The 64,358-nt window shown below is 43.9% G+C and overlaps 1 protein-coding gene across 2 annotated transcripts; it reads right to left on the reverse strand.

Moving 5' to 3' along the window:
* Positions 1-10,670: 10,670 nt before the first annotated feature.
* Positions 10,671-40,960, reverse strand: LOC126544273 (uncharacterized). Of its 2 annotated transcripts, XM_050191531.2 has the most exons (5): positions 40,854-40,960; positions 37,978-38,046; positions 30,747-30,782; positions 11,187-11,252; positions 10,671-10,960 (listed from the first exon to the last, which is right to left on the reverse strand). In XM_050191531.2, the coding sequence occupies exons 1-5, from the start codon at positions 40,947-40,949 to the stop codon at positions 10,856-10,858; spliced, it is 372 nt and encodes a 123-aa protein (XP_050047488.2). In that variant the 5' UTR covers positions 40,950-40,960; the 3' UTR covers positions 10,671-10,855. The 2 variants fall into 2 exon arrangements, 1 of the variants encoding a protein (XP_050047488.2); XR_008608907.1 differs by lacking the exons at positions 37,978-38,046; positions 40,854-40,960 and adding an exon at positions 30,939-31,237.
* Positions 40,961-64,358: the final 23,398 nt, after the last annotated feature.

The raw sequence follows: 64,358 nt of genomic DNA on the forward strand, positions 1-64,358 counted from the left end.
CAGATATATAGACGCGCTCAAAGGCACAGGTGGTCCCAAGAAAAAGTTCAAAAAAACATTTAGTCCCTACGTGACTTGGTGCCTGTTGCATTCATAAATCCTTAGGTGAAAGTATGCGCTGTGTACGTGTTTGCATTGTTTTCGTCCATGTTATTTCGGGTTGCCTATATCAAGAGTGCCGCACTGGGAGCGCTTTTCTGTGGTGATGGCAGTGCTGCATCTTGCCCAATGGCTGTCAATTTCCACTGCCGGTGAGAGCTCACTTTATTTATGGTAATTCGAGTTTTTGCACGTGTACGTTGCTGCAACTCCCACAGAGCGCTGTCTCTCCCTCTTTTTTTGAGCGAGGCTCATTTAGACGGCGGCACTTTCAGCTATAGTATTGTGGGAGTGATATGACAATGGGGGGGGGGGGGGGGCAGGGTGTAATCTACGAGGGAATGCTGAAGGCGAAACTGAATATATTGATATATGAACATGGGACATAGCGTAGTTATTCAAGGGAGATTTGCGAACTAAAATTCGAGACATTCGTAACAAGCAAGGAGGCATGACAGAAAGTCTTGTTTTCTCCTATGATGCTATAGAAGACGTACAGTGCTTTGGAAAGAAGCAGAATTGCTGGACAGGCAAAGTTAAAGAGCCCTAATGAAGCATTGCATACCAAATTCGGAACACCTAAAGAGCCCGATAGTGAATTTCAGAAACCCGCCACAAATTTAGAAAAGTAATACAAAAACTGTAGTGTTCGCATTTATTACAATGACAAAGGCTAAAACAAAAATGTCACTTATATTGCGTCACAGATCAGAAGTGCGATCAATTTACCAATTATACATTCCCATATTGATGAGCGTGAGTTGGTATCCCGGGAAACTAACATTATCGTCTAGCTTAAACATCGGGCGATCGTGATGTAAAGCTCAGAAAAGCCCAAACGAGAGTGAGTAATTAGGATATCCCGATGAGCAGCTGGGCTGCATTGTTTATCCGTGAGCATCATCATCATCATCAGCCTTGTTACGTCCACTGCAGGGCAAAGGCCTCTCCCATACTTCTCCAACAACCCCGGTCATGTAGTAATTGTGGCCATGTCGTTCCTGCAAACTTCTTAATCTCATGCACCCACTTAACTTTCTGCCGCCCCCTGCTCCGCTTCCCTTCCCTTGGAATCCAGTCCGTAACCCTTAATGACCATCGGTTATCTTCCCTCCTCATTACATGTCCTGCCCATGCCCATTCCTTTTTCTTGATTTCAACTAAGGTGTCATTACCTCGCGTTTGTTACCTCACCCAATCTGCTCTTTTCTTATCCCTTAAAGTTACACCCATCATTCTTCTTTCCATAGCTCGTTGCGTCGACCTCAATTTAAGTAGAACCCTTTTCGTAAGCCTCCAGGTTTCTGCCCCGTAGGTGAGTCTTGGTAAAACACAGCTATTTTACACTTTTCTCTTGAGGGATAATGGCAGCCAGCAGTTCATTATCTCAGAATGCCTGTCAAACGCACCCCAGCCCATTCTTGTTCTTCTGATTATTTCCGTCTCATGATCCGGATCCGCCGTCACTACTAGGGTCACTACATCTACTAGGGCATACTAGCCCTAAGTAGATGTATTCCCTTACCACTTGCAGTGCCTCGCTACCTATAGTAAATTGCTGTTACCTTCCCAGACTGTTAAACATTACTTTAGTTTTCCGCAGATTAATTTTTAGACCCACTCTTCTGCTTTGCCTCTCGAGGTCAGTGAACATGCATTGCAATTGGTCCCCTGAGTTACTAAGCAAGGCAATATCAGCGAATCTCAAGTTACTAAGGTATCTTCCATTAACTTTTATCCCCAATTCTTCCCAATCCTGGTCTCTGAACACCTCCTGTAAACACGCTGCCAGCAGCATTGGAGAGATCGTATCTCCCTGCCTGACGCCTTTCTTTAGTGGGATTTTGTTGCTTTCTTTATGGAGGACTGCGGTGGCTATGGAGCCGCTATAGGTATCTTTCAGTATTTTTACATACGGCTCGTCTACACCCTGATTCCGTAATGCATCCATGACTGCTGAGGTTTCGACACAATCAAACGCTCTCTCGTAATCAATGAAAGCTATATATAAGGGTTGGTTATATTCCGCACATTTCTCGATCACCTGATTGATAGTGTGAATATGGTCTATTGTTGAGTAGCCGTTACGGAATCCTTCCTGGTCCTTTGCTTGACAGAAGTCTAAGGTGTTCCTGACTCTATTTGTGATTATCTTAGTAAATAAATTGTAGGCAACTGACAGTAAGCTGATCGGTCTATAATTTTTAGTCTTTGGCGTCCCCTTTCTTATGGATTGGGATTATGTTAGCCTTCTTCCGAGATTCCGGTACGCTCGAGGTCATGACGCATGGCGTATACAGGGTGGCCAGTTTCTCTAGAACAATCTGCCCACCATCCGTCAACAAATCTGCTGTTACCTGATCCTCCCCAGCTGCCTTCCCCCTTTGCATAGCTCCCAAGCTCTTCTTTACTTCTTCCGGCGTTACCTCTGTGATTTTGAATTCCTCTAGTCTATTCTCTCTTCCATTATCACCGTGGGTGCCGCTGGTCATCGTGGGTGCCGCTGGTCCGTGTGTCGGTGAGCATCTATTCTCTAATTTGAAGTGCCCTTCTATGGGATTGGTGTTATTTGACAACTTCACTGAGTTTGGGATATGTTTTTCAGTTCGTCCATTTGACCCCACATAACCATTTTTCGGTCAACTGTGCACGCTTGGTAATCTACGGTCAATGAGCAGAGGCATCAAACCAATCGTGTGGCCAACTTGGGACACTGCATAACTAACACTGGTGACGTTCCACTCTTCCATCAAACTATTTCCCGCCCACTTTGGTCCCTGCGCATGGACCGTTTCAACCATGGTCATCTTCGACGCCAAGTTCGAGCATGGGGTGCGCGGCGCTGGGTGTGTACTGCTCTTCAATGAACCCTTTTGAGGCAAACTTGGGTCGCTGATGCATGAGGGCGCAAGTAGCAGTGGGAGTTCGAAGATGATGGTTACTGTCAACTTAACTGCGATTAGCACTGGACATAATCGCACTCATCTCCTGCTCCCCCAAAGTGATCAAAATGATCTACACGATTCTGGCCAACTGTACGAAGGCTACAACGGCTAAATTGGCCACTGCCGTAGGAACCAGCGGGAACACAAAGTGCGAAATGGACTCCGTCCGGCTGCATACACGGCTCATACATTAAGCATTTCTGCGGTGTAAATGAGGGGTGTCACAAATCGCTTCAATGCTAATTGCATTGCCGTGTATATGTATTGCGAGGTAGGTTCCACCACAGTTTTTCCAAAGGGCAATCAAGCGCAGCCATGATCACAAGTGAAAATACATGTGAATGTTCATTTGCGAGAATTTCGTGAGGCAAAAGATACCACTGCCATGATTCAGATCGCTGACTAGCATGACTGCGACAACAGTTCTTACGTGTAATAGTGGCAGCTCTTACTTCAGAGAACACAGCGTTTGAAGATGTATTATCACAAATGAGCCACACCCGCAGTGGTGATTTAGCGGCCAAGGTTTCGGCACTGCTAAGCACGAGGCCGCATGATCAAATCGCGTCGCGACCGCATTTCGATGTGAGCGAAATTAAAAAAAGTTCGTGTACCTTAGTCTGGGGCGTGTTAAAGATCCCCAGTGGTTCAGACTTCCGGTGTCGGCGACCACGGTGTGCTTCATAATTTGATCGTGAATTTGGCACGTAAAACTGCAGAATTAAAAAAAAAAAATTCGTAATGTCACGTGCCCTTAGCTTCGTATTTGGCACCACAGTTATGTTATACACTTGAATGTATGTTGCCCTGCATGTTACGCATGTTAAATGCGTAAATGCATGTTAATGCATGTTAAATATTTTTTCGTCAATATAGTTTCCAATATGCCTAGTTGGCGTCGTTGCATTTTGTTCTCGAATAAGCGTCACAACCGAGGCAGTTCTGTGATGCTCGATGTCAAAGTAAATGTTTGCTGCAGTAGATAAAATATTTCATTTAGGACCGTAACTTGTGTGACACTTGCCACCGTGTCAGCTCTTGACTTGGTAATCACGAATGTTCACACCGCTATATTTCATCCGGGCGCCTCATTAGCAGGTTAAAACACCCATTTTTGTTTATTTGCTGCATTTGATAAAAATAGAAGTGATAATACGTGCTGGGTGGAGCCGCTGGTAGGGCAATGCCTGTCTGAAGCAGTTTCGAAGTTGTGCGAGCAGGAAATAAACAATTGTGATAGGTCACACTTTACTCGTAAAGGAGCCGTACTACAGAACTTTTAAACCTTTCTTCCGGTTTACAATGAGCATTTTCCACTCAAGGCACCCAAGCAGTCTAAAAAGATAAGGGAGCAATAGGTCACGCGTATCCACCTCCGAATTTTAAAGCTAAAACAAGGTGTGTCATGTATTCCGGCCCACGCAATGTTTGTCGCTGCTGAAAGAATTTAAGGAGCTGCGAAACAAACTGAACAGTGAATTCAGGTGTACGAGAATCGCTTATTATTTTTCACGTTTTGAGACATAACTCCTGCCCTGCACGGAAAGTATTGAACACGTCCATTCGCCGCAAGAAACGTTTTACTCCAAAAACTATTACGGTTAGTGGCCAGCACGTCACTGACACAAACGTGGCGGGACATAAAAATGAATACTGTCTGAGGACCGGCATTTGTGGCTGTTAAACAAAGCGTTATGACGTATCACATAGGCAATTCTTGGAAACACCATTAGTGACATTGCCTTTTTGCCATCAACAGATATACAGAAAGTGTTCAGAACTTCCTTGAGCGTCCACAATGGCAAGGCATTGGTTGCAAATCGCGTGCAAATAAAGCCGGTGAAATACATTGTCGCATCATTTGATTTTGTGCAAGAGCTCATAGTTAACCTTGCGCCAGATTGTGCCACCTTTCCTTCAACGAAGAACGGGAGGGTTTCTGCAATGCCTTAAGGATGAGATATGCTCCAAACCATAAACAGGTACGGACCAATGTGATTTCTGCCCGTTAAAAAACATTTTCAAAAAATAATTTCTTCTGGTGTAACTGTCTGCACTTCGTGCGCGGATATAATATAGCGAAGAGCGCGACAACAAAGAACTGACCCTCGAGAAAAGGTAAACTGGAACTGAAAATGGAGAGGCAGAACAAAAGCAAAAACAGAATGAAGAGGGAGAAGAAGGAGGGAATGCCCTGACATTGCGGCCGGGTCGGACGCGTGTCTAGCTGCTGCCCGGGTGACTGTAGCAGCTGGCTGGGAATACGTGGCCCGTAAAGGGGACATACGGGCAAAGCAATATGCCTCAGTCTCCCTAGACTGCTGCAACGGCGCGTCGCGATACCCGGACGGGTGCCTACTGCAGTTCCGGCTTAGCCCCTGCCACGGAGGCACGTCCATGCTTCAACAACTCATCACTCACCGAGCCCCGTCCTCTGCAACGGCGGCCACCTAAGCACCTAGCACGGTCCTGTGCTGCGGCGGCTATATTCTCGCCAGGCTCCGTCCAGTGCCACGTCACCTACCTGACCAGTTAACCCATCTTCTCCCAAGTTGGTGATTGTCCCGAGACCGCCACAAGTGGGCGACGACACCGCAAGTGTTAGGACTTAGTTTACGAGTTTACGCCTATGGAGGTTCGTTTATTTTAAGGTTGTGTTGCATATTTTTCCTCTAAATTTAAATGCGTCCCCATGCGTGGAACAACTCCCTGTCTCAAGCGTACTGTTCTATTAGGCAAACACACCTTGTCAGTTGCGCAACTCGACTTTCGAAAGGGAATTTCAAGAAAACAAAATACATGGCGCGGATAAGAAGTTTGACGTGCTGCGACGGTTATTGATTTTTTCAAAGGCTTTCGGCATCCTCAGCAATAGCATTCTTCTTCACATATCGTTCGTGTGCAGTGTTCGCGTCAAGTCTTTAGATCTGTCAAAATCATAACTAAACAACCTCCAGTATTATGTATATTTGAAAGGTTATCAGTTGGTATTCTTCCTGTATCAAGAGGTACAGACTTACGGAGCATTTGGGTCGTCTATTTGTTGTTTATATTAATTGCATCGTAAACATTACTACAACATAAAAATTTCTTATATAGTTATTATTAATTGTTTTGAAAACAGATATACATTTGATAGGAAAAGAAAAGCGAGCAACAGGCTCGCAACTGCCACCGGAAGCGGCGCCACAGTATTTTCCGGGCTCTATGTAAATAATTTGGCATTCAAATGTAACAAAGCACTGGAAAATCTTTCCAGTTGGTGCGGCTGTAAAAACTTAGGCATAATTATATAGAGCAAAAGCTATATTATATCGCTCAAAAAATTAAGAAGCTTGACCGCTTAGTCATTATTTAAGGGCTTGTCAGAACATAACTATGGTAAATGATTGTAACGTTCATGGCCTAATGTTTTCCGGTCTCCTTAGTTTTTACTCAAACGTGGAAGAGTACAGAAAAAGAACTGTCATATTCTTAGGCACCGTCATCAAAATGTCAACACTTACTCACCATTATCATCATCAGCCTGGTTACGCCCACTGCAGGGCAAAGGCCTCTCCCATACTTTTCCAACAACCCCGGTCATGTACTAATTGTGGCCATGTCGTCCCTGCAAACTTCTTAATGTCGTCCGCCCACCTAACTTTCTGTCGCCCCCTGCTACGCTTCCCTTCCCTTGGAATCCAGTCCGTAACCCTTAATTACCATCGGTTATCTTCCCTCCTCATTACATCTGCCCATGCCCATTTCTTTTTCTTGATTTCAACTAAGATGTCATAAACTCGCGTTTGTTCCCTCACGCAACCTGCTCTTTTCTTATCCCTTAACGTTACACCCATCATTCTTCTTTCCATAGCTCGTTGCGTCGTCCTCAATTTAGGTAGAACCCTTTTCGTAAGCCTCCAGGTTTCTGCCCCGTAGGTGAGTACTGGTAAGACACAGCTAATATAGACTTTTCTCTTGAGGGATAATGGCAACCTGCTGTTCATGATCTGAGAATGCCTGCCAAATGCACTCCAGCCCATTCTTATTCTTCTGATTATTTCCGTCTCATGATCCGGATCCGCCGTCACCACCTGCCCTAAGTAGATGTATTCCCTTACCACTTCCAGTGCCTCGCTACCTATTGTGAATTGCTGTTCTCTTCCGAGACTTTTAAACATTACTTTAGTTTTCTGCAGAACAATTTTTAGACCCACTCTTCTGCTTTGCCTCTTGAGGTCAGTGAGCATATATTGCAATTGGTCCCCTGAGTTACTAAGCAAGGCAATATCATCAGCGAATCGCAAGTTACTAAGGTATTGTCCATTACCTTTAATACCCAATTATTCCCAATCCTAGTCTCTAAATACCTCCTGTAAACACTCTGTGAACAGCATTGGAGAGATCGTATCTCCCTGCCTGACGCCTTTCTTTATTGGGATTTTGTTGCTTTCTTTATGCAGGAGTATGGTGGCTGTGGAGCCGCTATAGATATCTTTCAGTGTTTTTACATACGGCTCGTCTACACCCTGATTCCATAATGCCTCCGTGACTGCTGAGGTTTGGACAGAATCAAACGCTTTCTCGTAATCAATGAAAGCTATATATAAGGGTTGGTTATATTCCGCACATTTCTCTATCACCTGATTGATAGTGTGAATATGGTCTATTGTTGAGTAGCCTTTACGGAATCCTGCCTGGTCCTTTGCTTGACAGAAGTCTAAGGTGTTCCTGATTCTATTTGCGATTACCTTAGTAAATAGTTTGTAGGCAACTGACATTAGCCTGATCGATCTATAATATTTCAAGTCGTTGGCATCCCCTTTCTTATGGATTAGGATTATGTTAGCGTTCTTCCAAGATTCTGGTACGCTCGAGGTCATGAGGCATTGCGTATACAGGATGGCCAATTTATCGAGAACAATCTGCCCACCATCCTTCAACAAATCTGCTGTTACCTGATCCTCCCCAGCTGCCGTCCCCCTTTGCATAGCTCCCAAGGCTTTCTTTACTTCTTCCGGCGTTACCTGTGGAATTAAGAATTCCTCTAGAATATTCTCTCTTCCAGTGTGGTCGTGGGTGCCACTGGTAGTGTATAAATATCTATAGAACTCCTCAGCCACTTGAACCATCACATCCATATTAGTAATGATATTGCCGGCTTTGTCTCTTAACGCATGCATCTGATTCTTGCCAATTCCTTATTTCTTCTTCACTGCTTTTAGGCTTCCTCCGTTCCTGAGAGCGTGTTCAATTCTGTCCATATTATACTTCCTTATGTCAGCTGTCTTACGCTTGTTGATGAACTTCGAAATTTCTGCCAGTTATATTCTCGCTGTATGGTTAGAGGCTTTCATACATTGGTGTTTATTGATCAGATCTTTCGTCTCCTGCGATAGCTTACTGGTATCCTGTCTAACGGAGTTACCACCGACTTCTATTGCACACTCTTTAATAATGCCCACAAGATTGTCGTTCATTGCTTCAACACTACGGTCCTCTTCCTGAGTTAAAGCCGAATACCTGTTCTGTAGCTTGATCTGGAATTCCTCTATTTTTGCTCTTACCGCTAACTCATTGATTGGCTTGTTATGTACCAGTTTCTTCCGTTCCCTCCTCAGGTCTAGGCTAATTCGAGTTCTTACCATCCTATGGTGACTGTAGCTCCCCTGGCTGAGCACGTCCACATCTTGTATAATGACAGGGTTAGCGCAGAGTATGAAATCTATTTCATTTCTAGTCTCGTCGTTCGGCTCCTCCACGTCCACTTTCGGCTATCCCGCTTGCGGAAGAAGGTATTCATGATCCGCATATTATTCTGTTCCGCAAACTCTACTAATAACTCTCCCTTGCTATTCCTAGTGCGTATGCGATATTGCCCCACTGCCCTGTCTCCAGCCTGCTTCTTGCCTACCTTGGCATTGAAGTCGCCTATCAGTATAGTGCATTTTGTTTTCACTCTACCAGTCGCTGATTCCATGTCTTCATAGAGGCTTTCGACTTCCTGGTCATCATGACTGGATATAGGGGCGTAGACCTGTACAACCTTCATTTTGTACCTCTTATTAAGTTTCACAACAAGACCTGCCACCCTCTCCTTAATGCTATAGAATTCCTTATGTTACGAGCTATATTCTTATTAATCATGAATTCGACTTCTAGTTCTCCTCTCTCCTCTAAGCCCCGGCAGCACAGGACGTGCCCGCTTTTTAGCACTCTATATGCTTCTTTTGGCTTCCTAACTTCACTGAGCCCTATTATATCCCATTTACTGCCCCCTAATTCCTTCAATAGCACTGCTAGACTCGCCTCACTAGATAACGTTCTAGCATTAAACGTTGCCAGGTTCATATTTCAATAGCGGCCTGTCCGGAGCCAGGGATTCTTAGCACCCTCTGCTGCGTCGCAGGTCTGACCACCGCCGTGGTCATTTGCCTCGCAGCTGCTGGGGACTGAGGGCCGGGGTTTGATTGTTGTGTTCCATGGTAAAGCTTCAAGTGTCTTACATGCTATTTCCATCGTGTCTCAATTACTTCATCCTAGTCACGATTACTTAAAACAAAGCAAAACCTAACCAGAATGTTACTTTTTTGCAGAACATAGTTCAACCCGCAAACATTCCTCAGCTCACTTCGATGGAAAGTGCCTTTCAGGAGCACAATTTCAGAGCAGTCCTGACTATGTCCTAGAACCTGCCAGCTTACGAAACAACAAGAATAATGCGCATCTGCCCACTTGTTCGAAAGCCCCGAGTCCCTCAGTCCAATGGCGAACTAAATATATCAGTAAACACAATTGTGACGTGTTAGCTCTCGGAGGCATTTTCATCATTAAGCAATTCTGATTGAGCTAATGACACTTCTTTCATCTTGAAGTGAGAAGCTAGGTCGCTCTAAACAGTAAACTGATGAGATATTGAGGTCTTACAAAGAACCACCTCAGTTTCTCGATTTTCTTGTATTTTGAGCCCGCTCGATGAGGTTTGTGTTCGCAGATGTGCAGACCTATCACCTATCACCTGTTCCGGCTGCAGAAAGTTAGTAATGTTCTATGCTCTACAGTCTGACCTATCTCTAATTTGCTCTCTTCGTTTGACATTACATCATGAATCAATGTGCCCCAGAACCAGTAGGGTTATTGTAACATCTGTAAATATATTAGGACTCTTGTAGTCCATTGTTAGTGCACGATAAGGTCCGTGCTAGAACCACGAAAACGGTGGTGCTGCCCTGCCTATATGAAAATAGAGTGTTAAATGTGCAGGGATAAGACACAATAAAATAGATTGATTGATAGATTGATTGGAAATGCCTTGGTGCAATGATTGGGACCGCTGGGCCCATAACGAAAGTTCGTCATGTCGAAACAAACATGGTCGTTTTTTTTTTCTGAAATGGGTATCTTGAGGCTTAATAATATACACAAGTTCTCCGCATTCGTTTAGCAATATGAAGAAGGGCTTTCGGCAATAGCAATTCTGTAGGTAATGCTTGCATAGCAACGTTCTCTTGAAGAGAAGCAGAATGAGATTGCTTTAGAATGGTTCGGGCTGATTTCATTGTCTCGTTATAAACTTCTGCATCGCTTCTTCTACTATTAGCATGCTAACTGTTATCTTATAATTTCAAGCTAACATTCTGACGCTTTCATGACAAAAAATTTTATTTGTAATGCTGTAAATACGTTTATTTACTACAATATGTCGCACTATAGTGACTGTAAAACACACAGTAGCTGTCCGCATTAAACCTAACACAGTACTGAGGTGTCTTGAACATCAGCATTGTGATTGCTTGGCGCTGTATATTTTCCAGGTGACGTCAGTTAATTTAGGTCCATCCAAAAGTGAGAACAGCTCTTCGTGTAAAGGCAACAGCATCATCGATGGCAGGTCCGTCAACGCCGCGACTGAGAACACCCTTCCATAGGCATAACTGAAAGAAAATAAAAAACAATATATGCCTAGGCGTAAACGTGGATAATGCAAGACCAGCTGTGCTTTCAACAACAGGTGGGAAAAAAAGGTTTCGGTGTTCTTCCGCTTGCATGTGTCAGAGAGCAGAAGTCACCGCACTATCCATCACTTCTTCAGTTCAGTTATACGCTACGTAAAGAAAGAACAGTAATATTGAGCATCAAGCTGTAGCAGCTGAAACTTACCAATACTCCTTGCGCTGCATGTCTGTATTCATCCGACATGTTAAGCCACATAGCATAAGGCGACGTCTGAAAATAAAAGAAAAGATATTAAAAATAATACTCCATTCAACGAAGGAGGTTCGGGGACTGCCCACCTAAATCTTTTGCTTCAGGTAGGCGGAGATCTACTTAAGCTTTTCAAAACATGGACCACACTGAACGAACTGTAAGTAGCAAGCCCTTTACTGTGAATTGGCAGCGTTAATTAAAATGTAAGTGTTGAAAACCGTAATAGAAAATCTCAAAAACATTAACTAGACACGTGAAACAAGACAGAGGGCCGGCTCCTTCGTCATTCCAACTTCATTTTGTGTATTTTTTTTTGTAGTGCACGGCCACCCAGGTGATCTCGCCCCATAGGTTTGTTTTTCAACTTCTGATTTTGATGCTTCTGCTTTTGACCAGGAAAGCATTCTGCGACTCACCTAAGCACTCAGATACATTCAAATGTTTGACGTTTCTCAATGAAGAGTTCTGCCAAAACGCATCTCACAATGACTCTCGGCAATATTGCGATTAGCTGTGAAGTAATGAGGCAACCCGCCCTATTCCTACATTCACTTTCTTTAACATATGCAGTGGTTATCCTGATATGTTTATCGCTTCGGCTATATGCGACATACAGTCTCCGCGATGAGCCCTTTTCGCTGTGACACCCGCTCGCCAGGGTCCGTCATCACAATACCCGGTATGACGATGGCTCATTGGCTGTAGTAGAGTTAAGAAGAAATTACATTGATGCAATGAGCACTACGGCATGACGATAATAGTATCACAATGGTGAAATGACAACGATGGTGTGATTGCGACTGAATGAGGTTGATGCCTTGACAACGACAGAGGGAGAATGACAAGAACTGCTTGACGATGGTGGTGTGACGACTGCGACCTGATAATGGTGTAACTACGACGACAGACTCACTGGCGCTATTAACATAGGTAGTTGCCCAAACTAGTCGATAACTTGGGTCAAGTGGTCTGACCTAAGCAGCTAGACACGGCTATAGACACTAGAAAGTGCAGGACGTAGCCTGAAATTTCTAATTACATTTTTAAACGGGTTATCAAGTTTTACACTGCAGCACTGACGTGTAGATCTGGTGTGACTGCAAATCAAGAAGGTACTCCTTTTTTTAATCGTCTCCATTGGTGGCCGAGGATCTTTACTCTAGTAGAAGTTCACTCTTGGTATGCGTATTGTGGTGTGCTCTAATGCGAAGAGCTCCTTGCAAAGACCGGTGACGCATAATTTTTGTATGTGCGACCCCACATCGCTATGCAGTAATGAATGCCAGAGTGAACCAATGCATAGTAAAGATTGATAAGAATGTAGGGAGACAAATAGTCTCGACATTTCGACAGCACGTGCAAACCCTATGAAGCCTTACGAACTACAGAACGCACATGAAGGCAGAATTTTAAATCGTTGTCGATAATAATCCCAAGAAGTCTTGCCTCACAAGAACATTTTATACAATGGCTATTGTAAACGACACCTGAAAGAACAGTCGTCTTTTTTTATTTCAAAGTGAAATAAGATAATAAGTACCTTCGTTGGATTACGGAGATAGGCATTCAATATCTACCAACGGTAGAAAATTTGCAATTCAGAGTTAAGCTTATTATTACGTTGAATTTCTCACGATCAGCTATTACAACGTTAGCATTGTCTGCATACATTGAAGGGGTAGCATATTAATGCTGCGATGGCGAGTGAGTTATATAGAGTAAAAACGGTAATGGTACCAGTATGGACCCCTGGGGAAGGCCGAGATTAGTAAGGGTGCTGTTGCACTGAAAATTTCTAAGTCGAACAATTTGCTGCCGATCTTTTAGGTAACTGTGAAATAATGTCAAAACGTATTTCATAAATTCAGCAACAAAGCAATTTATTGGTTCATATAAAATGATTGGGAAAATGGAAAGCTTTCACAAAATCTATGAACAATCCCGCCACTAGTTAACCACTGTCTATTGATTTTCTAATTATGTCTGTAAATTTTGAGACTGCAGTGTGTGCGGAACGGCCTCTTCTAAAACCAAATTGGCGGCGAGAAAGAATGTTGTGCTTGTTCATGTAGTCATTAAGGCGTCTCACGAATATTTTTTTGTATTTTTCTGAATAGCAGTTGCACTGAACTTGGAGGGTAGCTTTCTATTCTTTGCTTGTCCTTTTACATGTAAAGTGGCAACATGCTGGCAATTTTCATCCGCGCTAGAAACACCCCGTGACAAATACAGTATCGATGACATGCTCGAGAACTGGCGACAACATATCAGTTACATCTTTAACGACATGCGCTGAGACATCGTCCGTTCCAGAGGCTGCATTTTGCTAATTCGAAATAACTGAAGCCACCTCAAGCTATTCTGCAGGGTAAAGGTCAAACGAAGCATTTGTACGTGCAATGTCCGTTTCACCAAACCCTTTATCATTTCAATTATTGTGGGACGAAAAATAGGCACTAAAAGCACTACAGATTCTTTCGGCTGCGGTGTACTCAGCGTCATTATAAATTACTTCTTTTTCTGGTGATGTTGCTTTTACGTCACACCTAAAAAGCTGGTTGAGAAGGCGCCAGTTCTTTTTGTAATCCTTCCCGTTCTGTTCAATGCGTGTGCTAAAATAAGTTTGCTTTGCTGCATAAAGTGTTCTATTAAGAGTTTGCGAATATGTAGACTATGTTTCCTTTAATAAAGTGTTACAAGATTGTTCTTTTTTTATTTTTCTGTACTTGTTATATTTTGTTTTAATAGAACGCAAGAGCGTGCCGGTTACCCAAGAATCTCCCGGAATTGCACGCCTATTGCGCACGCAGTGAGTAGTGGAGGCGGTGATCATCACCTCAGCAAACATGCCTAGAAACAGCTGTCTATTCTTAGAACGGTTGGAAGAAAATACACGAAACCAATTAATTGCGCGTACATTATTTGAAAATAGATCAACGTTAAATAATGTCCGGATAAAACACTCCTTGCTTGATTTCAGGCAATTTGACATTACAAGAGGCATACGGCAGTGACAAGTAAGAATAACATTTGAACTTGCGCATGTTTACAAACAGGAGAGTTAGACAACACGTTGTCTATAGAAGTGAACTACTCTGTTCTAGTGAACGCATTGGTTTGTCTACAAACAATCCGTAACAATAACTAGCAGAACAAGAGACATAATCATAACAGGAAAAAATAATAAACGGCACCTACATGATATTAACGCCACCCGTTGCTACCACATGAGCATTAGAGCTCAAGAACGCATTGAAAATAGAGTCAAGGCTATCGCTTTAATCAGACGGCCTATAAAAACTGCACTAGGACTTCCCATCAGCACGGCCAATGATAGCTTATCGCGCCTAGGGCTGCATAACACACTAGAAGAGATAGCTGAGGCTCAACAGGTGGCCTACCAGAAGAGACTAATGGGGACACGACCTGGGAGGGAGTTACTTGAACAAATTGGCGTAGAAATTAACAACCACACCAACGAAGGAGAATTATTAACAGAATTGCAAGCAGGATTATGAGAAACAATAAAGACGACCCCGTTCCCTAGGAACATGCACCCGACACATAACCTCGAGAGACGGAAGGCAAGGTCAAAGGCACTCCTTCAAGGCATAGATCAACATAAGCAGCAGGCAGTTTTCGTTGACGCTGCCTGGGTTAAAAATAAAGATGCGTATACCTCCGTTGTTGTAGACACTAAAGGTAACATACGGGATGCCATCGACGTCTATACCGAGGATCCAACAGTAGCAAAACAAACAGCAATCGCCTTAGCCATCCGGGCTAATCGGTGGACACATATTTACAGCGACTCTAGAACAGCCATACGCAACTTTACTAACGGATACGTGACACGGATAGCAACAAGATTACTAGAGAAGATCAACAGTGAGAGGATTGAAATCCACTGGTTTCCTGCACATCTGGGGGTGGTGGACGGAGCTCGGAGAAACCTCAATGAGGTGGCAAATGAAGCAGCACGAGGACTTTCTAGCCGTGCTCTTGAAGACCGAACAACTTGCACTTCACCCGGGAAACACAGGAATCGATTATTAACATATAACGAAATCACGAAGCACTATTATTTAGGCAGAAGGGAATACCCATTGCCACACGGAAAGCTTTGCAGAGCCCAAGCGGTCACATTACGTTTGCTACAGACAAGAACATACCCAAGTCCAGATTTTATTAACAGGATCTATCCGGAGAGGGAAACTCAAACCAACTGTAATAAGTGCAATGGAATCATTACTCTTGACCACATTCTTTAGCAGTGCCCCGCGGTCTTCACAGACTGTGACAAGGAACAAGAATGGTGGCGGCAAATGCTACACAGTGAATCACTCTCTGACCAATTACGGGCAGTCCAGAAGGCCCGCGATGTGGCTGAAGGGCTCGGCCTAACAGTCCCAACGTGGGAGTGGCCCGCGTCAACCTAGAGTTGACCTTCAGGAACCAATAAAGTTATTCATACCATACCATCACAGAAACTGCGATAAGATGGAGACGGGGACCAACACATAACGCCCACTATAAGGTTCTGGGACAGCTGCAACTGACTTTTATCAACCTCAATCCATACTAATTCACAATGAGGTATCTTAATTTATTGTCATAGCGTCGCCTGTACGTAAAGGTGTTGTATATGCACCGGGCAGAACCCCGTAAGCGATGCCAGATGAACTGTGGGTTGCACGACATTTCGCTTCTAGCTTGGAACCAAGTGTATTGTGAAGTTCTACTTCACATTCTGATAACCATGTCTCTGATATGTCAACAAAGAACTTCTTGCTAAATACGCTAATGAAATTACGGATTTCGTTTTTGTTTTTCCGTAAACCCTGCACATTGAAATGTGCTCCCAGCAGCACGTCCTCCGCAACTTGGACGAACAATCAGTTGCGCTGCTCACCGGGGAGATCAATAAAATTTGGGAAACGGGCCTCGTCCCCGACTCCTGGAAGACAGCCTCAGTGGTGCTCATCCCGAAACCACGCAAACCTCTTGCGCCGGAGAACATGCGACCCATCTCGCTTACGTCCTACGTGGGTAAGGTGGCCGAACATGCCATTCACAACCGTATATCTATGCACATAGAAACCAATGAGTTATTCCCTCACAACATGGTCGGCTTTCGGCCGGCACTCTCCACACAGGACGTCATGTTACTTATAAAGAGGCAAATCATTGATGACGACACTAGAGACACTCGGGGCATCCTTGCTCTAGACTTGTCCAAGGCTTTTGATAACATTTCGCACCGGTTCGTGCTCGACGCCATCTCGAACCTGGGCCTGGGGCCACGATTGCATGCGTAGGTTAGCTCCTTCCTGAGGGATCGAAAGGCCACTGTCAAAATAGGGCGAACCAAATCCAAGGAATTTACATTGGGAGCGAGAGGCACCCCGCAAGGGGCGGTCATCTCTCCCCTACTGTTTAACATCGCCATTAAGGGCCTCTCGGACAGACTGGCCACAGTAAGAGGAACGGGTCACGCCCTCTACGCGGATGATATTACCGTGTGGTGCATGGGAGTGGCTGACGCCGCAGTTGAGATTGCGCTCCAAGAGGCACTCGATATCACAGAACACTTCCTACTAGACACGGGCCTGAGTCTGTCACCAACCAAGCCCGAACTTCTATTGTATAGGCCCACCCGACGGGGGGTCAGGTGCTCCACACCCTTAGATAAAGTTTTTGTAGCCCTTTATACGAGGGACGGACAACAAATCCACAGAGTGCGTACCATCAGGGTCCTCGGACTCTTGCTAGAATCTCGTGGGGGCAACTCACAGACTATAGCCCGCATTACCTCCAAGACGGAGAATATGCTTCGGCTTACCCTCAGGATCTCCAACCGCAGAGGGGGTTTAAGCGAGAGCAATCTCCTCAGACTCTACCACGCGTTTCTGATGAGCCACGTTAACTATGTAGCCTCCGCGTTGTGCTGGTCTAAATGGGATGAGGCCGAAATCGACTCCCTCCTGCGCAAAAGCATCAAGCGCGTGCTGGGTTTGCCACTCTCTTCCAGCACCGCGCGTCTCATGCAGCTAGGCATGCACAACACCCTATCAGAGGTGATCGAGGCTCAACAAGTGGCCCAATAATACGACTCTCATCGTCGTGAGCGGGGAGACGCATCCTCGAACCCGTTGGATGCGGTCACCAGGAAATCACGGGGCGCAACGTGACCCTATCACTCGTGGTCCGAGATTCGTTCAAGGTAGAAACCATGCCACGTAACGTCCACCCTCAATACAATGTAGGGAGCCGGGTAGCCAGGGCTTGTTCCCTGTTAAAAGCGGCTGCGGCCACTCCGAATCTGGCGTGTTTTGTTGACGCCGCCCAGTAGGAGCGCTCTGATCACTATGCCGTAGTTTCGTTTGACTTCAACGGCACTCTCATTAACTCAGCATCCGTACGGAATGTTTCTGCAACAGCAGCCGAGCAGGTTGCTATAGCTATAGCACTGAAAGACCCTCTACGTCCCAATATCTTTACCAGCTCCAGGGCTGCAGCCCGAGCTTTCGCCTCCGGCTCGATCTCAAAGGAGGCGGCGGCCATCCTCGGCAGCGAGGGGGCTGCTGCTTTTCATAGCATCAAATGGTTCCCGGCCCATATGGGAATCAATGTTCACTCTGAGGTGGTTAACGCCAATGAGTTGGCCCATGACTGTGCGCGTGGTCTTACACACCGCGGTGGTTCAGGTGGACTCACGGACGGCGACTTAGGACTGTACAGGGATTCACTTCTCACCTTCCATGAAATCTTGGCACATTATCAACTCGCTCGACGGGCCTTTCCGCTACCACACCCTAAACTTAATAGACCACAATCGTCGAAATTTCGCATGGTACAAACGGGGTCGTTCCCCTCCAGGGGCCGATTCAGTCACTTTGCGCCTAATGTAGAACCCCACTGTCCAGACTGTGGGGAGGCGTACTGCTCCTTATCCCATATGCTCTGGCAATGCCCTGCGTTACGCAGCTCATCGCTAACCCCTCTAACCGACTGGGAGGCAGCCCTTAAAAGCGGCGACCTCTGAGAGCAACTACGGGCTGTCCAGAGAGCCTGCGACAGGGTGGAGGACCACGATCTTCCTATCCCGACGCGGGTGCGGCCCGCGACGGCTACGTGGACTCCCTGAAAAGGGAGGTACCCTAACGCTGTTCCTCAGGACCATTAGTAAAGTTCTTTGTCTGTCTGTCACTTTCCTGGCGAAACTGCCAATTTTTGCTCCTCGCGGTGCCCACCATCGCAATCGTTTTGTGATGGGAAAGCTTCCTAAAGGTACTTGAACGAGTAAATTTTGCATGAAACATGAATTTAGAGGGCTGAAGGGGCACGTTAACTCTTCTTAGCATGACTTTTAACGCACGAACAAATTTTCTTGAAAGCAGAATAAAGACGGACAACCCAATGAGCGCCACTAGGCAATGTTTATTGCAAGACACATAAACACAACGTCTTTTTTGCATATATTATTGCTACGAATTTCTCTGTGCCATAAGGATCCCGGTAAATGCTCAGAAAGTCAACAGGAAGCAGCAACAAAATATTCCAGCACATCCAAGGAGTTTCAGTTTATATACTGCGAAGCATTGTGTGAATACATAAAGACTCGAAGCGCGAGTACACTCGCGTCCCCACGCACACAAACGCGCGGGCTCACACGGATTATACCAAGCCCAAAAGTAGTGAGTACTACGGACGCCTCGAATGCAACACGGTTTCCGAGGCAGTGTGAGCGTACGTACGTAGCACAATTCGAATCTCTTTTATCCGCGAAAAGCACTTACTTCCTCATTACTGCCCAGCCGCGGATGCACAAAGGCGAGCTTTCTTATTTTTCTTTTAACCATCGCGCGGCTGGCACCGCCGATGCCGCGGAGACTAGAGCCATCTGAAGATGATGCAAGGAACCTAGCGGCAGTGACGCAAGCCTCCTCCGCTGTCAGTGGTTCACCTATTCGGCGACAAAACGGCTAAGCAGCTGCCACGGTTAGAAAACCCGGATGTATGCAAAAAAAAGCTTCACTTTTAAGAAAATTACCCAGAAATTCCGCTGAGGTTCTCTAAGCATGCCTAATCATTGTACTACTTGCTCAACTCCACGCATACACGCGATGCATGTGGTTTAGCGCGGTTGCCGAAGCAGTAGATCTTGATTAAATGTATGCTTTATTGACCTGTTAATATGTTTTGGTTCTTGACCCGACCACTATAAGGTCTTATTTATGCTTATCGATCATTATAAACTTTACGTCACTCGATATAACCCTTATTGACCCTTATCAACCCTTATCGAGAGGTATCGGTTGTTATCGACCATATCAGACTTCATCCAAAGTTTATCAACCTTGTCCGTTGTTATCAAACTTATCGGACTCAACTCGACGCATACCAACACTTACCTGTTTTTACTAACATTACCGGACTCGATGCGGCCCTTATCGACCCTTGCTTAGCTTTATCAACAATACGCAGTTCATCTGAACCTTATCAAACTTTCTCTGTCCACACAGGACTCAATCCAACGATTAATATCATTATCAATTACTATCAACCTTGCCGTAATCGATCCGATGATAATAAACTCGTATCTGTCCTTATCAACCTTATCGGACATGAACCGACTATTATAAACCCTTATCGGTTCTTATCAACCCTATCAGTCATTACCAGCGGTATCAGAATTGCCCCGACTCATATAAGCCCTTATCACTCTTTAACACTTATCGATCCGCTTCGAGCAACTATCTCCGGTTGTATAACCCTTCATCACTCGATGTCATCCCTGTGAACTGATTCGCTGCTTATCTCTCTGTGGTACGCGACCACACAATAAAATATTATGTATGTAGTAGAAAGGTTATAAACAGCACTAAGGTGCCTCACAAAGGCTAGCCAACGTTTCGATAAGAGTTTTGGTAGGTGGGTGGGTCCATCAGTTTTGGGCGGCATTGGTCTCTGCGGTTCGCTGGTCTTGAAGTGCCCTCTGGCTCTCTAGACCTTCGCTAGCTAGCCAAACATCCTAATACCTCTCGGGATTTGCGCTGTAAGGAGCGAATTTAAATTTTGACGCCGTACCATGTCACATGACAAGGCTAAGACTTAGCCGCTCCCCGCACCAAGTCCAGGCAATCCTGTAGAGTGCAGGGTGCACGACTAGGCATGTTGAGATGTGGATATGAGTTTGCATGTACGCAGCCCTACTCTATCCACTGTTCTCCCCGCAGGGTCGGGGTATGTTGGCTGTATTTTTGCCTCTCTCTGGTTTTAGATATCGTACGCGTGGATCGGGTGTCTCTTGAAAGGTATCACCGGTGCTCGCATGCTTATTCCTCGAGCAGTTCTGACTGCCCTCTCGTTTAGTTCGAGCTGAGAGTGCGTCGGGCTCCACAATATCACGTGGTGCCATGCTAAAATGGTTCCTAGCATTCAGCGAATATTCTGCGGGATGGAACCCGCCGTGTACAAAAGGCATGCTGCCTGGGAGTCCGTTATGACCAATACAGGTTGTTATGGTGCTATGGATTCTGCCTCTGCCGCGCAGGTCAAAGGGGTCCGAAGGAAGGCCGCTCTCGCTGAGGACTGATTGAGGGACACTATTGTGAATTTTTCTGTTGCGACTCTACTCCCGTCCATGTAGTATATGTCTACAATATGGCCAAACCATTTCTTTTGTACATGCAGGTCAGTAACAAATTTTCTACAGTTAAATCTAGTGATCCGTGCTTCATCCAGCCGACGTGCCCTCATAGCTGTTATGTATTTCTTTCTGTTGCGAAAGATTTTCTTTTGTCCCTGTTAATTCTCTGCGGCGATGTTGAGTCGAATCCCGGTCCTACCACTACGGAACTCTTGGCTCAGTTACGGGATGGTCAGAATAACATTCAGAAGAGACTTGACGGAATCGAGTCAAAACTAAAAACAGTTGAAGAATCGGCTTCTTTAATTAAACAACTTACCAGCCAGATCACTGGCCTCGAAAAAACTGTGATATGCTTGGAGCGTAAGCTCATAGACTTGGAGGACCGGAGTCGCCGAAACAACCTGCTTATTTTCGGTGTTCCTGATGATGATGAAACAAATGGTCCTTCAGCGCGTGTGGCGACAATATTTAATGATATTTTAGGTGTTGAAGCCCGTTCAGTTGAAAGAACACACAGAATAGGACGAAAACAGCATGGTAAAACGCGTCCTGTAATTGTAAAATTTTTCGATCACAGAGAAAAGACAAGTGTTTTAAGGAATTCTTACAAATTGAAGGGCAAATCTATTTCAATCTCGGAGGACTTCTCGGCAGCCACTAGGTACAAAAGGAAAATGCTATGGCAGAGTACTTCTGACGCTAGAAGGGCGGGCAAGAAGGTGAAACTTGTTTACGACAAAGTTAAGGTCGACGGCGAATGGTTCAACTGGGAGAGTGAACAGAGAAAGATGGTCCTCTCAGGCAGACCCGAAAATGCAGCGGCAGCAAACCAATGAATCGATAAAAATGAGACAGGCGGTTTTTTGTGCTTGAACCTGAACGCCCGCAGCATAGTGGGCAAGTCCTCCGAGCTTGAAAGCATAATCCTTGCTTACAGGCCGCATATTGTAATTATTACAGAATCATGGCTGCAACCTGATGTCAGTGACAAAGAAATACTACCTAACGGCTATAAAATCTTCCGTAAAGATAAAATTTCGAGAGGGGGCGGGGTCGCCATCATTTTCCAGGAATCTTTGCACGTAGAAAGGTTGGCAGACATTCCTGGAGTTGAATGTGTCCTCGCAAAAGTGCATACTGTTAACAACACTTTCATTATCGGGGGATTTTACCGCCCTCCTAACACAGACAGCAGTTTCAGCGACCAACTTAATGAATTTCTCTGCTCATGCAGAGCTTCAGCCTGCAATATACTACTGGGCGGTGATTTTAATTTTCCATCAGTGGTATGGGACGGTGAATTTCCCCAGCCAGGTGCACAAATCGCTGAACCATTTGTTGATCTTTTAATGTATCATGACCTAACGCAATTAGTAAAGCAACCTACACGCATACATAACGACTCAGAATCTATCTTGGATCTTTTTTTAGTTAGCAGAAGTATGCTTCCTCGGGTTACGGGACTTAGCGTCGTCAACGGCATATCAGATCACAGAATGGTATGTCTTACGATGTGTTTGGGACATGTCGCTCGGGTTCAGCATGAAAAGCGCTCAGTGCTTGTTTTCTCACGAGCAGATGATGTACGCATATTAGATGCTCTGGACTTATCTTTTTCCAACTTTGTTTCCCTCTCCCAGTCTGCTTTATGCTCAGTAGAGGATCTTTGGCAATACTTTAAAGATCTTGTGTTGCAATGCGTGAATAACTTTGTACCGACTAAAGTAATCACTGTCCGCAAAACCCGCCCATGGATAACAAAAGAAATTGTACGCTTGGAACGCAAGGCGAAGAAGACAAGAAAACAACTGCGGAAGCACCCCTCTGAAAGTCGCATGCGCAAACTTTCAGCGCTGCGCACTCATTTAAGCCAAAACATTAAAAAAGCAAAAGACTACTACCACAATGTCACTATGAAACAATTTCTCCTTTCGTCCCCTGCAAAATTCTGGCGGCATTTTTCTTCAAAATCAAAAACCGTGCCCACCCTCCGCATTAATGGTGAAACAGTATCGGAGAAATTACAAGTTGCAGAATCGCTCAACAGCTTTTTCTGTTCCGTATTTACAGTTGATAACGGTGAAAAACCCATATTTTCGACATTGCAAAGCGTTCCACCTATTAGTAATATTATAATAACGGAAGAAGGTGTTCTAAAGCTTCTACTTAACATTGATACAAAAAAATCTTCTGGCGTCGATGCGATACCCAACACATTCCTATTCCGGTATGCCGAGTGGTGCTCTAAATTCTTATGTGTGATTTTTAATAAGTCGTTACAACTATCCGAGTTGCCTCATGACTGGAAGTTTGGAAAGATTGTTCCAGTGCCAAAAGGAGGAGACCCATCGCTGCTTTCTTCCTATCGACCCATTTCTATACTCTGCACATGTTCCAAACTTCTTGAACACATTATCTTTAAACATCTAACAGCTTATCTTGAGCTTCATGGTTTTCTTGACCCCAGGCAGCATGGATTTCGTAAAGGGCTTTCAACTACTACTCAGCTCATAGAAACCATTCATGATTTCGCAGCTATTCTGGATGAGCAAGGGCAAATTGATATTATTTTTCTAGATTTCGAGAAAGCGTTTGACCGGGTATCACATACCAAACTCATGATAAAATTGAAACCTATACTTAAAAATGAGTCCCTTCTTTCTTGGATTCAAGCATACCTTACTTCGAGACGACAAACTGTAAACATAGACGGAACACATTCACGTTCAAGACCTGTACTATCCGGAATCCCACAGGGATCAGTGCTTGGGCCCTTATTTTTCTTAATTTTCATCAATGATATTGCACAGGAATTGCCAGTTAAAATAAAATTGTTTGCTGACGACTGCGTTTTATATAAAGAAATCCGTAGTCCCGCTGACCAATCGCTGTTAAATACCTGGCTGTCTACAGTGCAATCATGGTGCAGCACATGGCAAATGAAAATCAATGCGAAAAAAACTGTAGCGATGACCGTGACGCGGAAACGACACCCTTTAAACAACCGGTATTCGATCGATGGGCAAATTTTAGACCGCGTGACAAGCTATAAATATTTGGGTGTAGTTATCAGCTCGGATTTAAAATGGAATGAGCACGTGTCATACATAGAAAAGAAAGCCATGCAGAAGCTTGGTTACTTGAGGCGTTGCTTAAGAAATTCACCCCATGAGATAAAGCTACTAGCTTACAAAACTTTCGTCCGCCCGATTCTTGAGTATGGGTCTGTCGTCTGGGATCCACATAGCGATATTAACATACAAAAGGTGGAAAAAATTCAGAGAAAGGCGATAAGATTTGTATTCAATTCCTTCAGCCGGTATGCATCACCAAGTGCTATGCTCGAAACAGCAGAACTGGTTAGCCTGCAAAAACGGCGATTTAAAGAACGATTAAAGTACATGTATCTGCTCTATCATGGAAAATTGGGCATCGACAAGGACACGTATACCGAGCCTCTAACTCGTCGATCAACTCGGTCTAGCCGCGCTAAGCAGCTTAAAGATTACTACTGCAAAACAGAAGCCTTTAGAAATTCATATTTTCCCCGAACCATTAGGGAATGGAATGTACTTCCTGCTGCGGTGGTTGCCTGCGACACCATCGAATCATTCTTAAAGCTGCTCAAAGAAATTGTGTAAATGACCGGGGTACATACCTGCCCTCCTTTCCTTTTTTTTCTTTTCTTTTCGGCTTGTCCTTCCACATAGCTGAACGCACGTGTTTTCTGATGCTTCTGCCACGGCTACACATTTTTACACACTACCACATTATATTTCTCTGACAGGATGTATGTTCTGTAATCGTTTACCACGAATGGTATGCTTATATTATTCTAGTTTAGTTTTTCTGTCTCTTAAGTGTTTGTGAACTTGGCGCTAAGAGCAGTTTACATTTCCTTCTGGAATAATTTCACATTGTTAGCGCTAATTGCTACGTTTTCGCAAATGACACGCTGCTTATATTTTCAAATTCAGTGCTATTTCATTTTGCTCACGCTTCACACCTTGTACTCAGTCTTGTTCGTCATGTATGTAACCACTCCTGCTTAAGGCCTCTAACCAGAGGCTGGCAGTAATCTTGAAATAAATAAATAAATAAATTTCTTCCATATTTGTTTTCTAACACCTTTGATCGCACTTTTCTTCTGCTTTGATGTTCCGTACTCATAGTCTTTGGGATTGGTGAAATTAGAATTTTATCGTGGTTTGTCTGGGTAGGCCACATGCTTCTGTCCCGCCGGACTGGGCTCTCAGTGGATATCTCAACTTTTGTAGCAAGGATTTTCCGGATTCTGTTCAATGCTGACGTTCTCTGTACCACCACCACCGCCGTAGCATGTTCTTCGTATGAATGTTAAATGCAAACAGCCTGCAATCTCAGTGTGCTCGGTCTTTCTCGCAATCACAGGGTTAGGCATTATTTAGATATTGTAATAAGAGGCTATACGTCACCCTGTTTATAAAGAGTTTTTTGCATTAGTCTAATCATGCATGCGTCTACGAAGCCTGTTCGATGTTTTGGCACTTTGTGGATGATTCGCACCACATTCGTTCTGGTACGTCTATTTCCAGTGCGTGCGATATGCTGCCTTTGTCTTGTGTCCCCATGCCTATTATTCTGAGGTTTTGTGCATCCGTAACCGGCTACTCACACAATATTACGTTTATATCCGGGAGCTCAGTTTTCGGGCATTTGGTTTCCCCCGCTATATTCAATTTTTTTTTCCGGTGCGTATTTCATGCCTGCCTCTCGAGAAAAGTGTTGCACTTTTTCAATCGCCTTCGGCAATGTTTTCTATTTTTCCCCGTATGAGCCAATGTGGGTGGTCTGCATATATAACAAGCCCCATGTTTTGGTCCTCCCCTAGAGCTAGTGCAAATTTCTGCATTCCTATGTTGAAAAGCAGGGGGATAGGATGGTGCCTTGTGGAGTCCTTTGTTGTTTAGTTCTATGTTTGTAGATCTCGTCGACCCTGTAACTATCGTTGCCGTTCTGTTCGATAAGAAAGACCTTGCGTTATTCCGTTTCTTTTGAAAATCAAGCTTTCTCTAGTTCGTTTAGGAGAGTGAGATTGGAGATGGTATCAAAAGCTTCTTTGATGTCACGTGTTAGGAGTATAATACCTCGCCACTTGCGTTTTGGGTGTTGAGCGCCATCTCTTTTAAAAGTAGAAAGATGCCTTGCGCTGAAATGTGGGATCAAAAGCCGAATATCAAAATTTGAAATAGTTCCGAACCTTCGATATGCCTACCAAACCACGTTTGGACTAACTTCTTGAAAAGCTTTCCTGTGCACGATGTGAATCGTATAGGTCGTAAATTTTGAATGTTATTGTGTTTTGCTGGCTTTCCTATGAATATTATGTTAGCTTTCTTCCATCTTCGTAAAACTGTACCAGGGTTACCTACGTTGTCGTTAAAAAGTCTATTAGTTTTGCTAATGTGTCGTGAGTCAAGTTGCGAATCCTTGCTTTCCTTATTCGAACCCTACCTGGGGCGCTGTTCTTTGTTCATGACTGTGCCTCTGAATATAACCGTGCCACCGTTATGCGGTTGTAGAGTTTGTCAATTTTGATGCCTCTGTATATCAGCCATTCTGCGACCTAGTGTTATGTCATGTGTAAAGGAAAGTCCACTTGAAGTGTTCTATGAGTCGCGCGTCTGTTCCCTTGAACCCATTGCTTGTTTGTTGCAGAGTGATGTTCACTACAATTTTGTTTTCGTGAGTTCTATCAAGCCTCTCAAGATAACCCCGTTATTTCTTTTTTTTTGTGTGTGTGTGGAGGGTGTCTTGCAACGAGTGACAGAATTGAAGCCACTTGCTAATAGCTAATGTCTCTGCGTACTAGTTTGCCTGCGTTCTTAGTTGAGCTATTCGGAGTTTGAGTTTAATATTGTGCCTCTGTTTTTCAATCTCTTAGGTTACGCGTCGCTTCCCATAAGTGTAGGAACAGTGGGTCAGCCGTTGGATTTTCTGTCATTGTCCTTATTGTGTGTGCAGTCATCTAGGAATTTCAAGGAGCACCTTCAGGAGCTGACCCGGTAATGGTCACAAAGAAGACAAGCGAAAGTGTTGGAGAAAGTATCGGTACTACAGACATCGACACATGTCATTGGATCCACAACCCGAAGTCTGGCATCCAAAACATTATCGTTCGGTTGTAAGAGACATGTGCAATGCCTTGATCACAAAATGCAGGGAAAAAAAGGCTAGACATCACTGTCCTTGGTAAGCGGGACAGAACGCCAATCTATGTAAACAAACATCTTACACAGCGCAATAAGGCTGTGTAAGGTGCAAGGTGCTCTCTATCGCAATAAAAGGAAAAAACGAAGGAAGCAAAGTGGAAGTATGTTTGGTCTTCAAGTGGGTGGTTGTTGGCACGCAGAAATGAGGAGTCGTCTGTAGTCCCACAATACAGATGGAAAAGATTTTATCCATATCACAGTGGAATCTTGAGAGATGTAAATTTATTCACAATTGATCACGTTTCAAAGAGTACCGATTACTTTACCACCACTGACTTCTATTCAAAATTTTCTACTGCTGATAACATATTTTCTGCATTACACATGAACACAAGAAGCATGGGAAGCAATCTAGGTGACATGACTACTTTTCTTGAGCGATTATCCGTTAACATTGATGTATTGTTATCTGAAACATGAATAACCAAAAATGATGAACTGTCTCACCTATCAGGATATAATTCAAAAGTTTTATACCATGTTAATAAGGAAGGAGCCGAGTTGCAATTTATTTCAAAGAAAGATTTCCTCTCGAGCTACTAGAAGATCAATGAGCTATTAGTGATGACGTTGAATGCCTAGCACTGCGAATTCAAAGAACAATTACTGTAGTCATGTGAAGACCGCCTATGGGAAGAAAAATTCACTTTATATGCTTCTTGGAGAATCTACAGGGCAGTTTTTCGCCAAGCTATAAGCTATTATTTATGGGTGACATCACCATAGGCATGATGACCTGCAATTTCTATGCCAGAGAAATGGTGAAGCTATTGTCTACTTACGATTGCACAAATTACATTAACTCGCCCACTTGAATAACTGCAGCTACCGCTACACAGCCCGTCATCTGCATCTCAAATGAAAACAAAAACTACTTAGAGTGGGATTTTCACACATGTTATAAGCAACCATTTAACAATATTTCGTGCCATCTGTTCGGATACCGCTCTACTCAACAAACAAATACGTTTTAAACAACGTATGGATGAAGCCGCAAGAAGAACATTCTTTGATATTGTAAATAAAATTGATAGGAAGAATTTTTATAACGAAAAAAATACAGATAAAGATTATGAGTTATATTCGAGTTACTAAAGGAAATATATGATGAAGTTTTCTTATTGCAGCAGATACATAACCGTAAGGCCAAAAAGATCCGAAGGCCCTGGATGAATGCTACACTTCGTAAGAAAATTAAGGAAAAAAAAAACTCGTTGTGTCATGCATTCGTTCAGTCACGAAATCCAGACTTATTTGTCAAATGTAGAAAGTGCCGAAACACTTAATTCTCATTTGAAGAGAGAAAAGAGAGAATACTTGCAAAACGTTTTCTGAAACAGTACTAGGCAATGGTAAAAAGTTCTAGGAGGTTGACTGGGAAGAGTAAACAAACATGTAATGAACTCATTATAGCTGCTGTAGATGGTTCAAACCTAAGCGGTAAAACTTCGGCGGAGGGTATGAACTTCTTTATCAGCTCGGGTGCATGTCCAGTTGACAATGAAGTTACGTGCACCAATTATGCAGTGCATATTGTTCCGACGAAATCTTTTCTTACGACTGGCTCAGCAGAAATCGCACAGACTATTGAGATGATAAAGAACAATGGGGCAGATGGTATCGGTGACATAGGTCCCGTAGAAATTAGGGGCATATCACCAATATATGTAATGTTCTTGTACACATTATTAACCTTACCCCGACCATAGGTATCTTTCATCAAACTGTAAAGATAGCAAGAGTGCCACCCGCATATAAAAGTGGTAGAAGGAATATGCTGACAAATTATCAACCGGCGTCACTCATATCAACTACATTCAATGTTTTCGAATGCATCATACACAGTACACTAACAACATTCATAAATAGGTATTACATATTAACCAAGAATCAGCTTGGCTTTCAGAGGAATAAATCAACTGAGCAAGCTTTGACGTTCATTAAATATAAAATAATAATAGCGATTGAATAAAGGAAATATATGCTTAGTTTGTTCGTAGATTTTAAATAGGCTTTTGAGTTCATTCATCATGCAGTATTCCTTAAAGAATTGTCATGGTATGCTATAAAGGGGACGGCTTTAAAAGTAGTAGAGAATTACTTAAAAGGTCGTTTTGAAGTATTAAAATAAATAATATATTTTCTTCGAAACAAATGTTAACAAAAGATGTCCCACAGGGATCGATTCTAGGGCCCCTTTTGTTTTTGAGTTATGTAAATGATCTGACAAATATTCCTGATTCCCTTGAAATAATCATCTGTGTAGCCGGTACAAACACGTTCTTCGCATGAAAATAGCTACAAACACTCGAAGCAAATGTTAACCATTATCTGTCAGCTCTTTCATGCTGGCTAAGGGTAAAACGAATGTAAATAAATATAAAACAGTCACCATACATCGTATTTCATGCACTTCACAGAATAATAAACGACGAGTTAAAGGTTACATTTGAAGGGGAGCCTATTATTAGAGTCAATACAAAAGATGTCTTGGTATAATATTTGAAGGCCACCTATCTTGCAATGCTCATAGCAACAGTGTAGCAGTCGAGCTTGCAAAGTGTGTAGGGTGTTTATACATATAGGCCGCTTTCATCCCTGTGTGGACAATGAAATCTATGCATTCCACGCTGTTTTACTCCAAAATATGACATGTAAGCTTACTATGGAGAACCACAACACATGATAATTACGATAAATTGTTGCTATTGAAAAACGAGCACTTCGCTGCTACGATTGCTATAAAGGGAACTCACGGAATCTCACAACACCCCCTTTATTTTGAAACACATGTTATGAGCTGACAAAATATTTTATTGAAAGCTACTACAATTTGTACATTATGAAAAATGATGCATAAGTAGCAGCATTGAGAAATGGCCTTACTCCTTTAGACAACAAAAACACCAAATTCCAATAACAAGGAATAACTATGAAAAACAATCCATGATATATCAAGTAATGTGGCTTCTTAAACTCGAAAGAGAATGGGACATCGAAGTTTGTCGAAACCTCTTTAAGAAACAGCTTCAGAAATTACTAAATTAACCAATGCATCCACTTCTACTTTATCATATTACAAAATTCTTTCTTGTATTTTGTCTAATTTTCTTTGTACTGAATGCAACACATAATTTTAAATTGATTATAACAGTGCATACGGAGCTGCTGTGCTTGTATTGTTAGATAACGTACAACTTACTAAAAGTTCATTTTGAATATACCCCTTTTTGTATATAAGACAACTGTCAGAGGCAGCGAACTTTTGCTATGTATGTATTATATTATTAGACGACTGGTACAAATGCCTCTGTCAGGTATTGCCATACCTTTAGCTTGTGTACCTTTCCTGGACAATTTCAAGAAGAACAAACCATCTGAATGCTAATCTGAACCTATCGGCATGAAATAAAAAGAAAGCCCAGTTCTTGAAGAATACTTTAGTAATATAAACTAATTCAATTTTTCACTTCAGTGCCCCTTTAAAGATAAGCATCGAACGGGTCTCGGGGAGATTGTGCAAAAAGGTATTGTCTCACCATTGCCATACTGTGTGTTAACCTAAACGCACATTCCACAACTATAAAATACGGTAATTTTACGTACCGCGTTTAGGGCTTGAGACGCCAAGCAATTGTAGGCCTGAAAATAATAAAACGCATTGAAATAGAATAATACCATTTCCCGCCATATTACTAATTACGTCGACTACATTTATTTACTTTTAAAAGTAAATAAACATAAGAGTAAATAAACATAAGAGGGGCCACGGCACCGCTACTGCCATCCTACGCTCACTGCTGATGCTTATACAGGTCCTGTTGCCGATCTTCAATGGCCGTCCATGGTCCGTTTCTTCGATGCGGCCGGTCCCGATGACACCCATGCGTGAATGGCACAACGGTACAAGCTCCCCCTGGCTCGGCGCAATTTCGTCAACGAACTGCGGCCTATCAATACCGTTTTTGGTCACTTCACCTCTCCTGGATGCTTCGCCACTTCTGGACGCCGCAGTTTTTTTCGTCTGGCAACGTGGGATTGAGTCAGCTGGGCGGGCAGTACAAAAGTGCGCGCATTCCGACGACGCCCTGGGCCACGGCACCACTACTGCCATCTTACGCTCACCGCTGATGTTTATACAGGTTTGCTACTGTGACGCTTATTCCTATCGTGACGATGATGTCTGTCTTTTAGCGGTGTCGTGGCCACCTCATGTTTTGCAAAGTGTTCGCGCTTGTGCATCGTATTTCTTGTGCCTGCTTGTTCAGGGTGGTGATGTCGAGCTAAACCCTGGACCCATGACCAAGGCTCAAGAGGAAAAGCTAAACCTTGTGGCTGGCTCTATCTTGCGTGTTGAAGCTAGTAATTCAATACTTCAAGAATCTGTGAACAAGGTGCTTCAAATTCACGTAGAGTTAAAGAATGATTTGGAAAAACTGGCAAAGCGTGTCCTTGATCTAGAGCAGAAATTTGCAGCGGCCCCATGTGCTCAGTCCCTCGCGAGCAGTGACAACGGTCTCGATGCGTACAGCAAAAAATTTACCACCTGCAAAATCGCTCTAGGCGGTCTAACGTTCTGTTTTATGGCTTAACAGATTCGGCGAAGTCTGAAACTTGGGAAGAGTCAGAACGACTCGTAAGTAATTTCTGTACCGAAAAAATTCTGTACCGCATTTTGTCTGAGCAGACGCGGCCAATCATAGCAAAATTTTTCAATGAATAGGAAGTTGAACTGGTTCTGAGCCGTGGCCATAAGTTCAAGAACACTAACTTGAGCCTCTCGCGAGATTACTCGGGAGCAGTTCGCGAAAAGCGACGGAAACACTCCAGTTCTCGCGAACTGTGAAGAAAGACAGAGATCGAGTGCGTCTTGTTATCAACAAGCTGCTTTTGAACAATGACGTTTACGAGTGGAACACCAATGAAGGCCAGGCTGTTCTTGTTTCCCGGCGCAGGGATGAATGATGTTCCTCCTCCATTGTTTCATTAAGCTCAGGTTCATCTACTAGCTCACCAGTAAAATTGCACTGTAGCACTCATAACAACATTCTCTTTTTATGCACCAACGCTAGAAGTGTTGTCGCTAATGGTATTGCACTCTCATCGCTAATCGATTCATTCCAGGCTTCTTTAGTGTTACTTACCGACACCTGGCTTAACAACACCATACACGATAACAGCATCTTTACGAGTGAATCCACTTTCAAGTTTTTTCGATGTGATAGGCAACAGCGTAGAGGGGGCGGTGTGCTTATCGCGATAAAGGAACAATTCATTGCCGCACCCATCATTATCGATTCTTTTCTTCAATGTATTTGGATTTCCTTGAAGGGTGCTGCATTTGCTGTTATCATTGGCGCTTTTTACCGTCCAGCCGACATGTCTGGCGCGTTTTCCGATGAGTATCATGGAGTGCTGAGCGAGGTGTGCGCGCTTTCTCCGAGGTCGGCAATTATCATATATGGCGATTTCAATTTCCCACATATCGATTGGTCGACGCTCTTCGTATTGGCCACGGATGCGGCCGCACATATCTTTCTCAGCACTTGTCTTGACTTTTCATTAACCCAACTTATTAGTCAACCAACACAATCCACGGAAACTTCTGCCAATATACTAGACTTAGTTTTACCTATAATCCTAATATATTTTCCGACATAACTCATGAAGCAGGCATCGCTGACTATGAAGTTAAAACTGGATGCATTAACTTTTGCGTGAGCAATAGAATAATTACCAAAAAGAAAATAAGGTGTTACGGTAAAGCCAATTTTGACGCAATTAACGATGAATTAACAAAATTTTCAGGTCAATTTCTGCATGATTTTCAGTTACGTTCCGTTAAACAGAACTGGGTCCTCTTTAAAGGCACCCTCAGTTAACTCATTGACATTTACATTCCTATGTTATCCATTTCCTGCGAAAGCAGTTCTCCTTTATAACAAAAAGAAGAGACTTTACAGGCAGGCAAAGCTGACTGGTCTAGTGAGTGCCCATGATAAACATAAAGCGTTTGAAAAGGCTTACAAAGCATTGCTAAAGTCTACTCGCCATAACTTTTTTTCTCATGATTTACCATCCATGCTAAAAATAATACTCATCGCTTTTGGCATGTAGTGAACCCTGGAATTCGCACTGACATCATTCTTACTGATGCTTATGGTGTCCCTATCCCCGATTCAGATTGCGCTCAACTTCTTAATGATACGTTTGTAACAATTTTCGCTCATGAAAATGTTACCTCATTGTCAACTTTAAAGACATTAGTGGGAATCAGAATGCATGAGGTAGTCATCAGTGAGGCTGGTGTTTTATCTCTACTAACCAATCTTAAAATGTCATCTAGTGCCGACCATGTAGGTTTCAATAATAAAATTTTAAAGAATACATCGCATAGTATTTCTTCTATGTTAACAGCACTATTTTCCCAGTCACTATCAACTGGTGCTATTCCTAATGACTGGCGCATTGCCAAAATAATACCCATTTTCAAATCAAGTGATCGTGCTTCTCCCCTTAATTATCGTCCCATCTCCTTAACCAGCACTATTTGTAAAGTACTCGAACATGTCATACACAGTTAAGTCATCAACTACCTTGAAGACCATAACATTATTTTTAAGCATCAGCACGGTTTTCGCGAGGGCCACTCAAGGGACACCCAACTTGCCGGATTTAGTAAGGACATACATGCACTAATAGAGGCAGGGTTCCAGGTTGACGCAATATTTTTAGATTTTTCTAAAACATTATGGTGAGGAACACCATAACAACAAACTTTCACAGCTCAATATTCACCCTACTATAATTGCATGGATCACATATTTTCTCTCATCTAGAATACAGTTTACATCAGTTAACAATTTCAACTCATGTTATGCTGATGTTACGTCTGGCGTTCCATAAGGCAGAGTACTTGGACCTTTACTCTTTCTAATTCATGTTAATGATTTACCCAGTTGCGTGTCATCCAAAATCAGACTATTTGCAGACGATTGTGTAGTTTATCGATGTGTATCAGTAACACTGATAGCCACTTACTACAAACTGACCTGGACGCCATAAGTGCATGGAGTTCTAATTGGTTAATGCCATTAAATATTTCCAAAACTAAACTCATGTCTTTCACCAATAGGCCACGAATTCCAACCACCTACTACCTTGATAACAACGCTGTGGAACTCGCAACTACTTACAAGTACCTTGGCATAAATCTTCAGTCTAACTTATCATGGAATACTCATATTAATCTTACCCTTGCCTCTTCAAACTGTACTCTCGGGCTTATTAAACATAACTTAAAAGAAGCCCCAATGCATGTTAGAAGACTAGCATACACAGCATTAATCCGTCCTAAACAAGAATACGCGTCTGCCATCTGCGATCCCGAACAAACTTATATCATCAGTAACATCGAAGCCTTACAGAACCGTGCTGCGCGATTTTTTTCAGAATATTCACGTTACACCAGCGTCACCTCGTTAAAAAATAAAGCCGAGTTGGACAACTTAGCACTTCGCCGTAAAATTTCACGCCTAACACTCTTCCATAAGCTTTATCACCATCCATCACTTCACGCTGATTTCTTTGACTCACCGCCTGTTATTTTTCGACGCCGTGACCATCCATACAAAGTCAAACGCATTAACTGCCAGTCATCCCATTCTGCATAATCATTCTTACCACGCATAATAACTGAATGGAACGCCCTACCATCAATCATTGCCATGGAACCAGACTTGACTAAGTTTCAACATTTAATTCGCTTACGACTTATCGACTAATCTTATTATTATTTCTTGCCACTTGTTACCGCGTTTTCAATGTTTGTTGGTGTTTTTCATTGCAGTTGACTTATGTTCTCCTAATATGTACTAATGTTCTCTCTGTAATATTTGGGACCTAATAAACTTGTATATTACCTATGTTTCACTGTATTATTACTTCTGTTACATTCTCTTGTTTTTAGTATGTACAAACTATTACCAGTGCCTGTGATCGCCCCCCCCCCCCCCGCCCCCCATGTAATACCCTCGTAATGAGGGCCTTTGGGGGTATATTGAATATATAAATAAATATTTAAATAAATAAATAAATAAAAAGTGGGGTCCATTGTTGTACTGAAAAAAATTCATAAGCACGAGTCTGCTATTCGCAGTTGGCAGTAAAAAAGAGGCCGTGTAAACAAACGTCGTTGTAGGGAGCAATGTGAGCAAACATAAAACGGTGAGCATGAGTCAGCATATAGAGAAGAATACAACTGTCACACGGGCACTTCGAGGGTCCTCGAATTGACAGTCTTTCGACTGAACTGCCAATTGCATGCTGCTGCACACCAGATTCGACGGGCATCGAGTCAAAAGCCAATCGACTCGACATATTTTCGTACAACTCTCTGGAAATCTCGAAGGCCTTCCACTGGTGGTCACGCATTCTCTCGTAGCAGTGCTTTTAAACAAACACGAAAAAGAAGTATCTGCCACGAAAACATAGCTTGCAACAGTGAGCAATAACTATCGGCAAATAGTTACAAATAATTTTACCTGTGCCGTTACGGCTTCGCATTATCGATTCGTTTCTGTCTTGTGTTTTATTTGGCTTTGGTACGGGCGACCATCAGTCGGTCGTACATGGAGGCGTTTCACATCAAGCCACTCGTTCATAACGCGAAACAAGTGCAACAGTTGAAGTCCGGTAAAAACTGGCGTGATGCAGCAACCCAACTCCTTCCAATAAACATAGACAAACATAGTTTGGCAGTTTGAATTGCCGGCGACTCAGTGGATTTTGAAACGGTCCGGTGTGCTGCTGGCATAACATGAGGGTGCTACTGAGATAAAAATTGATTACCATTCAGCATGCGTACCCACGGATTCTCCAATACCATGCTAAGGGATGAAAGAAACGGTTATCTTATTTGCATTAATCGTCATGAGATGCTTTCACAAGTATGTTTCCTGCCTTCACGTCTTAGAAAAAAGCGCTGCCCAAGGGGGTTGTGAGGCTCCTTCGGATATGTTACTAATGATGGGCTGGCTCAGAGCTGTTTATGCGAATTATCCGCGTGGGAAGCTACGTAATAGGCCTTTACCTTAAGTGGTATAACATTAGCACGTAATCACTGGCGGCACATACTCTTGTGTACGCATCTTGTAGAAGGCATTCATACCGAACCCGTCATGGAATACATGTTCGACGTCTTCGCAGTAGCGCTTCCAATGCCACAAACACACCCAACTTTCAATGGTAACGACAGTTATCTGACATGAAGGCAAGAAATAGTGAATGACTGTAGAAACATGTCGTCTACCTCATTCCAGTAGAGTGCCACAAGTGCCTATCATAGCACTATTTGATCATTTTAACAGCTATGACTCATTATACTATGTGTGCCTCGTAACTTGCACAAAATTTTGCAAACATGCAAGTACCTCGTAGACCAAACCAATGTGATGTTGTTTGTCGTGGCTTTTAGCAAATAGAAATATTTGTTTTTCACTTAGTTCCATAATTAGTTTTTATTACCAACCAACTACCCCAATGCTATAATTCTAAATATTATTTTATTTTATTATACATATTTTTTCGACATAACCTAACGTTCACCCAATAAACGTGGTATCTCCGCCCTGCCACACTAAAACCAACCTGCGTGAACCAAAACTAAACGGAGAGATAATTTCAACCAAGTGGTTTCTATTCGAAGCGCTGGAGAATCATAAAGGACGTTGTCGGTTTAAGAACGCTTGTCTCACGAGGGCCGAAACTATATCTCTATTTCCGGAAGGCCAGGAGAAACCGAACATCCAGGGGAACAATTTTTTTGCGCTTCTCTTCAAATGTTTACTTTCGGAGCCATTGTTCTGTGTTTACTCCGTGACCTTACAAAGCCTCCCTTATATGTGCGACACTGCAGGGTGTTTCCACTAAAATTGCTGGTTTTGTTGCGCCTGCTGAAACGCCGCATTGTGACTAATTCCTTGATAAGTAAAACCGCGCTGATGCATGCGTGTTTCGTACGTTTTCCCCGCTCTTAGGTTCCTGAAACGGTATCGCTATTTAATGTTTTAGTGTGCTACATTTATTTGGTACGTTTCTGTTACCGGTGGTTACGTCCAATCGTTCATCACCGACACGGCATTATCGGTGGCGTCTATGTGGACGGCTACACGTTACCGCTCGAAATGGTCAATTCACAGCGCGCGGCGGACGTCGCCGTCTTTAAGTCTCAGCATGGCTCACGACATGGAAAGCGAACAGAATGTTGAACATGGCACAAACGGTCACCCACACCCAGTTTCGTAGACGCCATCATGACCTACGATACCTTGCGTGCTTACTTCGATATACATGGCTGGGCGGAAACTTAAAGACGGCTGGGAATATTACTAAATAAACTTGTATTACATTGCGACCGTTTCAAATGGTAGATAGAAATCACAGCTGCGACCTCTACAAAAAGACACTACTGCAAATGTGATTCACCGGCTACGTCCGCTCCCAAAAATACTGTGTAACGTGCAATTTAACTACCATGGTGGGATACCGACATTTAGTCATGGAGTTTGCAGTAGTTAAATTACCTTGTACTCCGTTTCCAATCAAGTTTTATGCGAGATTAGCTTTTTTTCTCATCTGTAGTAATCCCGTAAGCGTTATCGGGCTTTGCCGAATCATCCACTGTTTCTTTGTCGTCCTCTAAGAAAAGTAACAAAGGGGTTCTACTGTATTTCCAAGTGTAAATGGTGAAAACTGCAAGACAACTTCGTCTGAGAGGGCACACACAAAGTGCATCCAACCATACCATGCATGTAACAAAGCTGCACAAAGGTCTTACCGGTTCCAGATTATGCTCGTCGGCGAGAGTTTTGCAATTGTTGTACGCCGAGCAAGCGGCGGCCAAAACCTAGAAGCAATAAAGTCCCAGTTGAAAATATCCTTAGGTTCCAAACAATTTCTGAGAATTATCTTGAAAGATAATTCCAATGGGCGGTAAAACACAACTCAACCAAACAGGAGTAAAACAGTTTAATATATCATTGCATAAAGGTTTGAACAATGGAAGCCAATTTTACAGCAAATAAATCGTAAGACGATAGGCCGCATTTATGGTATTTTATGTGTGCACCTTTCCTGTACTGAAACACCACTTCTTGAAGCCTTGCCTTTAGTTTTACATCGACTCTATATGGTGTTAAATTACAATCAAAATGGTGCTATCTCTTAAGATTCAGCAATAAGGAGAACCTAAAAAAAAGTGTACATCGCATCGAATCTGAGCGTGTGAACAACCAGACAAAGATACAGTAGGATTGAGTTTTCAGACTGTTCTGAAGTGCTAGGAATCTGTTTGCTTGGTGTTCCAAGTCACGCTCTCGCATGCAGGGTAGTTTGCAGCAGAGCGCGGTCTGCTTTCACGGCTGCCGCCGTACAATCTACTAGCCTGCTTCTCACATGGAGCCAATAAGACGCGACGGGAGACGCAATAATTGCGGATTACTGACTAAACAAAACTGGGCATCTAATTTGCTGTATATTTGAACGGAAAACACGGATGGCGCATTTTATTTTAAAAGGAATGATGATTTTTTTCTCATAGGGAAAACTTCAGACTGTGGCTGTCGTTTTGTTATCATTTGATACAGAGCGTGGCACTGCACGCCGGTTTCACAGTTGCACGAAAGCGGCTTTGCAACTCCTCCTAACAGCTTCGCTGTAATGTTCCCTAATTGATAATTGTTTCTCCTCATCTGTGTGGAGAGTGGCACGTCGACAACAAGCAAGCGTGAGAAACGAAGGTGCCGTTTTATAAATTAAAACAACGTAACCTGGCGGGACCAGGGGAGGCACACCTGGCACCTGCCGGCGCTTCCAGAAGTGCTACATCATTAGGTGGCCAGCTAAGCCCCTCTTCTACCACACATCAACCTCCCCACTCTGGTCAAATGCATGCTCCCTATAAAAACATTTCTCTGTACGACATTGACTGTAGTGTCAACAATGCAAGACTAATCGTGTACATGCGTCACATTTTTATTAGAAATAGTCCCAAATCCACGCTGTGAAGGTAGTTGGAGAGTTAGGCTGTAGACGACAGTTAGAACAATTACTATTTGGACAGCCTGCGACTACTTGGCTTGAGTCGCTACTTCGTGTGCCTTTTCTTTCGAGGAACTCGTATGGGTTTTTCGTAGCGATTGCTACGATTGGGAGGATGTATCATTTTCTCTTAATTAATTAGTTCTCGCCACCCTGCGGGTTTCCACAGAACTATTACGTCAAGTTCTTGCCTTTGCTTCGAGTTGTTGATAAATTCAACTTCGCCCTGCCATCTCCTAGCCGCCTGGTTAGCTCAGATAGCAGAGCGGCTGCCGCAGGAAGGCGGGTGGTCCCGGGTTCGAATCCCGGACAAGGACAAATTTTTCTTCAAGTGCGAGGATTTTCTTTCGAGGAACTCGTATGGGTTTCCTTTGTAGGAATTGCTACGATGGGGGGGATGTCTCATTTTCCCTTAATTAATAATTACTGAGTCCTTTCGCGCTGTCAATAGTTCTTAGAAGGAGTTCCACTCACATACAAGTAGTAGCCACATAGCCCTTACATTTAAAGCATCGCTGTAATCACAAGTTACGAGATACGTATTGCTTGATTCGACTTAATATCCCCATTTAACTGCTAGCGTGTCCACCTACTGATGGTGGTGGCTACAGCCCAGGCACTGTAATATCACTTAATATCAACAATTATCACCAGTGATTCGATATGCTAGCGGCTTCAACGCTGTCTCCGCCACACCTACCCATTATGTGATAAACGTTACATGTAAATGAAGGGAACAGCAATAGGTCTATAAAGTTGGTTAATAACAGCAAACTTTCTGATGGAGACGATTGAAAAAAATATCTGCAGTTTCAGGGCACCATGGAAAGGTGCTTTTGCGTTACGATGGCGACTGCTTCCATTGTAGTAAAAGGAAAATTTTTGAAATAATATAGTTCGTGTTCTCTAAATAAACCTCGACAGACTGCTGGGCCACATTGCACGTTACGTCACCAGCAGAGCGATGCGACCACGTCTCGCACGTAGTAACTCATATTGAATGGGAAAGTGCTTTACAGCGGAAAAAGATTTGCTGCTGTATAACTGCCATGATTGAACACTTCTGCAAAGTGGTATACCACCATTAAAGGATACTGTGACGTAGTTTCACTGCAATGATCAGTTCAGTTTTCTTTTCTTTTTTTACCTCACCCACTGTGTCTTGAAATGTAGGAGTCATAGTGCGTAATTTGTGGTATTCTAAATGTGTTTGTAGGAGAAGACGATAGTATTACTCCCTGCTTTGCATGCTGCACCAGGCCCATTAACCTCGTCAGTCACTGCGACCAACCTGCGGTGAATACTCCGGCGGGACTGATGTGCTAGTTTCGCTAGGTTTCCCGTGTTGAGAGTTCTCGTGCTGCCATTTAGGGAGGAGAAAAACTGTCTAAAGGGGCCAATTTAGGTCTGCGGTTATCTCGTTGGGTCTCTTAAACACCAGGATAAAGGGCGTGTCTGTCCGTAAAATAACCGTCCGCAGTGTTATTTGGACCCCTTATCCTGCCTGTGACGCGTAAGCACTACAAATCAGTAGCAGTGGTTTCCGTTTATGATACCAATTATTAAAATCACGGTATAAATTCTTTTCCCAGAATAAGGTCACAGCTGACTCACCTTACGTATTTTCTCAGATGGAATGGTTCTTGCGTACGCGACAAGTTCCTTCTTGCACATTCGCATAGCTTCACCGAAAAGTGCTTTTGCACGCATAAGACGAGGCCCGTCAGCTGCAGTTTAGAGTGTAAAAAGAAAATACAACGGCGTTTGTTATAATAAACAACTTCGCAGCTAAGATATTTTGAGATCGGATAGGATAGGCGTTCACAGGCGCACTAAAGAAGCTTAAGGCTTACGGACACAGCCCATTTTACTTGTTCGCACGACCGTGATGTTTACCTCCGTTGACTTCTTATCTGTCATCACCTGGGAAGCTTTTGCGGAAAACAAAGTAGTCGCCTGAATGAGCCGCTGATGCTTTCTGGTGAAAACAAACTCGAGATACAGTCTAATGCCGTGTGTGCCTATTACAAAATATTGCCTCATTTTAGTGTCGGTGAAGAACCACGCAGTACGAAAAGTGTGAGTGGTGAATTTAGCCCTTTATTGGGCGATTTTGTCCCAAGATATACAAGTGACAGCCAGAGCAAGATGATAGCGTCCACCACGGACGCTGGTAATGGAAATCTGATGTACGCTTTAACTGGCGTCGCTCATTACATACATGCTCATCATACTTTCTAGCGTAATTTGTGCTAGTTGCGTATGTTACAGAGTTTACAGCACGGTTTGCGTCGCACACGTAATTTTATTATACACTCTTCTTTCGCTACGGAATCTGCGACAACATTCGAGAAAGTTTAGATACAAAATGCACGTCATGCATGGAGCGGTAACTCAGTAACAACTGCTAGCCGGTGGAAAACGGTCAACAGAAAAAGATGAACAATGTAACTGTGCTAATATTTAGCTGGCGCTACTTCTTTTTTTTTTACAAAATCTTCCCCCAAAGAACGCCGTCGCGTGCTCGCTGTCGGCGTCTGTGCTTCTTGTTCCTCCCACTCTATCGTGAACTCAGTACCTCGCTCTCCTCACCTAGCTTAGCGCAGCCATCCAAGAACCCTTCCGGATCACTTTCATCTATATCCATTACCGCCACTCAAGGTGTCACAGAAATCTGCCACTAAAAGCGAAATAGATCTTTAGCTGACCCGAAAAAAATTAAAGGTTCGAACAGAAAATTTAGCAGCCGCCATAATGTGCACTTTCCTGTGCGTCTATTGCAAATTTGGTGATTGATGTTTGGCAGAAATCATTTTCTGACATCGTTCTCACCACGACAGGGCCGGAGTAAGCTTAAAATGAAGACTCTTCTTCGCTTTCGTTATTTCTAGTTCATGTTTTCACAACAGTGGTAAATAATTGTGCAAGTCGCATTCCGGACACTTATAGATCACTTATAGCAATGCTAGTAAGATATACAATTTGAATACTGCTTAAGAATATACCTAAACACCTTAAAGAAAAAATACGCAGGAGGAAGAATGAACAATATTCACTTATGACGAACCGCAAAAAAACGTTTGAACTTTAAATGTGAGCATAACGTTTAAGTACAGCTAAAGCATAAGAAGCTTCATTGATTTTTGCTACGACAAAGCATTCAGAGTACAGAAATGTGTATTGCACGAAAAAAGAGCAGTTGAATAATTTGGCAGGTCTTACCATAAAGAATTACATATTCCACGCGGAATTTTCGGCTAGTGTATATTTGTACGTATTACGCGAAATAAAGAATGTTTTACCCGAAAAATGAGTGGTTTAGTGGCGCCGTAGTTTCTAACGCTGATATCTTAAGGGCACCGTAGAATATGCAAAAGTTCACAGGCCTTTTATGCACAAATAAGAGTGGGCTTCTTATTAGGTTTCTATCGGATTGAAATCTGAAACGCAACGGGGTGAAAGAGTTTGTTTGCCTGATTAGCATCATCACGTGTTGCCGTCGAAATCTACACTTTTAACGCGCTACCTCCATTACCTTGCCAATGTAGATTATTTGAATACCATATCTCCAAATACCAAACAGCGCATTGGTGGTAAGCAGAACCAGGAAAACGTTGATCACTCTACGTTGCAATTTTCTGCTAATATTAGAGGTATAAAACGTCTACTTACGGGGAAGTTGAGTATTGCATGGAGTACCAGGGTCTACCATATACACTGCAAAAATGATAAGGACGGCCATAGACGTGAGGCCCACGGGCACATGTTCCATATTTCGCCAAAGAATGTTCTGCCGCTCAAGTATATTAAAGCGAGTGGAACCTGGAGAGAAACTTCAAACTATGTAAACTGTGATGCCTTTTAATCATCGACGGCTTCACCTCCTGAGTAAACCACAGTCATCGCTCATATCTCATGCCTCACCTGCAGGAAATGAAAGAAGCACACAAGTCGTAAGCAAGCAGCATAAGTGAAATATTTCTCTGCTCATCTCTTCAGTTTGAAATTTATGTCTGCCTGAAACACTTAAAATGTAGTTTTATGCTCGAAAATATCAGCCTTGGCAACAGCAATTCTCAAATAAGAAACAGAAGCCTCTAATGAAAGGCAGATATTTTAGCCGGCGTACAGACATCGCTGACAAGCTGCTCTGCGTGGGGAAGGGAATTGCGGAGAGAAAGAGAAAATAAGAGAGGTGCAAAAAAGGAAGAAGTTAAAAAAAGTGGGGACTAAGTTTTCTGCGCATGGGCAATGCCGTGCTATGGTGAAGTCCTTCAGTGTATGCACCGTCCTAAAATGAGTTAACAGAATTGGCTGCGTGAAAGGTAGGTGAGGGTGACAGAGAAGAACTACAATTGGTCGAGTTCATTAACGTTTTCTAAGTAACAACCTTGAAAATACCAATAGAGCGCATAGTTTCATATATAAACGATCAACCAATGTGTTGTGTCAACCGATAAGGAGGCTTGTTTCACTAACTTTCCTAACAAATTCTATCTAGCAAACATCAGTAAAGACGCGCAAGCCGTTTTTTAACAACATGAATATGTCTCTCTAAACAAACACAAAGCAAGAGCAGTTTTATAGCGCTACAATAGGAATGTCTATGAGGTTTTAAAAGACATTGTGAAGAGTAATGACATGACTGAAGGAGTATTTTTAAGCGCAGAAATGCACAAGTGTGGCGTACCATAAAGGGAGTTGTTTGACAGGAAAGTGCATGACAGAAGTCAGGGACAATTTACTGGCTTAGGAAATTTATGCCTTTACCATAACTAATCCATTCTTTGCTGAAAGTGCTCACCACCTTTTATAAATTGTCCAAGTACAATATGACAAGTTACTCAAAGCCTTTCTCCGATCATGTAACGCACCTTTATCACTTGACCCCGGAGTCTCACTTACTAACTTGCGTCGTGGAAAGTACTGACGAATTCGGCGCGCGGCGGTTTTGCTATGCAGATTGCGGTTCAGTCGTAAACATTTCAGCATGACTAAGATACTACCCGACTTCAACATTTATTCAGTGGAATAATGTTCGCATAAGCAGAAGCGAAGGGCCATGTATTGGGCCCTGCTTATCTTGTGTATTCAATAGCATTTACTTTGCTAAATTGGATATGGACCTGGCTGAACGTCTCAAAGGAACGTCAGTATGGGGAGTTTTCAGATATTCTAGGGATTTTTTATTGTTGCTTCAGTGCACGTCCGACTGCTTTCGACAGAAATGAGCGAATCCGGTAGTTGTCTATTGCGAATGTTTCAGTCCTCGTGAAGATACATTCGAGGCGCCATGAGATGGAAATATGAGATTCATCGAAATTACATTTGTGTTACCGGCCCAGCTCACGTGTCGATGGCATCGCCCTCGAGCATAAGCCGCTTCTGTCATACCATTGAGCGTGTCAGAAGCTGGTTAAAAGAGCAATAGCGAAAATGTGTCGGAGCAATGCGCGAACATGTATTGCCCTCATCCACTAGCAGGTGGTTTTAAACCAGATAGCAAGATTAGATGAGGCAGGGTTTCCGAGGAGTACGATAGTGTCAGTTGTTGAAGGGCTGTTCAGGGAAGCACAGTGACGACCAGCTGCTTTCTCCACGTCAGCAAGCATGCAGTCTGAGAAAAATGAAAAATTTGCGATAATCCCTTTGATGTGCAGTAAAGGGATTATTGAGCTGATACTGATCTAGATAGTTCGTGCACAGAATACTGCAGTGTAGAACGGATGCGGAAAGAAGCAACGGAGTAAGCTTTTTTTTAAATGCAGGACGTGCGTCATCTATTCAATACTGTTATCTTCTGGAAGGAGTTCAATGGGCAAACTATCCGATGCACGAAAGATTCTGAGGGAGTATTCTAGTAAAGTGAACAGTATGTTGTCTGATTGTTTTCTTTCTTTCATTAACACAAGTGAGGCTCTGTAGCCCTTTTCAAGGTACCAGTGAAATAAGAAATATCACTTGACCTGCATTATAGAAAGAGCTGACATTAACGCACATTAACATGCAAGGTCAAGGATATGCGAGACTCAAGTAATTGGCTTAGTCGAAAATGAAAACAAATTTTCTATGCCAGCATTAGTTATAGTGACAATTTCGTTAGTTTTCTGATGCTGTATCGATAGGAGTTCTTTTTTTACGACTGCGGATGAAGACGTGTCTCTGATGTATGTGCGGGACGTATAAGTGTTGCTCTGTTCCAGCCATTTCTCGTTGCTGGAAATTAGCGCTATGTTTTTCTTTTCTTGTTCTTCTCTGCCTCCATGTAATAGTTGTGCTACAGCGAAAAGCACTTAAAATGACATAACAAGTCAAAATCTTCACGCTCAACTCTCAGGACGCTTGAATAATACACGGATAGCCATACAATTCAAATAAAACTCGAATCGCCATCCTGACCCTGCGAAAGCGGCGGTACAGCGAAGCTGGTGAAAACGACCGCGTACAAATGCGGAGGGGGATATGCAATGCTTTATTGCTTTAAAGTAATGGTAGCAATTGCAATTTGGAGTAATGGGAGTAATGGGAGTAATCGTAGTTTCGACAACAGGCCGCCGCCCATAGAAGTGTTGCAAAAACACTGAAATAGCTTGCTAGGCTGGTTCCTTTATATGCGAAAGGCTAGGACATGGACTCCCGACGTTGCAAGTTGCCGTCGCCGCGGCAGCTAACGCTACAGTAATCTGTACGGCGAAATGTATGAGGAGAGCACTACACGCTTCGCACTGTTATCAGGAGCACCTTATCATCAATTATGTGGTTCGGATGCTTGCTTTGTGCTTGTTCCTTATTGAACCGTACGCTGTTCTGCATGTTGCACGCGTGATTCCAAAGAATTTATGCGCTGTTCTTTTCACTCCGCTGAGTGCTTGAAGCCTCTGATTTAGGGTATAGGCGCCACTACTTCGGGCCCTGCACTGCCGCCGGGATCGGCCCACAGTTTTTGCTAACGTACGCGGATACTAGCAATGCCGACCAACTATAGGCTAACAGCTCCATCGTGAAAAGCACTCATATCTTTGTGTGATGCAACTTTGCCGAAATGATTCAGTGGGCACTCAACAAAAAGCATTTTGTCGGCTGCATGTTTCAAATATCCGTGTCACATAGCCCATTTACACTCATACGTGGAGTAAAGAGTCCATCGCAACAATATGGCTAAAGAGATCTTGTAGTGTAGTTGAGGAAACAACATTCATGCAATGAGAGATGTCCTCAGCATGTATGGTAGGAGCCCCTAGTCGAGGGCTCCTGGGGCCTTTGCTGTTTCTGCGTCCTATTGTGTCAAGCCTCGCTATTACACTCTGTTTATTTTGACTATTGGGGGTATCTTTTTGTACCACAAGAAAATGCGCCAATATTTCCAACTATCAACGCCATTTCCCTGACAGATCCGTTAAATTCTCGAAATTTGGTTTGCTTTGTCCATCCGTCCCGTCCTTCCTATTACACTGACCACCACCATTGTAATCGCAGCCACACAATAATGATTTTCTTCTTCGTCAGAGCGCCTCGCCATGCCTAGCTTCGCCACTGTCACAACGTGAAGGCAAACAAAACTGTCACTACTCGGTTTTTACCCATTGTCAATGAAACGCCGTGCATTCGGGAGTCGTGCACGCGAACCACACAGCTATCGCTCAAAGTTTTCCACTCCTCACAGACTCTGAAAGCAGTGGCATCTGTGTGTGTATTTCAGAAGTTGGAACGAGCTGTACGGTAGTGGGCAATGATTACATTTTGTGCATCTCCTAGAAATTATTCTTGACAAGGAGGCGGTGCGTTCTCGCGGAATTATTTGAAGTGATGCTTTCTAACACAAAGGAGGTCTACATAACAACGATACTGAGAAACTTCAACATTTCACCTACCTACAATAGCGCTTGGGCCGAGAATTAGGTTGGTGGTGGAAAGCAGCATCGAAATCACTGAAAACGTCAGTGCCAACATCAACGTCACAGCGACAACTCCACTCAGTTTTCACAGTAGCTCCCAATATACACAGGCGCTAAACGCCATTATTACTAGTATTGCAAAGGTATAAAAAAATGAAATCCCTGCAAACCGACAGCTAGCCCAGCGTCATATTGCTCGACCAATTGGTTGTAGCAAATCTTTTGGCCTCAGAGCCTATTTGAAGGTACCAAGCGGGACCAGCAAAACGAATCATCCAGCCTTAAAGCCATGAAGCCTTTAACACATTAACCACCTTCTCACTTGCGGCCAAAATATTCGTTTACTGAAAAAAAAAACTACATTTATATAATGTTGTAAGGGGACATCAGGCGCGATTGTCCTCCCGAATGCCGTGCTGCGGTCACGTCGGGCGGATATGTTACTGGACGATCTCGTACTGAGCGATCGGAAACAAATAGTTAAGGCTGTTTTACACAAAAACAAAGAAACAAACACGGTGCGTCAAGATTCTCTGAATGAAATTTAATGAAATCATAATTCTCAAACACTGGAAAGAAAAAGAAACCACGGACATAAGCCGCGGCCAAATACCTGAGAGTAAAAGGTGGTATTATGCTTTGCATGTTACCTAAATAAAGCCTATTTAGACTGGGCCCATCTAAGAGAGATAAAATGTGTCCCATGTACGATGTTCAAATTCTACAAGATACACTGCATGTTATACAAAAGGAAAGTAGCATATATCACAACAAAACGGATGACAACATTTTTAAACACACTACGTTTTGTGCACTATGACGCAACTTTGTTTTCCTGAAAATAATGCATTATTTAAATGCCTACTACGAAACATGTTTTTATAGGAATCACCCTTTCTCATTAAAGATCGCTCTATAACAGCTGCGTTCTTCGCGAAAGTTCCCCGTTGTTGCTTAACAGAATCAATTTAACAAGAAGTAGGGCAACCAAAACGAACAAACAATAAACGGCTGCTTTTTACTACAGAAGAATAAACAAGGAAATAAAGAACATACGCACACACAAACACAATGAAGTTCACTTTGGGCCAGCGCGCCTAAATTGATGAGAATGGCCTTGCGCTTCTGATGTTCTATGTTTACACGTACTCCTTCCATCATTGAAATAAGAGAAGGTGTATCAACAGGACTCTTCGTGGACACCGAATAGAAGGCAGATAATGGAAATAATGAGCCCCAGCAGGTATATGCACCCTATATTGCAGATAAATGAACTGCAACTCGTATGAAATAGAAATAATGTGCAGCGCACAATAATACTTCATCCGACTTCTTTTTTTTTTGCCGGCATGGGGCAATTCTTTGGGAACTTGACTCAGTTTGCGGCATCTTTGTCTGTACCTAACCTCATTCAGGCCACTTTAGTCGCTGCGTATATGGCACCAAGTATATGCCGCATTTCAACGAAGCTTTTTTCCACCAACTTGCCTCACCAGTTATGCGCCACTCTTGAATGAAAACTACATTGTTTAACATTTACCGGGTGCTGGGCGCCCCAGAACTCGCGTTCCTCATTGACAGCATCGACACGATTTAGCCAGCAGCGCCACGGGAGCCTTTACGCGCGAGCATTGATGCCCCGTCTGTGAAATCGACGAAATGTTGTTTGTCGCCGTGAGGGGAGCGAACGCCGGAGGAGGAAGGTGTCTGCACATCTGGACATTAGGCAACACAATAAAAAGGGCGTGGCGGCAAAAGCCACCGCCTCCTCGCAAACGGGACGCCCATGGCATCCATTCATGCACCGTTACCCGGACGCCTATGACATCTTTGCTGAGGCTTTCGGCGAGCACGTCCACCGATACCATATATGGAAACAAAGCGCTGGCGTTTGCTAGAGGCCCACTGCACTTGCGTTACTTTGGCTGCGCCGCCGGGGCTAGAGAACGCGCTCCGCGCTTGTCACGCGTTCCTGCTTTCTTTCTGAACAATGAGGGACTCAAGCGGCGGATTCAGAAAACCTAGTGCTGCCCTAAAATTTCACATGAGGGAGTATCGTATTCGGCCGTGCTACTTTTTTGTACTCACTGAAAGTGAAGAGTATCGCACAACAAACCGTGCAGGCTTACGTAAACACACAGGTAATACTTCGGCGAGCCAACGCATGCATGTAACAAAAACATTCATTCGTGCAGAGCCCTCTTTTCACACTTCGTACATATGCCACTGTACCTCCCCCCCCCCGATTTTGTTAATCGATGGCAAAAGTGATCTTGTTAATCGCCTGGTATAGACCAACCTATTCAACGTCCTGCTTTTCCAGAAACTACGTAGGACAATGAGAACACACATGTCGTGTGGGCATCGTTTGGAATTTTTGAAAGGCAATAACAGAGGTGAGACATCAACATAGTTTTTTCAGAGTGCTATGTATAAAGTTCCAGAAAAAGACATGGTCCTCCTGTCTATTAATCACTATTGTGCAGTATTGCATGGAGATAAGCTTCAATTTCTTGGCCTTGGCCCATGGGAACCTTTGGCATGCAACCACCTCCTAACTGGGAAAGTGGATGTATGTAACTTAAAAAGAAATGACATCTGGGGCGCTATAACGTAAAGCTATTGCAAACTTTGCTATTGCGACTCTGCACTCAGCCCTCCGCGTTGGTTCAAAAAGTTTTTTGCACCACCCCCAATTCACCGGTTTGTCACGCGACGTCATGAAAACCGCGATAGCTCCCCATCTGATATGACGTGTACACAATGATTATGCGTGATCAGAAACAAAAGAAAAATAGTTATTTCTGATTTGACCATTACAACTCAGTAATTGGTCAAAATATGAAGGGCTGCAACCACATCACCTGCCTGTCATGCGAAGTCACGAAACTGCGAAAACTGATGGCGTCAAAGTGCGCGTTAAAGATGCATCAATATGTCGAACAAAACTGAATTTCCTTCTGAATAGCCGCAGGCTGCCCCATGCCGAAAGGGAAAAAAGATGGCTACCGCCGATCGCTCAGGCACTGGCAACTCGCACCTGCTGAGGAGCATGGGTTTATCTGCGTACAGTAAAAGTTATTGCGTGGCTGCGTAACGTTTTCGAGCCCATTCGGCACGTTTACGACCTCGCTCTGCCTATTATGTTCCGCGGAGGATCTGTGTTAGCAGCCTTCTTAGCCTTCCGTTTCATGCCACCGCAATTCTCGACTAGCTACCGCAAGCTAAGTAAGGCAAGGCGGACTAATCGCAGATGCCGGCACCACCCTCTTCCTCCGGTTCTCGATTCTCAGTGCACTGACTCGGCCCCATCTAACCCTCTCCACTTCAGCATGCTCCTCACCTCTTGTGAGCCAATTAGATAAGACAAGCTGCTCAGTGTAGGCAATGTTATTCGTTTTTCAAGGAAACAAAAGTGACCTCCTATGAACGAGGAGAGCGTTTGATTGGTCTGTTTAGACAACCCTCAGGGTCACCGCCCGGTGCTTGCGTAAGCGGTTACGCAATGTCGACGTCAGAAGCTTGGAAAAAAGCATTTTAGAATAGTTATACGTTATAGGGCCCCTGAATGCAAGTACATTTGGCGTATGCGTTTGAAAACGCGTTCGTAAGCAAATTTGAAGCAGCCATCGCAATGAAGATGTGCGGAGAACTGCGCATTGACTATTGCGGCAGAGTGTGCTTTTCTAGAAATCTTAAAAATATGCCTCATGCCTAAACGTGGTGGTGGTATGCATCCTCATGGTACCGTCTTCGCATGTTGTACTCCTACCCGAGAAGGAGACGCTCCTGGCATGAATGGTGGTGCATCGGAAATGTTGCGCACCCTTGACGCAGCGGACTGCAACACAACAAATGGAAGCATCACAAGTCGGGATGAATGCCGCAGCAGGAGGGTGTAGATGGTGAAAAACCTAGTAAATAGGCGCCAGTAGTAGTTAGGGACCGCCAAAGTGGTCCCTAAACAACATGCCTTCAACAGCGGCAAAAGCAACAACAAACGGGGCGAAAATCCAAAGCAGCGGAAATAACAGGTCCGACCAAAACGAACGCTGGCCTGGCATAGAGGTAGTATGAAAAAGTTGGAGAAGTTTCGCTGTAATGTACCGCTATGTACCGGTTGCCAAGTGTCGTAATTGCTTCAAACACTTACCAAGGTGTTTTCAGTAACTTGTTCGTACGCATCTGACAATTTCAGTTTTGTGTATAATGGCGAGCTCTGTGGACCGAAAATACACAAGACGTCAAATTAGATATTCTAACGGGCTTATTTTGTTGCAGGAAAAGCAAAAGCCTCCCGAAAGAAACTCTTAGACACAACAAGAGAACATTGGCCTCTGTCATTGTAATCTTTGGCGTGTGTAATGAGGAAGCTTTCGCACGTGAGCTCCTCTCTAGAAAAATATGAATAAATATACTTTTTATTGATGACTGCAACAATTTTGATAAGCGCTGTTGAATTCAAAATAGATCTATAACTAGAAACTGTGGAAAGCAATTCTTTTTTGTTTAAGCCTAAAAAATTTCATTAACCTGTCTTCAAATGTATCAATAAGCCATAAAAACAATCTTACAGATCTGCTAACTAGATATATTGATACATGCATATTACATATTTCTTGTAGCCGATGCAAGCAAGGCGCCCCGACGAAGACCACGAACGCTCTGGCTCTCGAGCTGTCGGCTGAACTGGCCAGCGCTGCAGTTATCCTTTGTAAATATACTTTGTAAATAATCTCCAGTCTTAATCCTTCGTTCGCCTTGGTGGAGGGTGCCGCTCCCCGTCCTGGCCAGGCAGCTCCAAAACGGCCGCACCGCCCAGCTTTCCGCTATGGCTCCCGGAAACAACACCTCGCCTCCTTCTACTCCTGCTACGATTACGCTACGGTTACCAATCCCCGCGATCCAGGCATATTCTCCGGCCAAGATAATGTCGACGTTGAGGACTCCGTATCCCGACCTAACGCCCAACCGGTGCCGACTGCTATGCCTCACGCCGATCTGTATTAGCCTTCCAGATACCGCAACCCTACCGAGTGCAGAACTCCGGACGAGAAGCCGATTTGCTTCCATTGCCTCCGCATTGGCCATGTTGCTTGCCACTGCCGCTCCTGTTGGACGTCGACGTATTCGCGCTCCTTTCCCCCGTCTTCTCGCCAATAAGCCGAACCGCGCTGTCGCTCGAATCACCGTATGCCTCCTATCTCTGACGTATCCGTCGATGTCAGTCGTCCTGCTCACTCGCCGTCACCTCAGCGCCGTCGGTCCCCGTCGCCCCAGCCACGCCGCTATTCGTCACCGACCAATTATGCACCCTCCCGGACGGAAAACTAGACCTTGCAGCTGCTGGAGACAGTGCTGCATTATCGTCATCATCTCGAAATCGCCCATTGACGCTCCCAACGAACCAGAACTTACTGGATGTTCACGTCGACGGTGACCCTTTGACGGTGTTAATAGATACTGGAGCCCAGGTGTCCATAATGAGTTGCAACCTCCGTCGTCGACTGAGGAAGATCCGCACGCATGCTACAAAACGAGCCGTATACGTGGCCGATGGCAGCACTGTTGACGTCACTGGAATGTCTACTTCCCGTATAAGTATCGCCGACCAGTACATTCCTGTTCTTTCTACAGTGCTGATGAATTGTCCCGATGACCTACTCCTCGGGCTCGACTTTCTTCCGGCGCATTCAGCTTTTATCGACTGTTCGGCCGTTACCCTTTGCCTCGCACTTCCGATACTCGCGCATATTCGTGCCAAACTGCCGAACAACTTTAGTACGACCAGATTCTTCCACCTGCGGCCTAAAGCCTTGGCTTTCGTCGATTTGCTATCATCTCTTCCTGTGCACGGTGGTGATTACGTCGCCACCCCTGTTCCTGATGTTCTTTTGATGCGCAATATCACTTTGCCCCACTACGACGTCACCGTCGCCAATAACTAGAGATGCCTCCCTGTCGTCAATTTTGGCCTGACAAAGGAAATTCCATCCCAAGACATATCGGTTGCAACGCTGCGTCCTGTCGGAGATGACCACGTCATGATGGTTTCCGTAGATGCCTGCTCAGATTCTTCACCATGTCCACAGGACGCTATTTTCTCTGACGCAACATTTAGTCCCATGATTGCTGCGTACGTATTGCCTGAACAAGCGGCAGCTCTGCGCCGCCTTTTGGTTTAACTGCCACCACATTTTTAGACTTCAGCAATTGCCAGTTGGGCCAGACTTCCATTGTTAAGCATCACATAAGTACTGGGGATGCCAGTCCTATTCATAGCCGGCCATATCGAGTCTCTGCTTAAGAGCGTAAAGTTATACAATATGATGTGAACAAGATGCTTGCCAAAGGCATTGCTGAACCTTCGTCGAGCACTTGGGCATCGCCCGTGGGGCTTGTTGAAAAGAAAGATGGCACATGGCGTTTCAGCGTAGATTATCGTCATCTAAACCGTATTACCAAGAAAGACATCTACCCCTTGCATCGCATTGATGACGCCCACGATGGGCTCCACGTTGCCATCTAATTTTCATCAATAGACCTGCGGTCTAATTATAGGCAGATTTCTGTGGATGAAAAAGGCCAAGATAACACCGCGTTCGTCACTCCTGATGGTCTGTATCAATTCAAAGTTACGCCATTCGGTCTATGCAAGGCCCCAGCAACGTTCGAACGTATGTGAAATTTTTGCCTGAAGGGTTCAAATTCTGAACATGCCTCTGCTACCTAGACGACGTTCTCGTATTTTCAGCTACATTTGTGACACACCTTGAGCGCTTATCAGCTGTGCTCCAACTAAATTCCTCGAAGTGTCACTTCGGTCGTCGGTTGATTACCGTGCTGGGACACCTCGTCGATGCCTCCGGTATTCAACCAGGCCTGGAGAAAATTCGTGCTGTCAAGTTTTATCCTGTACCTCCGTCTGCCAAAGACTTCCGAAGTTTTGCAAAACTCTGCTCTTACTTCCGATGCTTCGTTAAAGACTTCGCAACGTTTGCCCGACTCTCCTTCCGAAGTTCCGAAGAAGGACGTGCCATTTACGTGGGGCCCCGCTCAAAGTGCCCCGTTTGCCCACCTCACCAACATTTCCATCACGCCAAATATACTGGCCCACTTTGACCCGTTCTCTCCTACAGGTAGCGATGCCAGTGGTCACGGTATCGGAACCGCCTTAGCCCCGCGCCAACAGGGTCGATATCGCGTTATGGCATACACTAGCCGCCTGCTCACCGCAGTGACGCACAACTATTCGATTACAGACCGTGAATACCTGGCTTGTCTGGGCGGTTTCCGAATTCCGCCCTTACTTGTATGACAGGCACTTCTCTGTAATCACGGACCACCACGAGCTCTGCTGGCTTTACTCACTCAATGATCCTACCTGCCGGCTTGCTCGCTGGGCTCTGCGGCTGCAAGAATATTCTTATGCAGTAGTGTACAAGTCGGGCCGATTACATGAAGACGCAGACTGTTTATCACGCTATCTAGTGGATGAACCACCCGCCGGCCCTGACCCCGATACCGGCCGCTTGCGTCTTCTCCGTTACTCAGCTGCTACACGTTGCCCACGAGCAACGTCGTGATGCTACTTTGCGCGCCATCATTAATGGCTCGCAATCTTGGCCTGCTGATTCGTCCCTTCACCTGTTTGTTCTTCGGGATGGTGTATTATACCACCACAATGTACGCGTCGACGGTCCTGACCTGAGGTCAGCTGTTCTTCAAGAACTACACGATTTACCAACGGCAGGTCACCTTGGCGTGTCCTGCATCTACGACCGGATTCGCCGACGCTTCTTTTGGCCAGGCTTTGCTCGCTCCGTCCGGAAACACATTGCGGCGTGTTTCAATCAAAGTTTCAAACAAAGTTTATTTCACCAGAAAACTCTGGATGCCCTTGAGGGCTAAAAGCTGCTCTAGGCAGCTTGACTGAGTCCCTGAAGACCCTTACATCGGCAGCATGCGACGTTCACAGCACATATATGCATATAAATGCCAGCGCCGAAAAGCACCATTGATGATCCCTTTCGGGTGCCATCAGCCGCTCGACATTCCTATGGAGCCATTCTTTCGGGTTGGCTTGGACTTACTTGGCCCTTTCCCTCTATTCACATCTGACAACAAGTGGGTCGCTGTGGCGACAGATTACGCCACGCGCTGCGCCATCACCAAAGCGCTTCGAACAAGCTGCGCCACAGATGTCACCAAATTTCTTTTACGCTGCAACTGCACATTACGGCTGCAACTGCACGGCTGCAGCTGCACATGAGCGGTTGCGCGCGGTCCTGCGGCCATATCTTCATCATCATCATCATTTATTATCCCTTAAGGGCCCTATTGGGCATTACATAAGGGGGGGGGGGGGGTTAACAAGAGAAGTATTCACGTGGTCATATAATTATAAAGCGAAATAAAAAGACAGACAGGCAAAGTAACGTTATACATTGTTATGGAACCGTGGTTGAAGGCAAAGACGCAAAGAACACGCAAGCAGTTGAGCTCCGCATATGTTTGCAATTGAATAAAAAGGTTGCAATACAATTCAATATAAAATTCAATTCAATACAATATTCAATTCAATACAAAAATGCAATTCAATACACATATATATACACACAAGTCAAAGCAGAAAATGTGACATATATGTTATGTCCCATCTTAAGGAAGAGCCACAAAGTGAAATACGCGTTGGATATATAAAAAAAGGTGGAAATGTTTACCGATTATGAGATTATTTGGCAAAGTGAGCCGATATTAGCTGCCTGAATTTTGAGTTGTCACGTTCATTGACTAATGGTTCTGGAATCGAGTTCCATTCTTCAATCGCCAATGGTAAGAAAGACTTATTAAATGTGTTTGTCGAACCAGTTATGCGTTGTATACTCATAGAATTGAAAAGACGTCGTGATGCCCGTATGGGTGGCACTAAAAGGGTGGTTCTCAGGTCAGGGCGATTATAGTATAGATTTTGAAACAGGCATAGCCGTGAAATCTTCCTTCGATGAGCTAACGATTCAAGATTAATGGATGATTTAATGGCACTAATGCTAACCCGTCTATTATATTCGGAAACGATGAAACGAGCAGCCCGATTCTGAATGCTTTCAAGTGATTCGATTAGATATTGCTGGTGAGGACTCCATATTGAGCTGGCATATTCAAGTTTCGGCCTAACGTACGCCTCATAGGCGAGTTTTCTGATATAACTGGGGGATAAAGAAAGGGCACGCTTAATGAAACCAAGTGTTTTGGATGTCTCTGCCACTAATTTCGTGATGTGTTCAGACCAGTTGAGTTTGTCAGTGATAACAACACCTAAATATCGGTACGATTCAACACGTGATATGGCAGTGCAGTTTAACGAGTATGAAAAGTTAAAGGTGGAAAGCTTTCGAGATACTTGCATGCTCTTGCATTTGGATATGTTTAGATTCATCAGCCAGGTGGTGCACCAAGTTTCTATTATATCAAGGTCTTTCTGGAGGAGTCTCTGGTCAGAGGTGGTAGTTATGCGACGATAAAGAACGCAATCCTCAGCAAAAAGGCGAATTGTGGAGGAGATATTTGTAGGAAGGTCGTTGATAAAGACTAAAAATAAGAGTGGTCCAAGGACAGAGCCTTGCGGTACGCCTGAAATGACTTTGAAGGTTTTGGAGCGGTGGTTGCCGATAACAGTTAACTGGGTGCGGTCTGAGAGGAAGCAAGAAATCCATGACAATATTAAGGGATCCAGAGAGAGAGAGGAGAGTTTAGCCATAAGACGTTGATGTGGAACCCGGTCAAAGGCCTTAGAGAAATCCAGGTAGATGATATCAGTTTGAAAAGATGAATCTAAGTTCAGGTGAAGGTTGGTAGTAAACTCGAAAAGCTGGGTATCGCACGAAAATCCAGAGCGGAATCCATGTTGTTTGGTAAAAAGGAAGGAGTTCCTGTCCAGGTGAGAGGAGACTTGTGAGTATACGATGTGTTCGAGCATTTTACAAGCAATACATGTTAATGAAATTCGTCGATAGTTTGATGGATCAGAGCGGTCACCAGCCTTGAAAACCGGGACAACCTTACTTAATGTCCAGTCATTTGGAATTGATGAACTTGAAAGTGATTGACTGAAAATTATTTGTAATATCTGGCATGAAATATCTCTTGTACCTTTTAGTATCTTGGTAGTTATGTCATCCGGCCCGGGAGCGCTTGATGGCTTCAAGTTATCAATGAGTTTAGCTATGCCTTCGACTGAAATGGAAATTGGAGGCATCTGGCTGAAATTATGACTGGGATAGCTGGGTACGTTTAGCACTGATTCCCGAGTAAAAACTGAAGAAAAGTAAGTGTTCATGACATCTGCGCAGTCTTCTGCGGCGACATGCGAGTCATCTTGGTCGTGCAACATTATATTTTGAGGCGAGTTTCGGTTTGGCAACAGGATGTTCCAGAACTTTTTAGGGTTATTCCGAATAATGTTATGCAAGTCTTTATGGAAAAATTTCTTTTTGGAATGCCTCAAAAGATTTGTATAACCCCGGAGGCATTCAAAGTACTTGTCCCATTTTGAAGCAGAGGGAGAATTTTTGGCAGCTCGGAAAAGTCGTTTTTTTTTCCTTAACAACCGTCGAAGGCCGTTAGAAAACCAGTGCTTATCAGCATCTCCGCGAATACAGATCAGCGGGACATATGTTTCCATGAGCGAAAGTATTTTTTGCTTGTAAAGTAACCAGTTACTATTAACGGTTCGGTTGTGAGCAGTTTTACTAAAGTGAGAAAGAAACGCCTCTAGTTCAAGGTTAATTTGCGCATAGTCGGCTTTGTTATAGTCGCGAATATATTTTAAAGATGGCTTGCGGGTGGGAATGGGAATAGCCAAATCAAAAAATAGTAGTTTGTGGTCACTAAGGCCACTAATAGCACACGAGAGAGACTGACATAACTCAGGCTTTGAGACAAATACTAGATCAAGGATGTTGGTACCACGGGTTGGGATTCTAACAGACTGGAACAGGTTAAAGGTGAGAATTAAGTCAATAAATTGCTTCGACTGACGAGAAGATGCTGATAACAGTTCCCAGTCTATATCCGGATAATTAAAGTCTCCGCATAGTACCAAGTTCGCTCGCGGAAAGCGGGTTTGGAGGTGGAAAAGGACAGAATACAGCTCATCAACAAAAGAGCAATCTAAATCTGGCGGACGGTAGCAGGCGATAAGCAAGGTGTTACCAAATTTAAGGGACAGGTTAATACATAGTAGTTCAAGGCTGCATTGGACGGGTACCAAGTGTGAGACTACCGTTGATTTAACGAGAATCAGGACACCACCTCCTCTTCGGCCAGCTCTGTCAAATCTGTAGACACTAAACGTTCTACTAGCCTCGAGTAGCTCACTGTCCTGAATGTCTGCGGTAAGCCACGACTCGGTAAAGACCGCAATATCCGAGCAATTATCATCAAGAAGCGCTTCCACAGCTTCCTTCTTTGGTAAGTAGCTGCGAACGTTCGTGAACATGACAGCCATTTTACGATAAGATGGAGTGACGTGTGAGCTTTGCGAAGGCTGAGCTAGCTGTTTATAAGGAACCTTGGAAGCGGGTAGTGATCGCTATGACGAAAGTTCGATTACGCGATCCGTATTGGCGTCATATATGTATTGTTTTTGTCGATCTCCAGTTTGTCGTACCGTATTTTGAACGTGGCGTCCCTTTCCTTACCAAAAGAGTACAACTTTTTCCGGGCTAACCGAACATGCGCAGAATAGTCCTCACGAACAGAAAATTTTGATTTCTTCAGCTTCGGCCCTGCTGTCAGAATTTTTGACTTCACCTTAAAATGTGCCAGTTTGACAATGATTGGGCGGTTTTTTGATTCTTGAGAGCCTTTTGCTTTGAGGGCAGTTTGCCCGTACGTCGGCGGCTCGTACCTATGTGCGTTCTGTGTCCTCGGCACTTTCAAGAATGTCACTTTGCTCGCTGCTGCTGCCGCATTTCCTTAGGCCAGAGTTCCGATAGCGAGTGTCCGCAGTCATGGAATGTGATCTGTTCATGTTCGCTGTGCGCGCTGACACCATGGTTACTAATTCGATTAGCAAGCGAATGTTTACAAATTGATAGGGCCGATAAGAATACTAGTTAGTTCGTATGGCTGTATGCTAGTTTGCTATGGTAACCGATGCTTCACCTTCCGGACGAAACTGCGTCTTTTTTTCGTCAAAGTACAAATCGCTTCAGCTTTCGAGAATTACCGGCTAACGTAGGTTATCGCATTTGTCAACTATGTCCAACCTTCGAAGTGGCCGGACAACGACGCCGACGCTACTTGCGTGGGTGTCGATTTCCACCTCGGCACCTTCGTCGAAATGTGAAGGTGGCTTAGTGATTGTAGCCGTCGTTCCAACTCTGGAAATGCGTCTTCCTGCCGTGTTTATGATATAACGTCGACGTCGAATTTCGCGATAAGGAATAATGGCTCCAAAATTCTTGAAAATCATCCCATAGAATGACCGTAATAGGCAGACACGCCAAGTAATCTTCGCGTCTACGGGCTGCGGGAACTATAGAACTATGAAGCCATATGTAGCTTCTATGGTGGGATGGTTCTTACATACGCAACTAGTTCCTTAGTACACGATCGCACGGCTTCGCCCAAAAGAGATTTCTCAGTGAGCAGGCGCGGTTGAACAGCTGTATGCAAAATTATTAATAGAAGATACCTCAATTTATTTATTTGTCTAAGGATAATATGTGCATGCTCGTTTTGTGAATGAATAGAAGAAAACAATGTCTTAAGAATTTTATTGCGCGCAACAGCCCATTGGTGATTTTTAAGAGAATAAATATGGATGTAATTGCTGAGGAAAGGAATTGAAATTTAGAATTGACTTGTTGGTGTGATAATATAATCATTTTGCCAGAGGCCGTTGTGCTGTAGTTCAGTTAACAATGGGAAGGAGGTCTGATTACGATATGCCACTTGATAGCATACAGGTTCGCTGCAAGCAATGTTTCGTGATGCTGCAAGCCATTATCGCTTTGGTATAGAGATAATACATTACTAATGCGTATGGATGTACCTTTATAAATCGAAACTTTTGTCAAGCTACTAATTAACTCCTGTACAACTACATGTGGCACGCGCAGTTGTACCTATCTTTATGTTCTGAAACGAGTAATCCTATTATAATATATTTTTTTATATTTATCAAGTCGTGGACCAAAGTCTAGTTTTCAAGAACATCTACGAAATTATTATTGCGATATTCTTTTCATCGGAATCGCCTTCTTGCGTAATAATTATTAAATTCGAAACTCATGTCATAATTACTGCTATACTATTGCAGAGCAAGTGGGTGATCGAATATGAAAAGGCCAATGAACCCTGCTGTCACGCATACGTGAACGCCTGGTACACTTGCTTGAGCAAGCAGGATGAACACATGAACGCAAGGTGCAGAACATAAAATTCATTCGATATGGGATTTTAACAGCAGTAGCACACGGTAACATTCAACACTTATTGCACACGGACTGCGTCCTCCCTTGCTATGTTTTACGCTCGCATTACCGCCTTTACCAACGTCTGTGCGGTGATCGTTTATACGCTATCGTGGGGGCGCTTACAGTACCGGTTTTTGTTCGGGGTGGATATCGGCGTCCCCCGGTTTGTGGTCCGTCGTTGCAATCCGGTCGTCTTCAGTCGTCGATGGTGTCTGGCGTCAGCGATGCCCCGGCCGACGTGACGAAGGCAGAGTCGCTGAGAAGCTGTCGCGCCCTGGCAGAGCGGGACTCGTGCCGGCTGGCGCTCCTGGTTCGCGCCGGCCCAGCTTAATTCCCTAGACGGGACGGTGACTGGCTGCAGCCAGCCTTTGCGCGTCTACGTTCAGCGGCGTGAACGCTGATGTGTCCTTGCAGGTAGGTGCAGGCCAGCAGTAGTTCTGGAAGCGTCGGTCATCTGCTCGCCGAGCCTGGTACCGGGGCGGGACGTCGCTGCATCGCCTAGGTACTGGGGCACGACCCAGAGCGGCTATATCCGCCCTTCTCCTGGAATGCTGCGCCCCGGCCACCACGTCCTTCTATGCACGCGCCCCTTCTTAAGATCACCGCTCCACGTGCTCGCTACACTCCCTCTTCCTTCTTTTTTCTTTCCAATCTCTTCTTGCGTGCCTTCGATGGCAGTATCACTTTCTCGTCTTCTTTCTTGTTTGCGCTTGTCACTCCTGACATCTGCTTTTATTAACATGGTATAAGAGACAGTGAACTTGGCCGCAGTTGCCTGACGAATTTCACAAGAACTCGTGACTTGCTGTTTGCACAGGGTTTACATGTACATTATCTAAAGTAACTTAAAAAGGAAAAAAAACCTAATGAAATTGGCCAGTATTCACTGAACTGTCCTATGGAATTCGTTGTTATTTTTATTCTGCTTTGTGTAATGCCCTTTTGGTTGGACCCGTTCTGCGTGGTATTTCGTAAACAAATACTGCATTGAAACACACCAGAATTGTGAGAAGTGTTCGCCTAGCCTAGGGCTTCGTCAGCCCTCCGGTGGGTTGTCTCATATCATGCACTATATTTGTCCGTATCGGTATCGGCTTCTGCGTGCAACTGTTGCGAAGTACACCTTTGGCGTTAACATTTTCTTTTTTCGGTGTCAGGAAGGTCTTAGTGAGCACCAGTTCCTAAATATTCAGTTGTGAACGCTGAATTGATAAAAAAAAAACAATTTCACCTAAGCGCCTGTGTTCGACTAGGATCGATGGCGAGCTGCGCAATCTCCAGAAATTTGTTTGAGCGACATGCGTAACGGTGCACGAGTACCTCGATCTGAAATTATCCGGTGAATGTAGTGGCAGCGTTGCCAATTATGGTCAGCTTCTTCAATGACCAATAACCCGATTCGATATCTTTGATGGGAATTCAGGAAGTTCAGCCACTTGCATGATGGGTCCCTCGAAAGTATTGCGGTACGTGGCTACCTAAACTCGGGCCATGGTCTATAATGTCATAAACGTCAATAGTAGGCCTATCGGAGCTCGTTTGATAGTTTAACAGTTAATTTAATTGCTAGACAATCTCAATTCCACAAGTGCGGGAACATTATTCGCAAATTTCTCCAACCCTAATGTGTAGTAAAGCTTCGGCGTTCATTAGCCATCATTGGGCTGAAACAGTGATCATACCTTCTCGGTTTGAAATCTCTTTTTTTTTTTGCCTACACTTTTGACAAGGCACGTGAGGTCTGCAGCAAGATTCAACAACCAAAGTCTCCTAGGACTGCCATGTTTACAGTAGACACATTTAGTCATCCGTGAAACAGTCACTCGAAAACGGCTATGGAAAAATGCTAACTGACGCACAAAGAGACACTAAAACATCACTCTAAATCCAAAGGTGCAAACTTTAGTTAATGGGACTAAATTGTATTCAAACTAATGGCAACAATTCAAAGTTACCAACATTGCTGTAGTCTCATACAATGTGTGTGTGTGGCAAGGCCATGTATGTCACAACTATAAAGTCATGCAATGTCATCGCTGATACTGTTCACAAGCTATGTCGAAATTCTAACATTATTTGATGAAGGCGCAAAATGCTGCACCTTAAGAAATAGTTTCACAGAGACCAGGCAATGTTTAGTGTTTGACGCCTGAAAAATGGTGCGAAGTGGGGCGCGCAATGAAGTTTATCACACAGTCTTATTAGATTTTGTTACACTATATCCACAGTGTCGAGGGCGCACTGATCCATCAAGTGGATTGGGAAGAATGGGATAAGAACCGAGCTGAAAATAACTAGTACACGAATTAGCACAATATTCCACAACTATATTAGGCGAATTTCTCACGGGGCAGTTGTGTTTTGCAAGCTGGTTCAGGATCCATGATGTATACTGGCAAAGGCGACTATAGAACATGTGAACCACATGGAAGAAACAACCATTTCTCGTCGGCTACCACATCTTGAACTAGATGGCGCACGAACTTGAAGAAACTGCATGAAAATATGAGAATGCAGAAATTTCGCGCTCAAATAAAGCGTATCGACCTTACTGCATCAACCATTATAGATGCAGGAATAAGTTATATTTGCAAAAAGGCGCACAAGTTTTATCAAGACAGGCACTACTGAAGGTTATAGTGGCTGTTATCTACTAAAAGCATCAATAGATTTTATTGTGTAAATCCACAGTACACCTGTGAAGGTAAGAAGGAATGATGGTGGTTCATAAAAAGATGTGCCAACTTTCAGCGAAATAAAATGAACGTGTTTTTTACTTGATAAAAGCGCGACACATATTTAAACGTATTACCGCCTCTATACCAGGTGTGTTCTGTAAAGCACCTAAGAGGCAATTTTTGCATGGAACACTTGAAGTGCAGTTTCAATATTATCGAAGGCAATTTTCTTCCACTCAATAAATAGGTGCATAAAATAAATTCATTTAAATTTATTCTCAGAGATGCTGGAGAAGACTATTATTGTACAGTACTGATTTCTCTCATACTCATCGCTATCACCAGTAAAGTTGCACTTACCTACACCTAATAATACTGTACTAATATGATTAGCTATAAACAATGAATACCAACAAGAGACAAGCAAAAGCTTGTCAAGGTTACCACATCAGTGCGACACTGTAGCAAACGTGAAGCATCGATTCGGAGCGATTACGTCTCCTGATGGATACAGCATACCTCTATTGCAGAATTTATTCGGATAACATGTAAAGCACTTACAGTCCACGCCTACGCCCTATTTGATGGTTCTACATCTACGCTTATCTCTTGCTGTTCAGTAGTAGTAGTAGTACACGAATTCTCAATTTCTCAGCTAATTGTGAGATTTTAGAAATTTGCCTGCACTTCGCCTTCACTGAAAAAAAAGAGACAGCAGAACTTGTAAAAATCAGCAAAGTTGAGGATGATTTTCTACTGGGTGGGTCAGTGTAGGGGTGCCGTCTACGTGAGGCATATGCCAAAGTAATTGTGTTGCCTCCGCTCAACCGGCAGGATGCCACGTATGGCAAAGCACAGGAGGGTGAGACTCCCACGTGCTCGGGTCGATGGTGTCGCAACACACCAAACGCCTTCAGATGGAGATGCCTCTGCAGTGCTCTGATTCTGGCTACTTACTTACCCGTGGTCTAAATAACATGGAATATTTCGTTCCTGTCAGTAGTACACACAGTGTGCGGGCCAGTTTAGCAATCAATGCAACTCATCGGCGTGTCGTAGCAA

This window comes from Dermacentor andersoni, chromosome 10, assembly GCF_023375885.2.
Source record: "Dermacentor andersoni chromosome 10, qqDerAnde1_hic_scaffold, whole genome shotgun sequence".
Taxonomy (NCBI): domain Eukaryota; kingdom Metazoa; phylum Arthropoda; class Arachnida; order Ixodida; family Ixodidae; genus Dermacentor; species Dermacentor andersoni.

Excerpts from the sequence above, each read along its gene's own strand:
- LOC126544273 (XM_050191531.2), bottom strand. The coding sequence starts at position 40,949 with ATGCGTGCAAAAGCACTTTTCGGTGAAGCTATGCGAATGTGCAAGAAG. Across the intron at positions 38,047-40,853 it reads CATCTGAGAAAATACGTAAG|GTTTTGGCCGCCGCTTGCTC; the intron begins GTGAGTCAGCTG and ends TATTGCTTCTAG. Across the intron at positions 11,253-30,746 it reads CGTCTCAAGCCCTAAACGCG|ACGTCGCCTTATGCTATGTG; the intron begins GTACGTAAAATT and ends TTTTATTTTCAG.